Source organism: Micromys minutus (genome assembly GCF_963924665.1).
Source record: "Micromys minutus genome assembly, chromosome: 32".
NCBI lineage: Eukaryota > Metazoa > Chordata > Mammalia > Rodentia > Muridae > Micromys > Micromys minutus.
In genome coordinates this window covers 22,750,586-22,822,674 of record NC_137967.1, presented here as the reverse complement: position 1 = coordinate 22,822,674, position 72,089 = coordinate 22,750,586, and positions in this window count along the sequence as shown.

Sequence of the window (72,089 nt, the reverse complement as noted above, 5' to 3'; positions counted from 1 at the left end):
CTTCAAATGTTTTCATCAAAGGGGGACCAATAGAGCATACCACAATAATATCAAAGCAGGACAAGTGATCATTTGGCATCCAGCCAAATTATAACTTCAACACATTTCCTTCACCTAAGGCTAAATAAAAACTGTAGATACAGATCATAGCACAAAGCAACAAATAGCCAAAAAGCAGATAATGACCAGTTCAATCTGTATGTAATGAATATATAAAAAAAGAATGGAATTTAAGTGCACATGTCTTTATTTAAAATATTTACCAAAGTAAAAGATACAATAAACAACTTAAACAGGGAAAGAGGATTCTCAGAAATAACCTCCTGATAAGTAAGGTTATGCAAAGTTTGGACAAAATAGATTTGGTATATACAGTGTTTCTTGTTTGATGTAACATCTAGATGCCTTGAATGTAGTACTATTAGTGGGATACATATATTTGGTTCTACGTACATTTTGAAATCTGCAGTTTTGAGGGAGCTTGAGCTGCTGGTGGCCTTACGAGCATGCAGAGATCTTAAGCTCTGGCAAGGGTTGAGTCTTTTCTTGGCAGTTTTTTTCTGGTGGGTCTTTAACTGCTACATATGGAATTGAGTACATTGATTTTGTTGAAGAAAAGGGGCCAGTTGTTGTAGTCTGGGTATGGCAGACAGAATCACACCCTGAATTTTCTACAGGCCTTAATGAAACTAGAGAAGAAATGGGAAGATGCTAGAGTATTTGGGTTGAAGAAAGGAGCCAATACCTGCTAGATTTAGAACATAGGATAACTGGTGGCCCCAACATTAATGGGAACATAATCTCCTGTGCTAATGCAGTCAGCTTGGGCTCTCTCAAGTTGATTTTTAGGTTGTTGTAGACGTTCTTCACGTTTCTTTTTGCAAGATCTGGCCCTTCGATTCTTAAACCATAACTGGAGAAATAAACAAATAGAGATATTAGTGAAGCAGAACTCCACATACATGTCTTGGTCCTAGATCTGAATCAGCTGTTTAGAATGCCATATTTTTTTATTTCTCTCTATTTGGGCTTCAATTGATATAATACAATGATTTGATAATTCTATAAGAGGAAGGAAATAATATGGGCAGGACAAAAACTTATGGAATGAATGGGAATTTCTGACCTGCAAGATCAGAGGATTCAAAGAAAATCCCAATCTTTAAACAAGTGGAAGCTTAATGAAGCACCAGAATGGCTCTAGTTTGTTCAGGGGTGTCTGAGAATACCAAGAGAATGCAATGTTTTACTGTAAGACATTGCCAGGGAATTCAGAACCAAGTTAATTAATCTAGAAACCAATCACTCAGTACCTAACAATAAAAAAAATTTGTCACAAATGATGGGTGCTGGTCCATGGGGCTATCAAGGAAGTGACTATAGTGACTTAGATGGGAGAGAGCCAAGTGAGGGGACAGACCCGAATCTGTTTTTTGGTCACAGAAATGCTTTTTGCCAGCTCCTTGCATTGCTCCGAGGAAGGATACTTGGAGTTATTCAAGAAGAAATCTTCCAGCTTGTTTTTTTGTTCACGAGTATATCTGGTACGCATTCTCCGCTTCCTGGTAGAAGCTATTGGCCGAACTTGTGGCCTTGAATGGACCTGAGGTGCCACATGTGGAGTAAAGGCATAGTGCTGCTCCTGAAAGCCTGGGATCATTGGGGACATTGGTGGCATTTGTATACATTCATGAAATTGAGTTTGTGGCATTGGAAGGTAATCATGCATCAGGGCCCCTTGTGGCATTTGAAGACAGTCAGTTGATAGAGAACTCTGGGGCATTTGGTGACAAGGAAACACCAGAGTTTCTTGAGGCTCTGGGAGATATGTTGACAACTCAGGTTCAGAGATCCAATATGTAGGTAGAGGTGTTGGGGGAACATTCTGCATTGGAAAGCCTAGGAGTAGAAATAAAATGGTCAAAGTGATCCCATAGACCTCATTAGCTTACCTTCCTGCTTTCCAATCAATTACATACCAACCAATAAGCAGAAGATTCACGACTCTCTTCACAGGAGGCAGGATTACAAACACAGAATCTCAGCCTAAGACCCTGCTCCCTGTCTGGTATTGTTTCTACCTGCCTGATATTTCTACTATTCACCTTGTGTTGAGAATGCCCATTTAAAAAATTACTGATAGCATGACCCCAGACAGTTGTGAGGCTGAGGTGAGTTTATGTTTTCCTAGGTTGCTTTTATACCATTTTTATTACTTTCAAGTAATGTTAATTACATGTTAAGTGAACTATCAAGACAATAACACAAATATCCAGAAAAAAGCAAGACAATAAAAATATTCCAGTGATCTAGATTTTTAAGGGTTTTACAGGATGAACAAGGTATCTGGGCCAACTTTCCTCTCTAGTACTAAAAAACATATCTTGCCTGTGGCATACTTCTTTATTCTAGCCTCCCCAAAATTGTTGACTTTCTTTACTGTCCTGGCCTATTATCTGATTACTACGTGAAGCCTAGTTTTTTGTCCTGCCAGTTAACCCCCAAAAAGGACAATCGATTTTATTAAATTTTATAAAAAGGATTGTGATTATCTTAGTGAATTTTGTTAAGATTGCCTTCCTTTCCTGTCATGGAATATGAATTATCAAAATCAACATGCTATTCTCTTAGGTTATTAAGGCTTTTAGTAGAATCTTACATGTCCTTGCCTACCAGACTGTTAAATTAATAACTACCTTGTGTTCATTGTAGCTTCAAATCATGTATTTTGTCCACTAATATGCTGATATTGTTAAAAGCAATTTTTATCACAATGGACAGAAATAAATTTATGCCCAGGATTAAGCTATATATGTTATTTGGGAAGCATGACAAAGATGGAAATATTGACTTGCGGTCACGAATAATTTCATCATCAATATCTATAACATCAAAGCTTAGCAGAGCAGCATCCTTTAAATTAATAATCTCTGTATACAAAATAACCCCACAAACAACTCCTGTGTTAATAATGAAACCTCAGCCCAGAGAGACTGTGGCTGGGAAGGACCTCACTATGAAACTGTCATGCAGCTGCTGCAAGCAGGCTCTTTCTCTCTCAACTTTTCCTCAAAAATACATAATCTTCTCCATACCAACTACACTATTCATACAGCTTTCCCAGGACAACTCACCAAAAATATCAGTAGGTTGTTGCATTCTGTCAGACTGCATGCTGGTGTTTGTGGATTTTGATCCCAGGACTTGGACTTAAATATCTTTGGATTATTGTTCCCTCCCTCCCCACCCATTCTGAAACCTCCTTCCTTGATCTCTTCCCTGTAACACTCTGCTTTCTCTGTAGAGCTGTCAGTTACCACTCCTCAGCCACACCTTCTTAAGTTGTGGCCTTGACGTGACTCTATAGAATCAGATTGTCTGGAATCTCCCAGAGACCTCCTTGAATCTGCCTCCTTCTCCAGAGCAGAGATTAAAGGTGTGAGTGTCCACACCCATCATCTTATCTTACTGTTTTAGGAGCTTCTAAATGCTGATTTGGGCCAGAAACTGTAAACTGATGCCGTCTTGGCTCAGCCTCCAAATATTTCATCCATGTTCCCCATCTCAGTCTAGGCACTTGCAGTCAAGCTTCTTAATGCTCCCTTTCTTCAGTTTCTAATTCTTGTAGCCCCTGCACTCAAAATCTTTATGCACTAATAACATGTATACACAAATGCATATAATTATACATTCATGTGTAAATTACCTGACAAGTGTCATCTAACCACTTGTTCACAAATGCATGAATACAAGAATGCATTATCCTGAGAACTATATATGCAGTCAAACATTATACAAAAACATACCTCGATGCATGAAGACACAACACTGATGACATATATGTTTGCAATGGTGCATTATCCTAATATAATGTACAATCATATACATATTAATATAGTACATTTACATAATACATTCTACTTAAAATTCATACAGAGCTATGCAATATACGTATAGTTTGTTAACCCATTTATGCACACGAATTTGCAAATTCAACTATGCATACATAATACTAATATATAATACATGCAACCATAATCTATGTATAGAGCATTGTTCTGGGATGAATAAGGCTCTTCGTTCAACTCCACACACTGTCTCTCTCTATCTCTCTCTTATACACGGACACATTTTTCTTACCTACTACTCTTCTCAGTCACATAATAATCATGTTTCATCAGCATTTACTATTGAAAGCATATCAGGAGTCAGAATGGACAAGCTAATAACTAGCAGGTGATTGTCCTGAGTTGGCCTGCCTGGTATAATTATAATATCTATGTCAGGTTCACCCTTATTAAGCAACACTGTAAGAGAAGTCATTTTAGGAAAGATTCCTGCTATAATATGCTTTTCCTGTAATAATCAAACATATATAACAATCTCTAAGTAATACCACACTACTTGGACCAGATCACTGCAGATCTACAAAAGTGTACTCACTGTCTCTAGCGAGGCTACAAAGACATATAAATGACTTTTTAAATCTTAACAATGATCCTATTAGAATTGCTAAAATTATATTAGTGATTATTAATCACTTCTATAATGGGTCTGCTTTAGGTATTTTTTCTAATAGTCAAAACTACAATAACAACTCTGCCAATCTCCCGTGTGTTGTCAGTTAATTGTTCTTAGATAGTGACCAGACATTCTTTTACTCAGAGCATATTTCAAGAGGTTGTAAAACCAAAGGGCATAAAAAGGGAACTAAGGATTTATTATCAGTGCTGGGATAGAGAATAAAATATTGACTTGGTTCATCTATACAAAACTTAACTAATAGCCTCGTTTGGCTTTAAACCTTCAGTGAACCGGTGGAGCTCAGACAGGTGATAGATGTATAGCTGGAAAATTACTCCTAATGGAAATGCATGTGAACACTTTTGTTGTAAATTTCTATTTCAGTTTTTGATTTGATTTTTGTGTGAATTTGGTAACATGTGATCATCAATTCTGAAAGATATAAAAGTACTGAGGGCAAAGGGATAAGAGGTAGATAGGAGAAACTATTTTTTTGCATAGTATATTTTTGTTTGTTTGTTTTCTCCACATGGAACAATTATTCCCTCTCTGTGTTTATTATCTTTTTGCTTATCCTTAGATATCTTTCTTAGGAAATTTTTACAACTTAGTAATAAATATTATAATCACTTTTTAATTGGCCTCTTTTCTTTTTTAGTCTTCTGACTAGCAGGCTGAAAGATAGAGCCTAGCAGTTCATGCTGAGCTAAATCAAAGGCCCCATTACCATGTAAGCCCCTGCTATTAGGCTACATCAGGTTTCAATTACCTAATCCAGCAGCCATTTATCCCACAGAAATTTCAAGAAATGTTTTTGTACTTTTTGGAAGTCATATTCCCCTTTCAGTACAGCTAATGTGTTAGAGAGTCCTGAGACACTCAGACTTTAAAGCCATTATCCAAGATCTACTATGTGTAATTCTCGACTACCCTGTCCAGGCTGGGAGGCTCCCAGCAAAAGTGGACATCAGAGGGGTTAGTGAAAAATGTTAGCGTTCGTATAAATGGGTAAGGCATATAGTTTTGCTGGAGGGATCATATCTAGTTTAGATTGATCTAAGGCTCAAGACAAACCTTCTGCATTAGCATCCAAAATTTTATGATACAGGCATGAGCCATTATGTATAGTGTGTTATTCTAGAACTCGCTGTTTCTTGAAGAAGCTGTCAAATAAATTCACTGGCACATCAGTTTTAAATTTAAACTGAAATGATCTATGTGGGTCTCCTTGGGTTATAAGATGGTTTGATTGTTGCCAGGTTGACTCAATAAGCATGAGGATTCCACAAGTTATCTGAAACTAGGCTTAATAGCAAAGTCCTGTTGTAAGGCTGCTTTTCAGAAGGCAAAAAAGCCTGACTGGGTTTTAAGGCTGCTATGAGTGAGTAACTTGGAAAACCTTCCCACAATGCCAATGCTCAAATAGATAGTTCCACCCTGTGCACATATGGGCAGTGTTAATATGACCTAGTGCATTTTAAATAAGAGGAAAAGAGGGGGCTGTGGAGAAAATCAAATGAATTGAAAGAAATTGTGAGGGAAATAGTGGCCATCTCAGAAAAATTAAAAGTAGAGCTTTCTGTGGGCATGCTGTGAGTCCTCATCATAGTGTGCCTGCTCTGCTGGTGGCCCTGGGCACAGACAGAGGCCAGACAGGTATGACCCCAGACTACTCTTCTGCCTCTGCACACTGAGAGTTCCTGGAAGTTTCTCCCCAGATAATTAGTGGGTTATCAGTGTGGGATCAGCAGTGGGCTCAGTATGCAGAGCTCTCCTGAGTCCCTTCTAGGTGTTCAGTTTTCTGCAGGCAGGCCAGAAGTACTAATGGCAGTATGTCAGCCCTGTGTGTGTCTCTCTAGTCACAGGTCCAGGCCAGAACAGTGTGTGTCACAACTTTCCCAATCACTCTCTTTCATATATTTTGAGACAAGTGTTCTGTCATGGCCCCAGAATTCATTTGTGCTGCTAGGCTGGTTGCATAGTGAGACCCTGTTATCTGCCTCTTTTTATTTCTCTCATTCAGTGTTAAGGTTTCTGGATTTTAGAAATTATTGGATTTACTATAAGTCAGTGGTAGCTTACCAGCTGAGAATGCTTAGGCTCTATGTATTAAATATCATAATAACTTACACACCTACCCTGACAAGTTAATTTGAAAATACTATTTAAACATATAAATCTTTCAAAAATGATAATTCAAAAATATCCCCATAGAGCAACCATTTTCTAATATGCTCTGTATAAATGATGTAAGCTTGGGGTTGCAGGGGACACAGGAAAAAATGCAGTCATATTTTAGAGAGGAACTGAGTTGAGTTCCCAGTCCTCTGGCTGGGCAGCTCATTCCCACGTTTTTAAATGATAGCTCCAGGGAATCTAATATCTCTTCTTGCTTTTTTTAACTGTTATAAAATTATTTAATTTAATTGTTTTTAAAAATACAATAAGGGAAAAATCTGAAAAATATAGTATTATTTTGATTTTGTGTGACTTTATTCCATCTTCTGGACTTCTAATTTTCTTCCATTAACAGGGGTCTGGGAATTAAGCTAGAAATGTAGTAGATAGATAGATAGATAGATAGATAGATAGATAGAGAGAGAGAGAGAGAGAGAGAGAGAGAGAGAGAGAGAGAGAGAAAGTGGCTAAATGAAGCAGATTCCTTGTGGTATTACCACCCTACCCAAAGCTTACAGAGATGGTGCCTCTTTAATGGGCCTCTTTAGAGTAATACCTTTTGCTGGGAAAGCCTTCTTAGGAGGAAATTCCCTAGTGCTCAATCTTTGATCAATTTTTATCTAGGAAATGAGAGCTAGTGGGGAGTTACTGAGAATACTAATTCACCCAGTAAAGAAATAACCAATTTCTCAAGAGGTATATCTTCCTCTGCAACAGTACTTTTACTAAATACCCATATTTTCTGAAGCTCAACAGTTAAGGAACAAAACCAGTAACACTAACCAAAAGAACACAAGAAAGACACCTTAATTTACCACCCTCAGCCTAGAGTTGTATGCACTAGAGTTACATTTCTGATCAGGAAAATGGGACTAAGAAAGAAGATGAAAGATGCCAGCAGCAGCAGAAGCAGCTCCCACAGGGCACAGGGCTCTTAGCTCACAGCCTTATAAGGAAACTCTTTTGGGATTTAGCCTGATTTGTCTAAGAAATAAGGAAGCTAGTAATGATTCCCCAGGCTTTCTAGTGTAAGCCTCCTAAGGAAGGAAACTGAGGCAGAATAAAGACTAGCACTTCCTTTCCAAGAGCCAAGTATGATCAAAATCTGTGATGAGGCAGCACTGGGTCTCTGAAAGAAACGCTTCTCCTCATCCCTGTTCAGCAAATTTTTGAAATCTGTGTAATTTGGGGAGTGTTCAGAGAACCCCAGGGTTTTTTTCTGAAGTACATTTTAACTTTCTGAATATATTATCTCCCCCCACTTCCTGTGAACATCTGATGCTTTCACCAAGTCTGTCAAGATCAATTCTTGTATTGGACTCTTGGGTCAAAGATCATAGTACAAGACTGTGAATTTCTTGGGTCGGTAGTTAAGAAACTGGACACTCTTAGTGGTGAGGCATGTTTCTATAGAAGGATTTAGTCTACAGATCTACCAGGTTCAGCGTTGGGTTTTCTCAATTGGGAATGTTATTCCACTCACAACTTGGGTTATATTGTTCTTCACCTAACAACTTAATTTTTCTATGGCTGTGGTTTTTCCTCATTTAGAATTTTTTCGCCAGAGGAGATATCATGAAGCAACATCATATTACCATGCTATATACCCAGTCTATTTTTCATTTCTAATACAGGGCCTTTTCCTTTTTTTCTTTTATTTATTTTTGTTATTTTCAAAATAGGGGTTTTTCATGTAGCCTTGGTTGTCTGTAAGCTTAGTCTGTAGACAATTGTGTTTTGTCAAGTCACAGTGTCTCTCTAACTCTGCCTACAGTATTCTGAGATCAAAGGCATTTGTCCAGAAAAATTCCAACACCTCCCCACCCCACCCAACTGCAGTCTAGTATATACCACTCTGCCCTGGCTTCAGGATTCTTCATTCATCTGAAGAGGAATATTTCAACCTCTTGATTTCATCCCCTGAATCCTGACTTTCTAGCTGGTGTGTAGTTTTGTATTAGAATTAGATACTCTCTAATCATTATTTTTTATTTAATGAATTGTGGGATAGTTGTTATTTCCTTTTTTCATTGCTGGTATTTTTATGTTTGTTTTCAAGGGCAGGTTTCTGTGAAGACTTGACTATCTGGAACTTTTATCTGTAGATCTGGTCAGCCTTGACATCTTCCTACCTCTGCCTCCCAAGTGCTAGGATTAAAGGCATGTGTACCACACCATTAAGTTCTGTGGTTTTTCAAATATGTGTGCACTTGTTTTTTTTTCTTATTTACAGAATTTTTTATTATTTTCAATAAGAAAAATCAGGTATTTGGTCTTTTATGAGCCATGATCTCTGTGTGTAGAACTAATAGAGTCTGTGGTTTTTTTGCTCCTCCTTTGTCTCCTCGGTGATAGGATACATTTGTGTGCTGACTCTCCAGAATTCACTACAAATTTTTGACTTTGTTGGGGTTCATGAGTAGCCCCCCAAGCCATACAAACAAAGATATCAGTCAGAGAGGTATAGTTTATTGAACATTTACCTAAAGACTGTTAAAGATACAGCTCAGTCAGACTCAGGAGTTTTAAGCTGCACCACAAACATTTGTCATAGTCAACTAATAAAGCCTAAATTAAAAACAAAACAGAAAAAAAGGAAAGAAAAAGAATAAAAATAACAAGAAAAACAAAAAAATACAGGTGCAGGAAGTGCTTTCAAAAAGTTGCTTGACAAGTCTCAACCCAATTTAGAAATGGTGGTTCAAACTGACATTTAATTACAGGTCTTAATGAACCTGAGGGTTGTGGGGTTTCTTCCATTATTTTATTTTATTTTATTTCATTTCATTTTATTTTATTTTATTTTATCTTATTTTATTTTATTTTGAGGTGGGTGCAGTGGAACCTAATTGATGTTATTCAAGAGAGTAGGGAGGGTTTCCTAGGTTCCTTCTATTATTATGGATGTGTGGCATGGATATTGTGAGGGAGAGGTTCAGGGTTGGGGCCAAGTTGGGATTGGACTCCTCAGCAACTGAGGGCTTCTCTCTTGCTCTTAGGGACCTTGCTGGGGGTGGAAGGTCCAGAGATTCTTACTCATTTCTTATGCCATTGAAAAACTGAAGGCATTGCAGCCTCATGGGAAGTTTACATTAGCTTCAAATACCAGAGACTCCATGCTTATCCCTCTAGCTTTAGAGACACTTCCACATCACTATTCATTTCAGTGGACATCTTGATTTCCTGTGTCCATAGAATAACAACTACATCCCAGAAGCACATCTTGGATATATTACCCAGGATAAATATGTAGATGCTGCAACTGAAGAAGTCCTTCTGTCAGCTTCAGACCCAGCAAAACTGCACTTGCAGTCCATCACCCTATTAGAGTACTGGATGCTGCTTCAGCTCAGTTCTTGGCTCAAGCAAGTACTAAGTCCCGAATATCTCCATATAAACTGAACTGCCCTCTATCCTAACATCAAAGAGCTTTTCTCTCCTCAAGTTTGTGCTAATTTCAGTGAATGTGGTCTTAGCAAGATTTGAATGCAGCAAAAATCAATCATTTCCCACATGGCATGACTTTCTTACTAAATGCATTCACTTATTTCAGATATGACCCCCATGATATTTCTTTGAAGAATTTGTTTATTTTTATTTTATTTGTGCTGTTGTTTTATAGATATCTCTTTACCAGGCACGTGAATGGTAGAAAGGGCCATCAGGTCTTCCTAAAATGGAGCCTGTTTTAATGCAATAAAACCAAACAATACAAATCCACAGTTATCATTATGGTATTTGCATATTATCCCTACTTCCTCCTCCCTGAGTCCCCATCTTCTTCTTGGCCTCTTTCTTCCCATAGGCTTCTTCCTGTTTGCCTTGCATTCAACCATATGTATTAATACATAATGCTTCACTCTCTTTATATTCAGTATTTGGATGTTTTTTTCTATTGATTTTATTTCATGTGGCTGAGAATTGAACCCCATGTTTTATGCACTTGGTACAAATGTCTTATCACTGTATCACTGTGCTACAGCCCTAATATTAGACTTTTTCTCTTCCTTTTGATTATGATATAATCATATCATTTATCCCTTCCCTCTCTTCACTCAAACCCTTCAAACACTTCAATATATTCCTCTTTGCTATTTTCCAAATTCATGGCTTTCTCATTATTCATTTTTATACACATGCACACACACAATATATATTCTTAAATATAGACTGCTCATTCTTTATACTGTTATTTGCATGTATGTTTATAATGCTGAATTTTGGTATTGGAAAACACCATTTTGCAGTTGAAAAATGTGTATTTCTCTCAAAGTTTTTATGAACTTTGATAATTTTTATTCAATTTATGTAGAGTAGACTGTTTGAACATGGAAAACATGTGACCATTTTGTTAAAGACACTTCCTTCTGAGTACTTCTGTCATCAATTAAGTGATGGAAACCACAAAGTCACAACTTGTGACAGACAGCACATGGGTGGTTTTTGAGAGAAGGAGTATGCAGAGGTTGCTTGTGGGTGAAGATGAAGGGAGAAAAGAACAGGAGGAGAAGGGGTATTGTCTTTTATAAGGGAATTTAGAGCATATGCATAGTTAGGCTTTGCTCTTCTTTCTTTATGGTGCTTCTTGCCTTCTTATGGTCAGTTGGACTCTGTTGTCTCTTTGGATTATCTGTTCCCATTTATCACATATTGCAGTCCTCCTAGTTTAGGTCTTGGTGGGAGCAGAACAAATTCAGATCAGCTGTGATGGAGCAGGTGGATTTAATAGGCTGCAATTTTCAGAATGCCTTTAAAATCAGTTTGTGGGTTTGAGAGATGGATTTGGCAGTTAAAAGCACTGGTTGCTTTTCCAGAGAGCCTAGATTCAATTCTCAGGACATTTGTTTTAGATCATATCTACCTCTAACTCCAGTTCTGAGCAAAGTGATGTTGTGGCTACATATGTTCATTTGCAGTGAAATACTCAAGTATATAAAATTAAAAAGAAAAAAATGAAGAATTACATTAATCTGTTTATACTTGTCACCTGGCACAGGTATGGAGGGCAGATGGCAGCATTTGGAAGTGAGTTTTCTCCTTCTGCTTTGTGGGTTCAGGTAATAGAAGTCAATTTATCATTCTTAGGCACAATCACAGTGCTCCACAGAGATGTCCTGAGTATCTACTTTTTGGTTTGCTTACAGATGTATGACCCCCTTTTGGGGATCCGCACTTGAGTCTCAGGACAGGGGGTCACCCAATGAAATGCAAGAGACCTTCTTGTTGCAAATGCACTAGGTAGTTTAATGGCGGAGCTCCAGGCAGATATGTATCTCATGCAGGAGACAGAGGTATCGACCCAGAGATTCGAAAGCTAGGGGTTTTTATAGGGAAATGGTTGGGGGCTGGGAAGAATTAGCATAAGTACAAAGCTCACCCAACACTCACAGCTTACATGCAGTCTGGAAGTCAGGAGACTTGTGAAGCAGATGCTTATCTAAATCAGGAAACATGCGGTTAACATATAACTTTTGATTAGAGTCGGGAGGGGCTCCTAAGACCGTTGACTCAGTTGTAAAAGGAGCCTGGACCAGCTCCTGCATTCCTATCTTATCTTCATGGTCAGTTAACCTAGCCTCAGGGATGTTTTAACAATGGGCTTAGCTGGGCATGCAATGTTCTCAAACCTAGGCCTTTAAGCTTACAAACTACCCCTTTTGCCCCAAATTACATGAGTTTTCAAACCTTGAATTTAATTCTTTTCATTCCCCTCTTCTGTGTATATGAATTCTAATCGTAGAATTTAGAGGTCAGTGCCCCTTAACTCTGCTTCTATCTGAATTATAGGTTGATATTGTCTTAGAAGAACCACATGTTCTTCATAAGCTTTACCACATGTATTCTACTCTGAATAAAAGCAACTCCCTTTTTATTATGCAGGGGCCAAAACCTAAAACTAAGCACACAATGAGGATTGATCCAGCTAAAGCAAAAAACAATGTGGTCATCCATTGGGACTGAGAAGACCATGACTCAACCCATCCCTGCTGGGCTTCTCAATCTTGCCTTCTCCGTTCCAGTCTTTCTCTAAACCTTTGCATAGAATCCATAACTACTCCTGTGTTGTCTGCATAAAAACGGCACTCCTCTTTATGGACGGCAGATAGTCCTTCTTCTTTTAAAAACAAAAATCAAGGCCTCTTCTATTCTGTGGCATTACCTCTGATAAGGAAGTTAAAGATTTTTCTAAAGCATTAATAGCCTTTTCTAGCATCTCTAGGTCTTCATTAACAGCATCTCTTAAGGACTGGATACCCTGCCTTCCCTCAACTAATGCTGTCACTCCTGTCCCCACTCCTACTGCCATACTAATACCCATAAACATGGCTAAAGTGAGGGTGATTGGCTCTCTTTTAATTCTTTCACTGGTATATTCTTCTAAGCTAGCAGCAGAGTGGCAATATACATGAGGCAAAAGCTGAGTCATAACACAAAAATTGGGGTAAGGATGAAAAACACTTGTTGACACACACGGGGTGAGCAGAGCATTTCAGGCCCACCACCCAACTGGGGTCAGTATAAGGTAATGATTAGTATCAGTCTTAGATACAGAATAACTTCTGGCACATAGGTGTCGACAGGACGGGGGAGGCATCTCTATGCAGAGACCAGGATTTTCTCCAGATACTTAAGTTAAGGTTAACTTTTTTTTCTGTTCCGCAGGAGCAAGAGGCATGGCTAATAGTCTGGTAAAAAATCTCCATTAAAAGCAATCCCTTCATAATATGCCCCCCCCCCCCCCCCGAGGACAGGCATCGCCAGCAGTCAGTGGTAGAATCTGGATCTGTGCAATTGAGGGCATAAAAAGCTCCTCTAACCAGATTAAACAGTCTCTGGCTGGTCGAAGGGTATGTAGAAATACGGGCTCCCTGGGGCGTAGTAACACTGGATAGATTCACAGCTTTTGAGATCCGTGCAACGGTGACAGGAACTGGTGATTTGGCACTGACCAGGGGTCCTTGTTCGGGAAGGACCTTGTTGGGCCCTATGGGGACTGTAAAGGGGTTTCCTACTGTCAATTTATCTCCAGCTGTCTAGCCAGTCCCTGACTTACCTGGGAGACAAAGGGAGGCCAGTTGTCTAACCCGATTACTTTGGGTACCCCAAAGCGGGGAACGATTTCTTCGAGTATCTTCTTGGCCACTACATTAACTGTTTCATTTTTGGTGAGGAATGCCTCAACCCATCCTGAAAAGGTGTCTACAAAGACTAAAAGATATGTATTTCCATACCGGGCTGGTTTTACCTCAGTGAAGTCAGTTTCCCAGTAGAACCCAGGCCTGTCCCCTCACAAGTGACTTCCTTCTTGGAGCCTGATGGACCGGGCATTGGTGAGTGCACAAGCCTGGCAGTTCTTAACAAAATCCTCTAAAGCTTTCTTTAATCCAGGAATATGGTAGGGGGATCTACTGACCAATCTTATCGTCTTTTTAGTTCCTAAGTGAATAATACAGTGTATGCCAGTAGGTATTCTTGCCCCTCTTCTTCTGTGAGGATTCTTTTTTCTGTGTCATTTATAAATAGCCAAGGCATAGCTTTAACTACCAAAGTCATTGGCCCCTGGGCTGTCCTTTTAGCCACTTGATCCACCATTTGATTTCCCTTTTCTATGGGTCCAGTTCCGTTCTTTTGTCCTGGGCAGTGGATAATTGCCACTCTACGAGGCAGATGAACAGCTTCTAAAAAACTAAGGATTTCTTCTTTATTTTGATGTCCTTTCTGACTGACATCAACAACCCGCACTGTCAGTATATTGCCCCATAAATGTGAGTCATGCAAAGGCATACCAGCTGTTGGTGTAAACATTGAGAGCCTTTCCTTCTGCTAGCCTTAGGGCTTGGGTTAATGTAATGAGCTCCACCCTCTGGGTTGATGTGCCCCCAGGCAGACTGCTGGCCCATATGACAGACTTTCCATCTACCACTTCTGCCCCAGCACTACAGTTACCTTCTACCACAAAGCTGCTTCCATTGGTGAACCAAGTTATTCATTGCCCCTGGCCAGGGTCGATCCATGAGGTCTGGCCGAATTTCAGTCTCGTCTGCCAGCAACTCCTCAAACTTATGTACAGGGGTGTCTACAGACTCAGATAATAAGGTAGCAGGGTTGAGGATGTCAAGGAGTGCAAAGCTTACTCGTTCTCTCAGCAGTAAGCTCTGGTAGTGCGTTATTCAGGCATTGGTCATCCAGCGGTCTGGTGGTTGCCTGTTGATGCTCTCAAGAGAGTGTGGGGCCACTATGGTAATATTCTGGCCCATAGTCAGTTTGTCAGCATCTTTTACTAACACAGCTGTGTCTGCTACTGCTCATAGGCAGGAAGGCCACCCACTAGCCACAGGATCCAATTTATTTGATAAGTAGGTTACTGGGTGCTTCCAAGGCCCTAGGTCCTGGGTAAGGAAACCTCTGGCCACCCCATTCCTTTCATCAATGTATAGGGTGAAAGGTTTGATTAAATCTGGCAAGGCCAGTGTGGGGGCCTGTAGCAGTGACTTTTTAAGAATCTCAAAAGCAAGCTGATGTTCTTTAGTCTAGGTAAACTCTCTTTTTTCCTTGGTCAAAGGATACAATGGGGCTGCCAAAGTGGCAAATCCTGGGATCCAAACACTACAGAACCCTGCATTTTCCAGAAATTCTCTGACCTGCCAAGGGGTAGTTGGGGTAGCAATCTGTATTACTGTCCATTTTCTGGCTTCTGTGAGCCACCTTTACCCATTCTTTAGGACATACCCTAGGTAGGTCACTTTATTTTGGCACAACTGTTCCTTCTTAGTAGAGAACTGGTACCCCAACTCACCTAGCTCGACCAGGAGGTTTTGAGTCCCAATTTCACACTCTTAGCATGCTTCTGCAGCTAATAAAAGGTCATCAACATATTCTATACGAGTCACCTGGAGGTTGCTGGCCTGAAAAGAGGCAAAATCCTGGTGTAGAGCTTTATCAAACAAGGTGGGGGAGTTCTTGAATTTGTGTGGCAGTCTAGTCAATGTGAGCTGTCTGGTCTGACCACTCTCAGGATAACGCCACTCAAAGATGAACAAAGGCTGGCTGTTGGGGTGTAACCTCAGACAAAAGAAGGCACCTTTGAGATCTAAGACCATATACCATGTTCGCTCAGGTGGCAAAGTGCTGAGTAGGTTGTAAGGATTTGGTACTGTAGGATGGATGTCTTGAACGCTCTTGATAACTTTTCCATGATCCTGAACTGGGCGATAGTCATTGGTTCCCATTTTTTTTTTCACTGGGAGTAGGGGAGTATTCCATAGGGAATTGCATAGGACCAAATCCTCTTGTTGGAGTAGTCTGGTAATGTGAGGGTGTATACACTCTTGAGCTTCCCTGCTCATGGGGTATTGTTGGACCCCAATGGGAGTCACCCCAAACTTAATCTCAATCACCATTGGGGGAACTTGTTTTGCCATTCCCATTCCTCCCATCTCAGCCCACGCCTGAGGGACTCAATTGAGCCAGTCTTGTAGTCCCTCAGGGGGCTTTAGTTTGTTTTGATAAATTTAATATTCCTCCCCTAATTGTAAAAATATTACCAAGGTCTGGGGCACTTCTATTCCCCAGGATACCTCTGGTTGGTGAGAGGCAAAAGTTATTTGTGCTTTCAGCTTGGTTAGTAAGTCCCTTCCCAATAAGGGTATGGGATATTCCAGAATGACCAGAAATGAATGAGTCACTTGATTTTCTCCTAGATCCACCATCTGAGACATAGTCCATGGGTACGATTTTTACCCTGTGACCCCGAACATCAAGGTCTTTTTACTCCTTTTTAATTTTCTTAATGGCCTTTGAAGCACTAAAAATTCTGTGCCTGTGTCGACCAGAAAATCTATAGGGGTCCCCTCCATTTCCAGAGTTACCCTAGCCTCAGGGAGAGGGGCAGAACCCCATCTTCCCTAGACTTCATCCTCTTCGAGAGATAGTACTTTTACTCCCTGTTTTTTCTTAGGGCATCCATGGGCCCAGTGGCCCATATCCTTGCAATATGCACATTGGTTCCTTTCTACGAGTGGCCTGTCTTCTCTGGTTCTCCTTGGCCCCTGCTGTTTTTCTTCTCTCGGGTCACCTGACTGTCAAATCCTACCCCTTCTGTGATTTCCTTCTACTGTAGCTAGAATCCTAGTCAAAACTTTCTCCTGTCTTCTATCTCTCCTGCTCTCATCTTCTCTCTTTTCTCCCTTTCTCTTTCTAGCTTTTCATCCTCCATCTCTCTTTTGTGATACACTTTCTCTGCCTCTCTAACCACATCCCTTATGGTATAATCTTGAAATTCCTCAATCCACTGCAACTTTTTCCTGATATCAGGGGCTGACTGGCATGAAGGCCATAATTACTGAGCCCCTTTGCCCCTCGAATGTGGGGTCAAATGGGGTGTACCTTCAGTAAGCCTCCATGAGCCTTTCTAAGAAAACTGAAGGGGCTTCAGCTGTCCCCTGCAAAACTTCTCTTACCTTAGCCAGATTTGTAGGCCTGCGAGCAGCACCTCTGAGACCCGCCAATAGAGCCCGGCAGTAATTGGATAGCCGTTCCCTACTTTGTGCTGTGTTATAGTCCCATTGGTGTCTAGTTAGCGGGAATCCTTTGTCTATCTCGACCTGAGTCTGGACAGGCCATCCAGCGTTGTCTTGGACATTCTTTTGAGCCTTGAGGAGAGTCCGTTCTCTCTCCTCGGTGGTGAACACGGTCTGCAGGAGCTTTTGGCAGTCGTACCAGATTGGTTGATGAAAATACATCATTGATTCGGCCAGGCTTGTAAGCTCTGTGGGGTTTTCCTATAAAGGAGGTTGATTAACTTTCCAATTATAAAGGAAGAAAAAGGCGAGTACTGTAGGGGCTTTAAATCATTCTGGCCAGCTGGGGGAGCCCCAACAGCCTTGAAGGGAAGCGCCACAATTGAGTTGGCTGGCCCCTCAGAAGTCATCGCTCCCCAACGGCTCCATGTCCCTGTTGAGGGACCTCCCTTTCTGGTCCCCCAGGCCTGAGCTGAATGTGGGGCCAGGGGAGCTGAGGATTGGGTCACAGGTTGGGGAATTTGGGTATAGGGTGGAGGTTATAGGGCGTCGGGCCACTCAGCATGGTCTTCAATCTCTGGGTAAATATTGGGGCGGCGCGCCGATGGTGTACTGCGTTCACCATCTCCCTCAGGCAGTTGTTTCCTTGTTCCTTTTCAGCATTTTCTGAGACCACTAGGATCTTAGTACCAGGGCAGAGGGGCAGGAGGAATGGGTGAACCCACGGGGGTGGGAATCGTGCCAAGTCCTCCCATACTACCCTTTTTGCCCCAACTTTTATGAGTTTTCAAACCTTGAATTTAATTCCTTTCAACAGACATGCTCTCACTTTTAAATACTATTTTGAGATATGATCTTACTGCTGAGTTGTCTGTTCTGAAACTCATTTTGTAGACTAGGCTAGCTCTCGATCACCCAGTGTCTTGTGTTACCAGACTGTCCTGTTTCCCATTCATGAATACTGGGGTGATAGAGGTGAATCCTTTCAGATATCTAGCCTCCCCCTGCTTATTGCTCAAGCCTTAGTGAGAGTGTACAAATAGATATGCTGACACTAATTATACCAGATCCTGCTTCTAGGTTAAGGACTGCACGGAAAAAGAGGACTTCCTGGCGATCTGAGAGATTAAGAACTTGTAGGACACCTGCATTCTCCTTGGGGTCATGAGAGAAATGATTTTATATGCTAATGTATGAGAAACAAACCCTAGAGCTTAGGGACAGATCAAGCATGGTGAACTGGGGCTCTTCAGTCACACTAGTGCTTGGTGATTGGACTGGATCGAGAGTTCATGTGGAGAGTATTTTGGCGCCACTGGAGAATTGGCAGCGGGAATATTTATATCACCATGAACAATCAGAAGCTGGCCAAGACAGGAATCTGACTCTGGTCCTGTACTCAGGAAACTGGCCCAGATTAAGAACATTTGCATTTAAAGCTCAGGGCAGAACACTTAGAGTTGTATAGCTCAGGGCAGGACATTTACACTTGTAGATCAGGGAATGTTCAGTGGCAGTCTCTTTGTTTTTTTAAATCCCCTCTTGTCTCTGATGTTTATACCTGGCCTCCAGAAAAATGCTTACAGGATTTGTGATTATTAACTTGCTTGTTCCTTGACTCATAACTGATATTATATTTCTGTGTATAATCAAAGTGGTTTAAAAGATGGTTAAATAAAAAAGGCTTCACTTCAGCCTCAGAACATCCAAAATCATGTTAGAGTTTTGACTAATTCTCTCTCTCTCTCTCTCTCTCTCTCTCTCTCTCTCTCTCTCTCTCTCTCTCTCTCTCTCTCTCTCTCTCTATCCTCACTCCTGCCCTGGGGAAACTGTTGTTTGATCGAGGTGGTCTTGAACAAGTGGTACCACAACATGGACCCAGTATGCAAGCTTCATTGAAGCTTCTCAGGAAAGAAGTGTGCACAGAAAATAATTTGGGCTAGTGGTGAATAAACCTTTTATAAAAAGGGACAAGGTAATTATAAAGGTAATGGTAAAATGTATTTTGTGTATATGTTTATAGGTATGCTAAAAATTTATAGGAGTGATGATAATTCTCATAGGTGATTTAAGTATTTGTACACAGATTACAGGTAGTTTGGTTGGACAAAAGAGAGAATGGGTTTCAGAAAATTAGTCCTCTCCTGTGTTTGGGATGTTTTGGTGAAAAGGAAGGAAAACGAATGTAAACTGCTCCTGAGGTCTCCTAGGGACAAGGGGAAGTCAGGTGATTTCCTGACTTTCTGGGTCCCATTGAAGAACTGTCTAGTTCTGGTTCTGGGTACCTTAGAAAGGATATCTGGGTCCCACTGAGACATCTCTCTCTCTCTCTCTCTCTCTCTCTCATTTATTGTCTCTTGGCATGTCAAGCTGTCCATGCATGTGTGTCAATTTGTATCTTCATTGAGTTTTGCTTTGTGTTTCATGTTCAAAAGAAAAAAATGGTTAAATAATTATGTGTTGGTTGTTTACCCCTTGATTTAGTTTTAACTTTTACCAAAAAAAAAAAAAAAAACTGGTAAAATTAAAAAATAAAGATAAAAAGCAGTCATTTAGGGACCTGCACCTGAAATTAGTAACCTTGCTTAGCTGGAGACTTGCTAGGAGGGGATTTAAGCCACTTTTGAAGGTGCCAGCAGCTTCTCAGCTTATAGCTGATAGTTGTTTCTCCCAGAAAAATCTCTGACTGTTTTTACTGAGGTCAGTAAGTACCAAGGTGATTGTTTCTTAAAATTACAGGTAGAAAAAGTGAAAATTTTACGTGGTTCAAATATAAAAATCTTGTGGTCACTTTGTACTGGTTTTTGACTATTTTTTAAAATGTATAAATGCTCTGCATGCCCTGGTTGTAGATTATTGGCTTATAAGTGATTGGGTATGATTAAAAATTTGTAATATTGGTAACAGAAAGATTGTTTAAATCTAGTAACTTGGTTGAAGTCAATCTAGACAACATCACATGGCATTAAAAACACCCAGGGAAACAGGTTTCTGAAACAACTCTAAATTGGGTTATATTTTATGCAATAATAGAGAATTTAAGACAGTGTATTCTTGAGGTATTGGCAGCTGCACTGTTGTGCATTCGTGTCTGGGAACTGACAGCCAAACTTTGTAGCATGAAGCTGATCCACTATCTGTTGATTTTGGAGAGACTAGATGGTTTGAAAGTTGAGTTTCGCTTCCTAAACCTTTTCAAGAGTTCATTGATAGGGTAATTAAACTGTCTGGTTCTGGGAGAGTGTTTGGAGATGCTAATGCTGGCATGCTTTTGGTGAAATAATTGGGTTATGAAAATGTGTACATGTTTTGTCAGGCTGCCATAAGACCTTATAGTAAGATTTGAACTCTTACAACCTATATTATATTATATTGTTCTAATATTGGTCCACCTTATGTACATGGTCTGGGCATGGCTGTTGCACTGCAGGGAAAAACTGTACACAAGTTTTCTTTCAGCAGATGGGGAAAGAAAAGAGGAGGGTAGGTGGACCTCCTGGGAGTTGTTCAAATAGAATTAAGGGAGATAGTAATGAGAAGAAACCAGGACTTTGACCTAGATGCAAGAGAGGGATGCACTGGGCTAGTGAATGTAGGTCTAAGAGAGATAGCTTAGGAGATTCTCTCTCCCAGTGAAATGGATGATGGGGCCACTCCCTGGCTCTGAAACAATGTTATGTGGCAATGCATTTCATTCCCCAGCCAAACAATCCTTTAAAGAACTCGTCCAAGTTACCCCAGGCAGCACAGGATGGGACCTCAGTCCCTCCACCTACATAGTATTAACCCCTGAAATGGGGATGCAGGCTCTTCCTACTAGAATATAATTTTTTGTTGTCAGGAACTGTAGAATTGTTGCTAAGAAAAAGCAGTGCCACTATGGCAGAATCGATGATTGCACCAGGAGTTATAGATGCAGGTAATACTGGAGAAATTAAAATTATGACCTCTTCACACATCCATATTTCTCTCATCCAAACAACACAGAGAATTGCTCAATTAAACCCTGTGCCATTGGTTATGACAAAAACTCAGTTTAAAACCTATGCCCAAGGAGCAAAAAATTTGGATCTTCAGATACTTCTTGGGTAAAAGCTATAAAAGCTGAAAGACCTAAATTAATATTAAAAATAATTAAAAAAAAAGATTTATGGGGCCACCAGATACAAGAGTAGATATGAAGGTAATAACCTCTATTCAGGAAGAAGGAGGCTCCAGAATGTACCAGAGATAGGGAGGTGAGAGACTCCTAGGACAGAAAGATAAAGGACCTCATATGAAATGCTTTACAGTGGGGAAAGGTGACATATAGAGCTTACTACAAGCAGATGAACAGGAAGTGAGAAATGGGGTTGTCATTTCCACAGTCTAAACTCTTACCCATAATTATTCCTATCTGAAAAAAATACAGGTACATAATTGGAGAAGAGCCTAAAGAAAAGGAAGTTAACTCACAGGCCCAAATTGGGATCCAATTCATGGAGAGGCACCAAGGCTTGACACTATTACTGAGGTTATGGAGTGCTCAAAAAGAGACCTATCATAACTTCTTTCTGAAAGAACTAACAAGCAGCTGGAAGAGTCAGATGTCAGTAGTTACACACAAAAATAGCTGACACCTGTGACTGAATTAGTGAAAAGCTGAAAGAAACTGACAAAGAGGGGGTGAAGAAATCTGGTCCCTGTAGGCAGAGCAGAAGTCTCAAATAACATAGACCTCTACAATTTCTCAGACACTGGACTACCACCAGAAAGAAGTAAAATTAATCTATCCCTGCCTGTGTAGAAACAATGGTCCAGTGGCCCACCCTGCCTTGACCTAAGGAACTTTCTTGAGTAATTAATTTTAGGAAGAATCATAAAATGTGCTGACTGATAGCCATCTTACCATTTAGAGAGTCCCAGTTAGGGACCTGACACATATGCTCACTAAACAATAGGTTTAAAGGTCAGTATATTTAGAGAATGAATTGAAATTATAACCTTGCTGATGTAACCTGTACCACTGAAATATATAAAAACTGTAACAGCCCTTTGGGGTTGCCTCTCCTCTGGATGTTGGCCACCCCAGTGAACTGGATGAATAAACAAACCTCTTGCTTTTGCATCTATTCCCAATCTCTTGACTTATTCATGGGAGCCTCAAATAGATAAGACTCAATTTGGGTCTTACATCTGGTGCATTGGCTGGGAAATGAGACACCCTGAAGGGACACAAGAAACCGGTGAACAGAGGACACAGGCCTCAACAGGCCCCAAGATCAGGTACCGCACGGTTATTTTGTCTTGTCTAATTGTCTTTCTCTTGTTCTTGATTTTGGTTTACATGAGAATGTCTGTAAGTTGTGACCATGGAGAGTATACAAAGGATGCTTCAAGCTCCATTTGGATCCTGTTTGACTCTGGCCAGCAGGAACTAGGGAGTCAACTGTTTGACTCTGTGTCAGCATTTGTTTGCAGGGTAGCCTGTTTACCTGTTTTCTGTGCCTGTGGCAGGGGCAATGTTTCGGCTTGTTCACAAACATCTGTGAATCCTGTGACTGGTCAATCTGGTGGTCAGTAAGTCACAGGTAGATATGCCTTAATGTCATGGCCATAGAGAATCTGGAGGACACGTCAGATTCTCTGGGAGTTCTACTGGAACTCCACCAGTCTGTACTAGGTGCTTTGGGTTGTGAGAACCACACCCCAGCCTGTTGTGTCCATGGCAAGGATATTTGAATTTGTTCCTGTTGTAATTGTGTGGACTTATATGGACATTATTTTTGTTTTTGTTTCTGTTGTATGTGTGTGTGGACTTGGACTGATATTTTTTTAGACATGAGACAGAGCACCTCTACACCTTTAAGTTTAAGCTTGTATTACTGGAATGATGTTAAAAAGAAGAAAGGCCTACGGTCAGGTGGGCAACCTAATCCGATTCTTTACATCCTGGTCAGGGAGAATATGGTGCTGGACCCTCCTCCATGGGTCCAGCGTTCTTTGTCTCTCCCTTCAACCCAGATCCTTGCTTTACAGGACTGCACACCACCTAGGAAAAACTCTACAGGACTCTTCCTTCTCTCACCTCTTTCTCATAGATCCTACTTTTTTCTGATCATTCTAGGGGCCTCTCTGACCTTTTAGATTCTGTTCTGTTCACCCATTAGACTACCTGGAATGCTTGCCAGTAGCTTTTGCAGATTCTCTTTACTAGCTTATTATTCTAGAGGCCAGAAAGAATGACCTCAGCGCAAACAGGCCTCCTACTCAGAACCCTGCTGACATAGAAGAGAGATTCCCTTTCCAAAGACCAGATTAGACTACAACTCTCCTGAAGATAGAGAGCACCTAAAAGTCTTATCACCAGTGTCCATGGGGATTTCAGGATGATACACTAATTCAACAAAGTACATGAGGTTAAGCACAGATTAGACAAGTGACTATGCCTTTTATAGTCCAGTAGAGGTGTCAGGAAAAAAGCTTCAGAGGCTAGATAAAATATGAGAAGTGTCTCTGTGAGATTTAGTGCAGGTTGTTGAGAAAGTTTATCATAATAGGGAGACAGAGGAGGTGAAGGAGCAAAAAAGAGGATGAGAGGGGGGGGAGGGAGAGAGAGAGAGAGGAAGAGGAGAAGGAGGAGGAGGAGAGGAGAAGAAAGAAGAACAAAAAAAAGGAGGAGGAGGCAGAAGCAGAAAAGGAATTTACAGAGGATACTGGCCACAGTAGAGAGGGACAGAGAATTAAAAACCAAGAAGGAGCCTTTCAACAAGGATCAATGTTCTTATTGTAACAAAAAAGCAGACCCCAACAAGGGAACCCCTGAACACGTGGCCCCAAAGTTATGTATGACCATACAAGAAGATAGCGACTAGGAGAGATGAGATTTGGACCCCCTCCCTGAATCCAGGTTAACCTCAAAAGTGAAAAAGAAACCACTCCAGTTCCTTGTAGATCCAGGGGCTCAGTCATCTGTCATGCTATGAACTGAGGGACGCATGTCAAACAAAAAGTCTTGTGTTCAAGGGGCTACTGATATCAAACAATATTCGTGGACTACCCAAAGATCTGAAGATGCCACTCATTCATAGTAATGCCATACTGTCCCTGCTGGGGAGAAACATCTGGAATAAGATGGGGGCACAAATACTCTTCCACCCTGATGGACAACAGGTTAGAGGGCCAAAAGGTTAGCCCATGCAGGTCTCAACTGTCCAGTTGCAGGACAAGAATCAACTCTTTGAGCTGCAGGCATATCCACAAGTCTGAGTAGACACTGCAGGAGTAGAGGAGACTAAGACCCAGCTCCCCACCCCCATCCATATGGAACTGAAAAGCCCAGGCTAGCCTTATAGTGGTTTGTCCGTACCCCATGTCAAAGGAAGTGTGAGACGGAATCATGCCACACATCATCTGGATACTACAAATCGGGGTTCTGTGTAAGTGCCAATCAGCCTGGAACACACCTCTTCTACCAGTGGAGAAACCTGAAACCAACAACAGCCAGCCCGTTCAAGATCTCAGAGAGGTAAATAAATGTGTGGCTGAAATCCATGTCTCAGTACCTAACCCCTATAACCTGTTGAGCTCATTTCTCCCACCCAGAACCTAGTACATAGTAGTGAACCTGAAGCAAAATCATCAAGGAACTGACTAATCTAGAGATCAAAATTTTTTGAGGACCATATTGTGGCCAAATTCTTTTGTGTCAGATTGGAGGGGTCTAGTGGGACAAGTCGTAGATGGCTGTGTGCAATGCCAGAAGGTGGATGCATGTAGAACTACGGTTAAAAAAAAAAAGAAAAAGGCTGGGGGTGGATAGACCTGAGGTTTATTGGAAAGTGAACTTTACTGAGATTAAGACAGTATGGATATAAATACCGATTAGTCTTTATAGATACTTGTTATGGGTGGGTGAAATCCTTCGAACAGAGAGAAACCTCAGCAGTGGTAGCTAAAAAGATTCTAGAAGAGATCTTTCCTAGGTTTGACACCCCTAAGGTAATTGGATCAGACAATTGACCAGCTTTTGTTGCTCAGGAAAGTCAGATATTAGCTCATTATTTGGGGACCAATTGGTAAACTCAACTGACCTTGGAGACTGGTGCAGACTGGCTGGTGCTTCTTCCCTTTATCCCCTTTAATGTTAGGAAACTCCCCTCCTCCTTCAACCTGACTCCCTTTGATATCCTGAAATTGAGTTGTCATAATAATAATGATTTACTCATCAGACTTAAGGCTCTTCAGACAATTCAAAAAGAAGTTTGGGCTATGTTGGCCGTGGCCTATGTTCCAGCTACCCTCGAGACTGCTCACCCTTTCCAAATCGGAAAATCAGCTTACATGAGACACCATCAGACCCTGACCCTCAAACCATGCTGGAAGGAATAAAACTGATTTTTCTGACTATGACAACGGAGGTTGAGGTGGATGGGATCGCCTGGATACACAACTCCCATGTGAAACCTGTTCCAGATGTGAGCCATCTGACATTTCCAGTTACAGAGTCAAAAAGACTGACAACCCCCTAAAATTAAAGGTATCTTGAACACCATGGTCTGGGTACTAGTTTCTCTGTGGCCAGAAGAGGATGTCTCTAGAACTATGAGCAACCCCCATTCCCCTGCTACACTTATATGGCAAATCCTATTATCTCCAGGTGTGGTCCATGTCTAAAGAATCACCACCTTTTACCTGGTAGCCCACTTTAACCCCTGATTAGAGTCAATTAGCTGCTAGTTTGGACTTGTGAGATATTCCCACTTAGGAACCGGGAGAAGAACTACTATAATACAACGGTGAACACACCTGATCAATACGCCCTGTCCCAGGGTGGTCTGGGGGAACGAGGATTAGGGTTGGGGCACTGTCAACTAAGGAGTAAGCTATTCCTCTTCCCGGTCTATGTGTGCCCCCAAAATGAGCAGAGTAGGACATGGGATCATTAGTAAAAAGGACCTGATGGTGACTTTTAGTGCATGGGGTTTGGAATCCACTTCCCACTCCTCATGGGATGGGATTTAATTAGTGTAAGAAGGAATTCCACAATCAGGACGCTAACACACAGCAGCTGTTGTTCAAGCCCATGGACTTTGAGGGCTGCCAGGTTCATTGTGTTTCTTGGTTCCCATCCTGATATCAACTGGGGAAGCGGTAGCTGAGAAGGAGAAGGGCTCTGTTTTAATTTCTTCTACAACCCACTCTCCATCTGATTTACTGAAGCAGGAAAAAGAACATTTACTTGAGAAAAGAAAAACAACTAGAGACTAAGGCTATATCAATCTGGCTATGATAATGGGCTTCTTTGTACCATCCACTTGCAGATTGGGGCCTTGACTACCTCCTTCGGGCATGACTCTGTTATAGTGCAACTGCGGCCTCTCAACGCACCATGGCAAAGCTTAGAGTATGGCCCATGTTTGCGATTGGGATTGCTGAATTAATCAGAGTGGCCTCGATAATAGAAAATTTGTTCTTTTACCAGAGTGCCCAGGGTGATGAGCACCCATTTATAAATCTTATAGAAAAGTCTTTTCTAGTTCTAAACTCAACCAAACCTTCCTTTAGCACCTCTTGTGAGCTCTGCTATGATACAGTTTCACCATATTTTGAGAGAATAGCTTCCTTGGGCCATATAAGACATAACAACACAGATGAAGGCTGCTGGTGGAGGTTCCCCATAATCTCTCACCTTGCAGCAAGTATCTGGTCAATTACTATGAAAAGGCACTGTCCTTTCAGAGGAAAAGTTTCTTTGTAACTCTACTCATGACTATGGCAGATGGGCATATGATTCCTCCTGAGGATACCTGGTGGGCTTGCTCTTCAAGATGGACCATTGGGTACATCTTCAGACCAAGGGGATTTGTTTCTTAGTTTAGCTGATGCCTTGACTCCAATATCATGAGGGCTCCAAGGTTTTTGAGATACTAGAAGAGAGACCAGGTGTAAGCCAGAAAAAGAAAACAAAACAAACAGACAAAAAATTACAGCCTTAACCCTGATTGTGCTTCTGGGAGCCAGGCTAAAAGGGTTAGGAATGAAAATTGCCTCCCTGGTAATCTCATCCAGCCACTACTCCATTTGCATGCAGCCAGAAACCTCAATGTCCAGAAGATAAAAGATTGTGTAAGTCTGTGGAACAAGATGATCTTAGATTCAAAGGTTGAAATGGTAGCCTAATAAAGGGGGAATGAAAGACAGAAAAAAATGATCTATCCCCCACCTGTGTAGAAACAATGGCCCAGCGGCCCACCCTGCCTTGGCCTAAGGGACTTCAATGAGTAAACAATTCTCAGGAAAATCATAAAATGTGCTGACTGATGGGTATCTGACCCTCTAGAGAGACTCAGTTAGGGTCCTGACAGATATGCTCACTACCCAATAGATTTAAAGGCCAGTATGTTTAGGCAATGAATTTAAATTATAACCTTGCTGATGTAACTTGTACCCCTAAAAAATATAAAAACTGTAACAGCCTTTTGGGGTCACCTCTCCTCTGGATGTATGCCACCCTAGTGCACTGGACAAGAAAATCTCTTGGTGTTGCACCTATACCCGGTCTCTCTTGTCATTCATGGGAACCTCAAATAGGTAAGATGCAATTTGGGTCTTACAAAGCCAGGTAGCATACACCAGCTTATATGACACCACCAACACATATTTAGCAGATGACTGCCAGGTCTTGATTCATTCAGAAAGAATCCACCTAACCCTTAAGAGACTGTAGGTTCCAGGTTGTTTATTGGTCTGGTGGGTGAAGGTCTAGAGAGATCAGTGAGGAAACAGGACGGAAGAGAGGAGATATGGGATGGGGGACAGTGAGAGGATGTGCCAGGAGAGGGATAAAATCTAGAGTGAAGAAAATGTAAAATAAATATAAAAGAATAAAGAAAACCAAAGAAAATACTACGCACAAATCTTTGCTTTCAATAGAAATAAAATAAGTAAAAACAAATCTTTAATAAAGAAGGGATGGTCCATTTAGAGCTGTGCTCTGTACTGAAGACTCGTGACTTCTACCAGGAAGCAACACCTCTCCAAATCTGAGCCCCAGTATACAGACATTGTGTGCATAACAACAGTAGAGGCCAGAAGAGGGCATCAGGTCTACTGAGACTGGTGTTACAGATGGTTTTGTGCCACCCCTTGAGTGCTGGGAATCTAATTTGTGTCCACTGGAAGAACAGCCAGTGCTATTGCTGCTAATATGTCACTCCAGTCCCTCATTAATAATAGTTTTTATGTAGGGTCTCATTGTATAGTCCCAGGTAGACTCTAGACAAGACTTGTCTCAAACTAATGGATATATGTTTGCCTCTGCCTCTTGAGATTGAAGGCATGTGCCATTTTGTCCCATGTCCACATTACTTATTAACTATTTATTCACTTGAGCCAGAATTTTATGTAACTGAAGCTGAATTGATTTACTTGTTTGCTTGTTTCTTCTTCTTCTTCCTCTTCTTTTTATGTGTGTAGTGGCTGCATTTGTTCACACAGGTATCCTCAAATGTGAAATGAAGTTTGGTTGTAGGGACTTAGAGATACTGAAGTTTTGAATCATCTGGCAGAATACAGGAAAGTGAATTTTGGTCTTTGCAGTTCCCAAAGGCTGGTTTTGCTTGTTAATTAATAGTCCAGTAGCGTCACACGAAGAAGCACAGCACTTCATTTTCCTTGTGATGCTACATGGCCACTAGAGGGCAGCAGCACACCAGTCTTCAGAACTATAGTTGTTTGTCCTGTGGTGTATAGTTACCATCTTTGTTTGCTAGGAGACCTCAGATGTGGGAAAGGGAGGGATATCTGTGTTTTACATGGGAGGAAAACATGGAGAAGCAGCAGAAAGTTTGTAATTTGAGCTAAATTAAAGCATGAATTTGATGAGAGTTTGTAGGCATTTAAATAGAAAACACTTTGGCATGAAATTTGGCAGTGTTACAAAAGATATGGCTGTGTGTGTGTGTGTGTGTGTGTGTGTGTGTGTGTGTGTGTGTGTGTGTGTGTGTGTTTGTGTGTGTGTTTGTCTTTTTTTTCTTGGTAATCCTAGAGGTTGTACTCAGGATGGATAAATGCTATGTTAGTGGAGTATGGCTCAGACAACTCACCAGTCTCTCCAGTGAATTTCAGAGCGTGTTCTACCCACCTCTGAAGTACATCCCCAGTTCTTCAGTGAGAGAAATCTGGCAATTGCTCTACTGCTGAGCCACACTCTGCAGGACCTCAATAGTTTATTCTAGGCAGGTGCTTTTCATCCCTAGACATTTGCATCTACTATGGCTTAACATACACCTATTTGTTTGCTTATACTCACTATTTTATATTTTAGCTTTAGATATGTTTCAGTTATATTTTTATCTTCTTCTCCTCCTTTCCTTCTTCTGAACCACCCCATGCACCTTGTCTCAAACACTTTCAAATTCCTAAGTAAATAACTTGCTCAGTCTGTATCATGTTACTTGTATTTATATTTTTTCAAGACTGACAATTTGGAATTAGATAGCCAACAGTTATGTTCTTCTACTGAGGAAAAATATTTCTCTCAGTCTCATAATTCCATTGATCTACTGAAGGATATCTTGGTTCTTTCCAGCTCTTAGCTATTATAAATATGGATGCTATGAACATTGTGGTGTATGTGTCTTTGTTGTATGTTGGAGCTTCTATGGGGTATATGCCCATAAGTACAATAACTGGATCTTCATATATGAAGTACTATGTCCTATTTTCTGAGCAATCACCAGACTGATTTTCAGAGTGGTTGTACCAGTTTACGACCCCACCAACAGTGGAGAAGTGTTCCTCTTTCTCCACATCCTCCACAGCATATGCTGTCATCTGAATTTTGAAGTAGCCATTTTGACTGGTTTGAGATGGAATCTCAGGGTTGTTGTGATTTGCATTTCCCTGATGGTCAATGATGTTGAGCATTTCCTTAGATGGTTCTCAGCCATTGTACATTCCTCAATTGAGAACTTTTTGATTAGCTATGTACCCCATTTTTAATAGGATTGTTTGAGTTTCTGGTGTCTCACTTCCTGAGTTCTTTGTATACCTTCGATATCAGGCCTATATCAGAGGTGGGGTTGGTAAAGATCTTTTCCCAGTCTGTTGGCTGCCATTTTTGTTTCTTGACAGTGTACTTAGCCTTACAGAAACTTTGCAATATCATTAAGTCCCATTTGTCAATCTTTGACCTTAGAGCATGAGCCATTGCTGTTTTGTTCAGCAAATTTTCTCCTGTGCCTATGTGTTTTAAGGTTTTCCCTACTCTTTCTTCTAATAGTTTCAGTGTACCTGGCTTAATGTGGAGATATTCGATTCACCTGCAGTTGAGCTTTGTACAAGGAGATAAGAAAGGGTATATTTTCATTCTTCTGCATGCTGAGTGCCAGTTGGACAATTACTATTTGTTGAAGAGGCTGTCCTTTATTCCATTGAATATTTACATCTCCTTAGTCAAAAATCAGGTGACCACATATGTGAGGGCTCATTTCTGGATCTTCTATTCTATTCCATTGATCTACATGCCTATCTCTCTATCAGTACCATGCAGTTTTTAGCACAATTGCCTTGTAATATAGATTGAGGTCAGTAATAGTGATTCCCACAGATGTTTTCTTGTTGTTGAGGATGGATTTCACTATTCTAGGTCTTTTGTTATTCCAGATGAAACTGCACTTTGCTCTTTCCAATACTATGAAGAGTTAGGTTGGGATTTTGTTGGTGATTACATTGAATCTGTAGATTGCTTTTGGTAAGAAGGCCATTTTTACAATGTTGATCCTTCCAATCCATGAGCGTGGGAGAGCTATTTATTTTCTGAGATCTTCCTTGATTTCCTTCTTTAGAGTTTTGATGTTCTTGTCATACCGGTCCTCCACTTGCTAAGTTGAGTCACACAAAGTTATTTCACATTGTTTGTTACTATTGTGAAGGGTATGATTTCCCTAATTTCTTTCTACACATGTTTGTCCTTTGAGTAGAGGAAGGCTACTGATTTGTTTGAGTTAATTTTATATCCAGCCACTTTGCTGAACTTGTTTATCAGCTGTAGGAAGTCTCTAGTGGAATTTTTGTAGTCATTTAAGTACACTATCATGTCATCCACAAATAGTGATGTTTTTTACTTATTTCTTCCCAATTTGTATCCATTTGATTTCCTTTTGCTGTCTAATTGTTCCAGCCAGTATTTCCAGTACTATGTTGAATAGGTAGGGGGAGAGTGGGCAGCCTCATTGAGTTCCTGATTTTAGTCAGATTGCTTCAAGTTTCCCCCTGTTAACTTTGATGTTGGCTGTTGATTTGCTGTATATTGTTTTATTTGATGTTTAGGTTTGGGGCTTGGATTCCTGATCTTTCCAAGACTGTTAACATAAAGGGGTGTTAAATTTTGCCCAATGCTTCCTCAGCATCTAGTGAGATGACTGTGGTTTTATTTCTTTGAGTTTGTTTATATGTTGGATTACATTGATGGATTTCCGTATAAACCATCCCTGCATCCCAAGGATGGAGACTACTTGATCATATTGAATGATCATTTTGATGGGTTCTTGAATTCGGTTTGCAAGGATTTGATTTGCAAAGATTTTGTTGAGTATTTTTGCATCAAGGTACATAAATGAGATTGGTCTGAAGTTCACTTTCTTTGTAGGGTCTTTGTGTGGTTTAGAAACGAGGGTTATTGTGGCTTCAAAAATGAGTTAGGCAGTATTCCATCTTATTCTATTTTGTGGAATAGTTTGGAGAGCATTGGCATTAGGTAGTCAATAATTGATAAAATTCTGCACTGAACTCATCTGGACATGGGCTTTTTTGGTTTGTAGGTTTTTGATGACTGCTTCTATTTCTTTAGGTGTTATGGGATTATTTAGATGGTATGTCTTGTCTTGGTTTAACTTTATTATCTGGTATCTGTCTAGAAATTCATTCATTTCCTCCAGATTTTCCACTTTTGTTGAGTATAGGCTCTTGTAGTAGGATCTGATGATTTCTTGAAATTCCTCAGTTTCAGTTATTATATCTCCACTTTCATTTCTGATTTTGATAATTTGGATACTCTCTCTTTGCCCTCCAGTTAGTCTGGCTAAGGGTTTATCAATCTTGTTAATTTTCTCAAAGAAGCAGCTCTTAGTTTTATTGACACTTTGAATGGATTTTTGGTTTCTATTTGGTCTATTTCTGATATATGTTTGGTTATTTCTTGCCATCTACTCCTCTTGGGTGTATCTGCTTCCTTTTTTTCTAGAGCTTTTAACTGTGCTGTCAAATTACTAGTGCATGCTTTCTTCAGTTTCTTTTTAGAAGGACTCAGAGCTACAAGTTTCCCTCTCAGGACTGCTTTCATTGCATCCCATTTGTTTGGGTATGTTGTATTTTTGTTTTCATAATTTCTTCAAAATCCATAATTTCTTTCTTTATTTCTTCTTTGACCCTTCTATTGTTTTATAGAGCATTGTTTAGTTTCCATGTGCATATGAGCTTTTTTTTTTTTTTTTTTTTTTTTTTTGTCTTTGTCATTATTTAAGACCTGCCTTAGACCATGGTAATCTGAAAGAATGCATGGGTGTATTTCAATCTTCTTATATCTACTGAGGCTTGTGTTTTGACAGAATATATGGCCCAGTTTGGAGAAGGTACCATGAGGTGCTGAGAAGAAGATGTATTATTTTGTTTTAAGATGATGTGTTCTGTAGGTATCCATTAATTCCAATTGGTTCACAACCTCTGCTAGTTTTACTCTGTCCTTGTACAGTTTCTGTTTCCATGATCTGTCCATTTTTGAGAGTAGGGTGTTGAGGTTTCCCACTATTATTGTGTTTTATGCAATGAATTTTTTGAGCTTTAGTAGGCTTTATTTAATGCATATTGGTGTTCTCGTATTTGGAGCATATATGCTAAGGATTGTGAGTTCCTCCTGAAAAATTTTCCCTCTAATGTGTAACTAGTGTCCTTCCATATCTTTTTTGATAACATTTGGTTGAAAATCTACTTTATTCAATATTAGAATGGCCACTCCAGCTTGCTTCTTGTGGCCGTTTTCTTGTAAGTTTTTTCCCAACCTTTTACTCTGAAATCGTGTCTGTAATTGTCTCTGAGATGAGTTTCCTGTATGCAGCAAAATGCTAGATTCTGTGTATGTATCCATTCTGATAGCCTATATCCTTTTATTGTGGAATTGAATCCATTTATGTTAATAGATATTAAGAAATAGTTGTTGCTCTTTCCTTCTCTTTTTGCCTTTGAAGGTAGAATTGTGCCTGTGTGTCTTTGTTCTTCTGATTTACTTCCTTAGGTATATTCTTGGTTTTACTAGGATGTAGTTTCCCCCTTGAATTGAGTTTTCCTCCTATAAGTCATTGTATTTCTGAGTTTGTGGTCAGATATTGTGTAAATTTAGTTTTGTCTTGGAATATTCTGGTCTCTTCATCTATGATTATTGAGAGTTTTGCTGGGTGTAGCACCTTGGGCTGACACTTGTGTTTTATTAGGGTCTGTATGATGTCTGTTCAGGCTCTTCTAGCTTTCATAGTCTCTGTTGAGAAATCAGGTGTGATTCTGATTTGTCTGCCTTTATATGTTATATGACATTTTCCCATTACTCCTTTTAGTATTTTTTCTTTGATTTGGGCACTTTGTGTTTTGACTATTATGTGTCAGAATTAATTTTTTTTTCTGGTCCAACCTATTTGGATTTCTGTAGGCTTATTTTGTGCTCATGATCATCTCATTCTTAAATTTAGGGAAGTTTTCTTCTACGATTTTGTTGAAGATATATACTGTGTCTCTTAGTTGATATTCTTCACACTCTTCTATTCCTATTATACTTAGATTTTGTCTTCTCATTGTGTCTTGGATCTCCTGGACATTTTGGCTTAGAAGCATTTTGGTTTTTGCATCTCCTATGACTGTTTTGTTCATGTTTTCAATGTTGTCTTCAGCCCCCAAGATTCTCTCTTCCATCACTTGTTGTCTGTTGGAGATGCTTCCATCTGTGACTACTGATTTCTTTTTTTAGGTTTTTTACCTCTAGGGTTTATCTCTTTTATTGTTTTATTTATTGTTTCCATTTATGTTTTAAATTCCATTTTCTATTACTTCATCTCTTTGGTTTTGTTTTCCGCTAATATTTTGACTTCTTTGAGTGTTTTTCTTGTTTCCTCTTTAGAAGCTTCTATTTCTTTTTGATTTTCCTTCTGTTCTTTTTTAAGGATTTCTATTATCATCTTGAGGTATGATGTCATGTCTGAGTCTTCTTTTTCTGGAGTGTTTGGCATTCTGCTGTTTGCTGTGATATGAGAGCTGGGTTCTGGTGTTGCCAGGTTGTCTTGGTTTACCTGAGGTATATTTTTGTGTTTTCCTCTTGCCATCTTGCTGTCTGTGATTATCCATGTTTTTGTTGTCAGTGATTGGTTCTCATCTCTTCTTTGTACCTGGCCTGTGTCCCTGGTTCTCTGCTGTTCCTGGGGGTAGATGGCCTGAATGGCTGTTCTGCAGGCATGGTCTGCTTTGTGGAAACACACTCCCTAAGGCAGGGTTTCTGCTCCTCTGAACCAATTGGGATGAGGCACAGACCTCCCTCCTCCCTGACTACTCGGAGCACTGTCTCACCAGGCCTGTGTCCTAGTTGTTTGGGAGTGAGTATTTTGCTAGCAGCCTTCAGATGATGATGTTAAACTCTCAGCTCTACTGCCTAAACAGTGGCTGTCTGGATGATGTCATGATCTTTCCTTGACAACAATGGGTTGAACCTCTGAACTTGTAAGCCAGCCAAATTAAATGTTGTCCTTATTTTAAAATGAATGAATGAAAGAAAATTAGAAACAGACACACCTGAATACACAACTATACCAGTCTTGGTCTCATATCCAGGCCATGCCCCAGGGGCAGGTGTTCCACCATGTTTATAGTTGCTTTATTTGTGATAGACAAAAGCTGAAAACAAACCAGATGACCCACAACAAAAACCTGGGTACAGAAAATGTGGCACTTTTACACAAGGGAATAATATTCAGCTTTTAACCAGAACATCTTGCAGGCAAGTGAATGGAACTAGAAAATATCATTCTAAGTGAAGTAACATAGACCCCCCCCCAATAAAAACCCATGTATGGTATGTATTCACTAATAAATTAATATTAACTAACAATTACAAAGCATCTGTGATACAATCAACAACTCAAGAAACTTAACAAGCAGAAGGGCCCAAGTGAGAAAGCTGTACTCCCACTTGTGAGGGAGAAAAAATTAATCATGGGGCAGAGGGAAGGGGGAAAACACATGGAAGATGAGATTGGGAGGGAAAAAAGAGAACATAATCAGGTATTTGAGGGGAAGGAGAAGCAGGAGAAAAGCTCTGAGTGCTAAAAGAGTGAATGGAAATATGCAGTCTTGGTGGTGGGAGGTGCGGGGGGCAGGCTCCTCTAGAATGTACATAGGGCCTGGGAGGTGAGCATTTCTCAGGACTCAAAGGGAGTGACCTTAGATGAAATGCCCAATACTGGGAAGTGGGGCATTATAGAATCTGCCTTCAGTTGAAAACATGGCATCAAGTGGAGGAATGGGCTTGTTCTCACATAGTCAAAAGCTCTGACCCAGAATTGTTCATTTCTCAAAATAGGACAAAAATGGAGAAGAGACTGAGGGAAAAGAGGTCCAGTGACAGGCCCAACTTGTGAATCTTCTCAAAGAGAGGCTCCAAGGCTTTATACTATTACTGATGTATAGTGTGCAAACAGATAGGAGCATAGCATGGCTCACCTCTAAGAGGCACATCAAGTACCTGAATGAGACAAATGTAGATATTTATACCGAACCAAAAGGCTGAAGTTGCAGATTAGGGAATGTGGTTGAATTATGGAAGGGTTGGGAGGAGCTGAGGATTGTGAACCCATTGGAAGACAAGCATTCTCAAAAAACTTGAACCCCTGAGATCTCTCAGATACTGAGCCACCAACAAGAAAGCATATACTTGATAGTATGAGAACCCCAATACATATATATCATAGGACTGCTTACTTTGGCTTGGCTTCAATGAGAGAATATGCAATTCATCCTAGAGAAAATTGAGGCCCTCAGGAGTTAGGATGGCCAGTGGCTGCTGGAGTGTGGTGGGACAAGATTGGGCTTTGGGGGCTTGGGGTCATTTTCTTTGAAACATGTGGAGGAAGTATGGTATGAGGAATTGTTGAAGGGTAAACTAGGAGGGGAATGCAAAAACATAAAGGCAATATTATAAATAAATAAATAAATAAATAAATAAATAAATAAATAAACCAATTGCAAAATCAAAACTAAACAAAAAGAAAATGCTCTACAGGCAGATAGTATTGAGGTATTGTTTGAATTGATGGATCCTCCTTTATGATAATTTGTCTTAATCTGTCACAGAATAGTCAAAACACAAAATGCACAGAAAAGAGATAATATTAAAATCAGTAAGGGAAAAGGGTCAAGTAACACATAAAGGCAGACATATCAGAATTACACCAGACTTCTCAACAGGGACTATGGAATCTAGAAGATCCTGGACATGTGTCATTAACACCCTAAGAGAACACAAATCCCAGCACAGGTTGCTACACAGAGCAAAACCACAATTACCATAGGTGGAGGAACCAAGGTATTCCATGACAAAAACAAATTTCTGCAATATCTGTCCACAAATCCAGCCATACAAAGTATAATAGTTGGAAAACTCCAATACAAGGAGGAAAATTAAGGAAAAGTAAGAAAACAATCTTTTTGCCACAAACTCAAAGGAAGATACTCACACAAACACAATTCTACTTCTAACAACTTACATAACAGGAAACAACAACCACCATTTTTTAATATCTTTTAATATCAGTGGACTCAATTTTCCAACAAAAAGACATAGACTAACAGACTGGATACACAAACATGATTCAGCATTTTGATGCATAGAATAAACTCATCTCAGTGACAAAGGCAGGCACTACCTCAGGGGAAAAGTCTGAAAAAATAATCCAAGCAAATAGTCACAAGAAAAAAACTGGAGTAGCCATTTAAATAATGAATAGAATCAACTTTCAACCAAAATATATAAAAAAGATTAAAAAGGACATGTCACACCAAGATGAACACTCAATCCTCTACATCTATGCTCCAAATAAAAATGCACCCACGTTCATAAAAAAAACTTTAGTAAAGTTCAAACATATATTACACTATACAGAATAATAGAGGGAGACTTCAACACCACACTCTCATTAATGGAATGATCATGAAAACAGAAAATAAGCAAAGACTCAGTGAAACTAAAAGAAGTAACAAACCAAATAGTTTGAACAAATATTTGTAGAACATTTTATCTGAGAACAAAATATTATACCTTTTTCTTATCACCTCATGATACCTTCTCCAAAATTAACCATATAATTGGTGAAAAATGGACTTTATCATATGAAAGAAGATTGAAATAATCCCATGTATCCTATCAGATCACTTTGGAATAAGCCTGGTTTTTAATAACAACAAAAACAATAGAAAGCCCACATACACATGGAAGCTAGTCAGTGCTCTAAATAATAAAAACTTTGTCAAGAAAGAAATAAAAGATAAGTTTTAAAACTGTTTTGAATTTAATGAAAATGAAGACACTGCATACACAAATTAATGGTATACAATGAATGCCATGCTAAGAAGAAAGCTCATAGTTCTGTGTACCTGCAAATAGAAACAGGAGAGTACACTATCATGTTGACAGCATAACTGAAAGTTCTAGAACAAAAAGAAACAAATGCACCCAAGAGGAGTAGACAGGAGGAAACAATCAAACTCAGAGCTGGAATCAAACAAGTATAAACAATGATAACTATAAAAAGATCAACTAAGCCAGGAGCTAGTTCTTTGAGAAACAAAAACAAAAACAAAAACCAAAAAGGAAGATAAGTAAATCCTTAGACAGAATAAACAGAGGGCACAGAGATAAAATCCAAATGAAGAAAATCAGAAGTGAAAGGGATGTCATAACAAAAGAAACTGAACAAATTTAAAAAATTACATCCTATTACAAAAGCCTATACTCATCAAAACTGGAAAATCTGGAGGAAATGAGCAATTTTCCAGACAAAGACCAGTCATCAAAGTTAAATCATGATCAGATAATGTATGTAAACAGTTACATAAATCCTAAAGAAGTAGAAGCAGTCACTAAAATTCTCTGAAAAACAAACACAAAAAAACAAAGACAAACAAACAAACAAGCAAAAACAAGACTCCAGGATCAGATAGATTTAGTTCAGAATTCTATCAGACCTTCAAAGAAGACATAATAACAATTCTCATCAAAGTATTCTATACAATAGAAACAGAAGGAACACTACCAAATTTGTTCTTTGATGCCACACTTAGACTTACACCTAAAACACAAGGACCCAACAAAGACAGAGAACTTCAGACCAATTTCCCTCATGAATATTAATACAAAAAACAACAAAAAAATTTTAAAATTGAATCCAAGAACACATCAAAACTATAATTAACCTTGATCAAATTGTCTTCTTCCCAGAGATTTAGGAATTTCCCAAAATGTGGAAATCTGTCAATGTAATCCAGTATATAAACAGCTCAATGGAAAAAAAAAAACACATTATCATTTCACTAGATGTTGAGAAAACATTGGACAAAATTTAAAAACTTTTCATGATAAAATTATTAGAATGATCAAGATTTCGAGGCCCAACAATAAACATAGTAAAAGACACATATAGCAAACCAGTAACCAAAATCAACTAAATGGAGAGAAACTGGAAGCAAGCACATTAAAATCAGGGACTGGATAAGACTGTATACTCTCCCCATAACTATTCAATTTAGTACTGGAAGTCATAGACAGAGAATTAGACAACAAAAGATAGTCAAAATGATACAAATTGAAAAGGAAGAAGTCAAATATCACTATTTGCAGATGATATAATAGTATATTTAAGTGACCCCAAAATTTCACTATTGAGTTTCTAAACCTGAGAAACAACTTCATAAAATTGGCTGGATATCAAATTAACTCAAACAAATCAGTATTCTGCCTCTACTCAAAGGATTAAGAGAGTGAGAAAGAAATTAGAGAAATGACACTCTTCAAAATAGTGACAAATAATATAAAATACCTGGATGTGACCCTACCAAAGCAAGTGGAAGGTCAGTAGGAGAAGAACCTCAATTTTCTGAAGCAAGAAATTGAAGAAGATCTCAGATGGAAAGATTTCCCATACTAATGTGTTGACATGGTTTATATAGTAAAAATAGCACACTTCTTAAAAGCAATCTACAGATTCAATACAATGCCCATCAAAATTCCAAAGCAATTCTTTATAGGTTTAGAAAGAGAAAATTGCAAATTAATTTACAATAAAAAACCCAGGATAGCAAAAATTATCCTTATCAATAAAAAAACCTCTCAGGGATTCACTATTCCTTACCTTAAACTATATCACAGATCAATTGTGATAAAATCTGCATAGTATTGATACAGAGAAAGGCAGGTCGATCAATGGAATAGAATTGAAGACCCAGAAATAAACACACACAACTATGTATTGATCTTTGACAAAGGAGCTAAAAACATCCAGTGGAAAAAATAGCATTTTCAATGAATGGTGCTGGTTCAACTGGCTGTAAGCTTGTACAAGAAAGTAAATCAATCGATTCTTATCTCCTTGTATAAATCTCAAGTACAAGTGAATCAAGGATCTCCACATAAAACCAGATACACTGAAAACAATAGAAGAGAAAGTAGGGCAGAATTTCAAACACATGGCTCTGAGGGAAAATTCTTGAACACAACACCAGTGTTCTAAGATAAAAAAAAAAATAGACAAATGTGACCTCATAAAATTGCAAAGCTTCTCTAAGGCAAATGACACTATTAATATGATAAAAACAGCAACTAACAGACTGGCAAGAGTTTGGAGAAAGAAAAACACTCCTCTATTGTTGGTGGGGTTTGCAAGCTGGTAAAAGCATTCTGAAAATCATTTTGGTGGTTCCTCAGAAAACTAAATATAGTGTTACCTGAGAATCAAGCTATACCACTCCTGGGCACCTAACCAAAAGATGCCCCAATATATAAAAAGGACACATGTACAACTATGTTCATAGAAGACTTATTTATAATAACCAAAAGCTGGAAAAACCCATATGTCCTTCAATAGAGAAATAGAAATAGAAAATGTCATAAATTTACACAATGGAGCACTACTCATCTACTAAACATAATGACTTCATGAAATACTTAGACAAGTAGATGGAAATAAAAAAAATATCACTCTGATCAAGGTAACTCAGTCACAAAAGAACACGGGAGATATGTATTCACTGATAAGTGGATACTAACACAATATCTTAGAATTCTCAAGAAACAATTCACAGATCATAGGAAGCTCAAGAAAAAGGAAGACCAAAATGTGAATGCTTCAGTCCTTAAAAGGCAGAAGAAAAATAGTCACCAGAGGAAACACAGGGCCAAAGAGTGAAGTAGGGGCTGAAGAAAAGATTCTACAGTGACTGCCTCTCCTGTTGTTCCATCCCATATGCAGCCTTCAAACCTAGTCACTATTGCTGATGTCAAGATGTGCTTGCTGACAGTAGTCTGATATGGATGTGTCCTGAGTTGCTCTGCCATAGCCACTTTTATTAGATAGACTCTGTATTTACATTTGAAATGTTATCCCCCTCACCCACCCCACTGTCCTCTTTCCTTCTGGTCTACTTGTCTTCACAAAGGTGCACTAGCTTTCAATCACCCGCTCCAACTCCATGCCTTGGCATTCCTCTACATTAGGAAAACATGCCCTCCATGGACCAAAGGACTCTTCTCACCTTGATGTATTTTATGCTACATATGCAACTCTAGCCATGGGCCTCTCAATGTGTGCTTGATAGTTGATGATCTAGCCATGGGAGCTGTAGAGGATTTGGTTGGTTGACATTGTTGTTCTTCCATGAGGCCACAACCCCCTTCAGCTCCTTTATTTACCCCCCAACTCCAGCGCCCTTACCAGGGTCCCCATACTCAGTCTCATAGTTATCTGCAAGCCTGATCAGTTGCATGATTCTGGTAAAAACCCTGCCATAACCTTAATAAGAGATGGGGATGTCTATTGCTGACCATTGGACTGAGTATGGTGACCCCAATGCAAGAGCTAGAAAAAGGCATGAAGAAGCTGAAGGGCTTTGCAACTCCACAGGAAGAACAATAATATCAATCCCCTGAGTTCCCAGGGTGTAAAACACCAACCATCAAGTACCTATGGAAGGATCCATGATTCTAGCCACATAGGTAGCAGAGAATGAAATTGTCTGGCATATAGAAAAAGAAGCCCTTGGTCCTGTGAATGTTTGTTTTCCCAGTGTAGGGGCATACCAGTGCTCTGAGGTGGGAGTTGTTGGGTGGGAGTGGGGGAACCTTTATAGAAGCTTGGGAGGGAGGATTTATATGGTGTGAAGGGAATAACATTTAAAATGTAAATATATAGAGTATATAGTAAAAAATTAATGCTGCTCTTGCTGTTGCTGCTGGTGCTGCTGCTGCTAATCATCATCATCATCATCATCATCATCATCATCATCATCATCTTCAATAGAAATATTTTACTAGATACTAAAAAAGATAAATTGTCTCAAGTTGACATAAAATATCATATTATATTATATTTATTATATTATATTATATTATATTATATTAATTATATTATACTATACTATATTATATTATATTATATAGTACAATTACAATATAGTCTATGTATCATGAGATGAGTAAGGAGGGCAAAAGGAACTTTGGGAGGATTCCTCAGACCTTTCTGCTTTATGCATGATATGTAAAGAACTCATGATATCTGGTTTGCAAAGCATGTACATGTATTTGCTGTGCCAGCTATTGACCTTCGACATTTGTTTCCATCTTTGTCATAACTACCCATGTTAGAGCGTTTTCCCATAAGTCATGTGAACTGTATCTTAAGGCTTTTATTTTCATCAGACTTCTGGATCTTACAGGGATATTTATTTTTTCAGTTGCTCCCGCATTTGTTTGAGTTAAGGTCATGGTATAAACCCATTGTTTTACCTCAGGTCCTTTTTCTATCAAATTTTGAGCTAGAGATGAGGCTTTGTATGTAAAGATATTTCTCACTAAACTTGAAGACCTAAGTTCATCATTGACACCAATGTCATGGAAAGCACGAACCAGCTACCAAAACTTATCCTCTGACACCCATACATACACCACAATGATACCACTTACAAAATATAATAGCGTAACTTAAAAACCTTTCTAATATGTCACATTCATAGAATGTTTAAAACATGATATAATACCATTCCAGTTGTGTCAAATATTTTAGACATGAAATAAAATCCAGAGAAAACTGATATAAGGTTCTATATCATTCTTTCATGCTTGTTTCCAAAATTGATCATTATGTTCTACTCTGGGGTGTAAAAGTACAGCCTTATTCCTATTCTGTTATTCTGTTATGGTGGAGATCTGAAGGTGACAAAGAAATTACAATGGCAAGCAGTGCTCTCCTGTTGTTAAGAGACTGTAGAAACTAGGAGGGATCCTACTTACAGCATCAGATTATTACTTACACCCACACAATCCAGTTCTCCTACCAGAGCAAGCCCTGGATACCTTAGCACACCTGACAACCAGGATGTTGACCTAAAGCCCCATCTCTTGAGTCTTTTAAGGAGGATATAAATAACTCACCAAAAGAAATACAGGAAAACACATGTAAACAGGTAGAAGCCCTTAAAGAGGAACCAAATTAATCCCTTTAAAAATATAGGAAAACACAAACAGGAATTTGACAGGCTAGGTTAAAGAAGTAAGCTCAAGGTGAGAATCTAACTTTGGACCTGAACTCAGATTAAGAACACTTACATTTGAGCTAATGCAAAGCTCAGAGCAGGTTCAACAGAAGCATGTATGGTAGTACATTTGTTTTGGGCAACCTGATTAGCCCTTAGTAAGGTGTTTACAGGATTTTGTTTATTGTTTTGCTTGTTCTTTAACTCAGAACTAATCTTATTATTCTGGATCTAATTAAAATAATATAAAAGGAGACTGAAAAATAATAAATCTGCCTCAGCCTCAGAACTGGCTGGGGTTATTCTACAGTGATGTCTAATTATATTTGTCTTTTTAATCCTCACTCCCACCCTGGAGAACCTGTTGACTGACTGAGCTGGCTTGGTCAAATGGCACCCCAAATTTGAAGCTCTAGGAAGCAGAATACAATGAAAGATACCACAAGATTTAAAAGTATGTGTGAAGGAAAGTAAAGAAGATTTGGACCAGTGTTGGTAGCCAACAGAATTAAGAAATCCCCCTTAGCCTTAGCTACTTCATTTTACATAGATCTAGGTCTAAGTGTCTGTTTCCCGTGATAGAGGCCTTTTCCCAGAAATCAAATGATCTTACTGTGGTTAGGTAACAGATTCTACTTGCCAGAACATTCTGTTGCAACTGGATAATTCCCCATCTCATGTAATTCTCCCTGTTTTTCTTTAAAAGAAATGGTTTTGCTGCATAATAAATGATATCTTGATCAGCACTTTCTACTTGCTCTCCTTCTTTGTGTCTCTTATTTCCCATTCCTTACTCAGTTTCCTGCTCAGGTTTATGCTGAAGATTTCTCGTGCAGGGGCAGGCAAGTGCTGAATAAACCGTGTAAAAAGATACAAGGTAATGGTAATCGTGTGTGTGGTGTGTGTGTGTGTGTGTGTGTGTGTGTGTGTGTGTGTGTGTGTGTGTGTGTTTACAGATGTACTAAAATCTAGAGAAGCAATAAATAGGCTCTACATGTCTTGGTTATAGATTATTTGCTTATAAGTTTGTTGAGTATGATTAAAAATGTGTAACATTGGTAACAAAAAGTTGGCTTAAAACTGATAAACTTGTATTGGAGTCATTAAGTAAAACATGTGACATGAGCAAATCCAGGGAATGATACCTCAAAAATTCCTCTGATTTAGGTAATATTTTATATAATATGATAGGATTTATGGCATTGTCTCTTTTATGAGGTTTAGAGGCTGCACAGGTATACATTCATGTATAGGAACTGGAAGGCAAAGTTTGCAACATGAAAGTGATACACTTGCTGATTTTGGAGAGACTCGATTGTTTCTTGGAGGTTGTTTCTATTTTAAAGTTGTGGTTATGCTGTGGTGTTGCAAGTGAAAATTGAAGATTGTGGTGAAATTATAGGTGTTCCATTGCCTGCAGTCTGCAATTGTACCACAGCTCATGATTTTAACTCACATATTTATAATTGTGAAAAAATAACAAGCAGGTAGAGATTGTTGAAGGCTGTTCAAAGGGCTGATGAGGCTGTGGAACTGAAGACAACATTACAGCCTTGGCTGCCTACTCCAACTGCCATCAGAAGAAGTGAATATAGGATTACTATAGATTTGGAGGATCATTTTTATACTGTTCCTTTACATCTTCATGGTTTTCAAGGTTAAACATGTCTGCTTGTGATTTTAAGGAACTCTTAAAGCAATAGATATCATTAGAAAGTTTTGTCTCAATGAATGGGTAACAACCGTTCATTATGTCAAAAATGTGTTGCTGTTTCAGTACAAAAAGTTAGGACTTAGAATCCTTCAATGTATATTATTATATGGACATTTTACTAGACGATCCCTCTAAAGGAGTTTTAATACTAGGCTTTGCTCTTATATGGCAAGCTTTAAAATTTTAGACTAATTGTTGTTTTGGAAATACTTCAAAGGGAACATCGGTTATATTCTAGACAAATTGTGGCATAACAATTTAGATAAGATAATTTACTTACTTTAAGTGATTTTTAAAATTTGTTAGAAGATATTAATTGGCTAAGACCACATTAATCTTACCACAGAACTTAATCTTCTCTGTGATATTCTTAAGGGGGATGCAAATTATAATGCCCCACAACAATTAACTAATGAGGGATAAATAGCTTTACTAAAAGTAGAGGAAGATATTAGCCAACAATAGACACTTTATATAGACTATGAACAATTGTTGGTTGTTTATATTCTTGCTATGCACCCACAAGAGTTATTTTAAAAAAGGAACCCTTGATGTGAATTCATCTTTCTTCTTCTCCAAAGAAAATTTTTACACCCTACTATGAACACACCCTATTCATAGTTGTTGATGTCTGAACACTGAATTGTAGGACAGAATCAAGAAAATATTTTGGACAAAACCTGATGAAATATTCGTTCCTTATTTCAAACAGAAATTGAATTGGTTATTGCAAAATATTGAATTTGGCCCTAGTGCATGAACAAACTTTTCAGGAAAAAAAATGGATAATTTTTATCCAAAAGACAAGTTGTTATAATTTGTCTCTATGAATGCCTTTGTATTTCCTAGGCTTTACACATGCAGCTCATAGAAAATGTGCTTACTGTATTCACAGACAGGTTATCTAATGGGAGGGCAACATATGTTAATGAATCATGTGTTCTCTGCCTCAGTGTAAACATTTAAACTATGGGCAGTAGCTGCTGTTTTTGAAATGCTGAATAATCAAGCTTTTAATGTGTATACTTTTCAGGAGATATATATCCAATATATAGCTCATGGTTTATAATTGCTTGAATTGTATTTCTGATTATCAAATTTTGCAATTGTTTATACAATTACAACTTAATTTGGGAGAACTCACTGTCCCTTATTTTATGGAATATTTAACAGCTCATACTAGATTTCTTAGACCTCTTGGTAAGGGCAATGCCACATCAGATTTGTATGTCAGGCAGATTTCAATCTCATCCCTTAGAGAATCAAAAGAGTAATAGCTTAAGGCAACAATTTGTTATTTCTAGAAAATGCACATTGAACTGTAAAACTTATCTTCAATGTCTTCAAAATTTGTCCTGTACCACATAATCATTTTAATACTCCAGGATTTATACTTAATCAATTATAATGAATTGATGTTACCCATATTTATATGCTTAGAAAAATAAAATATATGTTTATGACTATTGACACATTTTCAGGCTTTCTAGTTGCAAAGGCTTTAATAAGAGAAGCAACTTAAAATATAGTCATTGATTTTGTTTTTCTATGTTTGGAATTTCAAACACAGTAAAACAGATAATGAAACTGGCTATTACAATCAAACGTTTGAGATTATTTGTTGCCAATTTAATATTACTCATATTACTTGGACTCCATATCATATTACCCTCACAAGCAAGAAATTTTATGCATAGAGAAACAGGCATTACCACTCTGAAAAGATGTGCTCAGTGAAGCAGCCAAATAGAACAAATATTATCATAGTTATTTGGCACAAGAAAATACAAAATCATCCCAGTATTATAATTTCTAAAAAGTGTGTTCAATGAAGCAATCACAGATGGAACATGTGGTCAATCATTAACTAACATGTAGTTCCTGCCTTTTATAAATCTTAAAAGTATAATTTAAAACTATTTTAATTCTCTTAATATAAGGTCTTCTTTACCAATATGCCAAGGTGTACTTCCAAGGATACACACATAGCTATACAAGGTTATTAATTGTTGAAAAAAAATTATGTGTCTTATCACTTTTATGTGATTTTTGTAAATGATTTGTGAATTGAAACAACCTACTTTCTCAGGGATAAAGTCATAAAACCTCAATCTAGGCTATCAGGAACATCTTGTAAATAAGAAAGATAAATAGAAAAAGATAGAACAGACATATAGCCAAGAAAACTATGGCTCAATATTTTGTTTCAGCCAAGATTTCCACCACCAATTCCAGGAGACCTCCTTATTTTGAAGTTTTTGCCTCAGTTTGTGGAACTCATCAAACAGATTCTAGTGGGGTTGATTTGGCACCTGTACATCATACATTTATTTAAATCATGTTCTTTTTGTAAATTACAAAATTAGGATGCTAAGTAACTCTCTGGTGAATGCCTATTGCACCCTACAAGTAGACATACTTATGCATAGGTAAAATGGAAGGATCCACTTACTGACATATGACATTGTTTTATTAAGGATTTAATATGGGAAGAGCGTTGTTCTTTTTTTTTCTGCAGGATGTTGCAGGAGTGAGCTAGCTGTCAGAGTGACTGGTGAGACATGCTGATGCTGGGACAAAGAATGATGCAGATCTGTGAGCTTGCTGAGGTCCATGAAAATGGTGGTGACAGGAAAGCTGAACTGGACATCTGTTCCTAATCTAGCCCTTTGAGCTGGCTGTTCACAGAATGTCTTTGTAGTTTTCAAACACACATAGCATTCTGAAGTGCTCTTATATTGTCTTGCTGTATCAGTATGAGTAATTCTCTGAGGTTAGTATTTTGTTCACATACATAGAAAATAGCCCAGCTATTGAGATTGTTTTGATTAGTTATTTGGTTAGCATGTAAAATAATGTTTTTTTTAGCTGCATAGTTTCTCTAATGTGAATTTGTATATTAAAAGATATAAATGTGGCCTTGTTGGAAGAAGTGAGGGTGGGGTTTTAGAACCCACTCCTAGCTGCATGGAAGACAGTTATCTTCTGGTTGTGTTCAGATCAAAATGTAGAACTCTCAGCTCCTTCTTAAGCACCAGCACACTGCCTTGCTTCCCACCATAATGATAATGGAGTAAGCTTCTGAAATTATTCCATTCTCAATTACATTTCTTTATCAGAGTTACCCTGATCAATATATATGTTCAAAGCAATGGAAACTTTAACTAAGGCAGAAGTTGGTACCAGGGACTAGGGAACTGATGCAAATGATTTTGTTTGGGAAAATGTGGATTTGAGGACTATACACCTACCATATACAAATTGGCAAAATTACCATAGATAGAACATGAAATGACCATATCTAGTACACAGGAAAGATTTAACATACAGGGATTAGAACACCCACTCAGCCACAAGAAATTTGACCCACAACTTTCCCTGCCTGTAAGATGTGCAGGATAAAGATGGACTAGAAAATGAGTGAAAGGATAACCAATTTGTGGCCCAGCTTGAGACCTATGTGATGAGAGCAAAAGAGTCCACCACTGACAAAATGAATAATATTCTGCTATACATGCAGACAGATACCTAACAAAACTGTCATATAAGTGGCTTTCAACAGCAACAAATGGGTACTGATGTGGAGACCCATAGGCAATGTAAGGAAAAGATGACGGGGCACCAATGAAAGGAAAAGTCACAGGGCACCAATGTTGTGAGAGGATAACGATCCGAGTCACAGCACCAATGTTAGGGGAAGGATGAAGAGAGTGGGGGGCATATGGCCCATGGAAGTACGGCGAGGCCTGAGGGCAAGGGAGATGCCTCTGGGAGGTCCATGTTGGGAATCCCTTCCCTGAGGGACCAGCCACACAACAGTATAGTACGGAATAGGGTTTATTCAGATCATGGGAGAGTTAAGAGGGTGGTAGAGGCAGAGAGAGAGAAGTAGAGGAGTAGAGGCCGGCCATGAGCACGTGGGAGAGAGGGGGGAAGGGAAATGGGAGAGCAAGGCTGCAAGAGCACCAGGGCAGGAGAGGCCAAGAGAGAGAGGAGGGGTCAAGCAGCTCCTTTTATAGCGTCAGGTCACTGGGGCGGAGCATACCTGGCCACTGCTGGGTAATTGAGGGGTGGGGTATACCTGGCTGTTGCTAAATAACTGAGGGGTGGGGTTTACAGAATCCCAACATTCCCCCATTTTTGTTTAATTAAAAAATAAAAATTAGAGGCAATGGTGGACCAGGAATAGGGTCGTTGTGATCTCTTAACTGCTTCATGCTGGTTTGGGGCGATGTTTTTAGAGAGGCCAGAAAAGTGGGGGTAGGGATGTTTGTCCAGTCTTAAGAGTTGGCTGTTTCCCCGTGTGAGGATGTTAGATTTCCTCACGACCAGATCTCTCTTTCCTTTCATTCTGTGACTTTTAACAACCTTGGATTGGTGCCAGAGCCTCAAGAAAATGCAGGTTTGCATCCCGATGCTCACTAGCCCAAGACCCGGTAAGCTCCCTCCCCACATCGGTCAGAGTAAGCATCCAGGAGGTCCCAGGGAAGTGTTCCTGAACTACCCCTGAGGACAGATGCTTTTACTGACCCTCATTCTAGGACTTTTGCCCTTGGGACCCCCCTCCTCTTTTTATTAGACCCAGGCCAGGCCTGGATCTCATTCTGAAGCACCGCCTCCCCTTTAACCCCATTGCTGACTCTCACCCATGGGCCACTTCCTTGGAGCACAGCCTCAGAGTTTTGCACCCCCATGGCAGCTATACCTACCCTCAGCCATGGGATTGTTTTCGCCGCCTTTGTTCCTATTTCCTGGGATGCTTTAGCTTAATTTACAGTGATCAGAAACCAATAAACTGCACTCCCTTCCTAGCTATCTGTTCTGTGTGAAGGTCTGGCCCTGCTCCTAGCCTCTGCTTGAGACTGTTTGCTAGATCTAGCTGTTCCCATCCCACATGTGCTTTCTCCGTCCTGGTCTCTGTCCCAGACTCTTTGTCCGCTGGGACCCAGTGAGCAGGCATCTGGTCCTGAGGAAGGCTCAGCCTTGGTTGCTTGGTCCTGTGGCAGGAATCTGGTGCTAGTAGAGCCTACCCGCAGGTGGGCTTCCTGAAAGGAGCACCAGCCAGCGACACTGCTCCCGCAGGAGCTTCAGAGCAGGCTGATGTGCTGTAGGCCTAGTGCCCCAGGCTCCGGCCGCTCCCTAGGGGCAGTGAACAGAAGGGTGGTGATTAGGTTTCTGCAGGGACCCTGGCCCTGCTGGCAGTCCCTAGGGAAACCGTGAAAGCAGGCCTCCTAGTAAGCAGCCGCCTGCCTAGCAGATCACACAAGTGGTCCCCTGCCATGGCGGCAGCACAGGTACTCCCCCGCCCACCGAGGGGCGGGTTGGTGCACCCCCTGGCCGGAACCACTAGTCTTGCCCTGCTGCCACAGTACCAAACCCCCTCCCTGTATGTGAGTGCCTCCAGTGCCCCAACTGCACTTCTCACCTGTGTGCAGTAGTGCCTGTCTCGTGTATGTTTTGTTTCCCTTTACTTCAATCTTATTCTGCCTGCTAGATTAAAGCTTTATTTATTCTAAACCAGATTTCTGACTGCATTGATAGCTAAGGTAACTGCGGCTTAACAACTAAAAGAAATAAATTTCTATTTTCTAACAAGTAGCTCAGATATATGGTTACTTTCTTAAGTAAGCTCTGGTTCCATTAATGCTTCATGTTTCCTCTTGTTAAACTTCCTTTTCCACTACATACAATTCTTGGTCCTTCTGCTCCATAAAGGCTCATCTTAAAAATGTTTATGTTGTTAACTCATGTTGTTATCTCTTATAAACTTATAAGCTATAGGAAACCCAATCAGATCAACCTCCAATAGACCAAATAAGACTCCACCCAGATAAGTACATCTGCCTAAAGCTCACTACCTATTCTAAAAGGTGGGATTCCTCTAGATTTCAAATGTGGGTTTCAAATGTACATCTAAAATTTTTTCTTTCTTTACTGAGATAGTTAAGCCAAACCTGCACAGGGACCTAGATTTTCTCTCGACAAGTCCTTGCTGGCCACCCTGGCCCACCCCATTGGGCTCGGCATAACCTTGGCTGCATGGCTGGTGTTGCGGTTGCCTATTCTCTTAACAGACGCCACTGCCTCAAGTTCCTGTACTGTCTCTTGTTACGTGACTGCCGCAGTGACCGTCTCCCGCCGCCATCTCCCTGCTGCTGCTACCGCTGCCGCCGTCATGTGCCACAGCTGCCTCCCCGTCTGCCACCACGGCTGATCTGCCAACAGCTGCCCAACTCACAGACTTCCAACACGTGAGTTGTCGCCATTACTGAAGCTCTAGACACTTGCTGGCCACTGCTCCACCATGTGTGCCAGTAGCTCCCGCCACGTGGGCTGCTGAGATAGATCAGCCACACACCACGGTTTCACTTTTCCTGATTCCAGATCATGGCTAAGATTGCCGCACAAACATCGGCAAATTGGTAGAGATTGTCACTCCAGTTGGCAGAGAAAATCCCCGATTTCCCAAAAAAGGCCTGGCCAGCCTTTGCGGGCAAAGAGGGTTACTTCTCTATAGCCACAGTTTTGAGACAGACATTGACCATTGAGAAGGTCCCGTCGGGAGTGCCCTTCACTCTTTTTCCCTTCCCCAGGGCTCTTAGCAGCCGGTTCACTCAGCCGAAGTCCAGGCCTGGCGAGGGCACTCTCTGCCAGATCCGGGATCTGGCGAAGCCACCAGGAGTCCGAGTGACGACTCGCGACCCCTGCGCATAGGCGAAACTTTTCTACCGAGTTTCATCCACTGGGACGCTAGATTGGATGGCTCCGTAGCCCCCTCCCTGTACCTTCCCAATGGACAACTCAATGTCTCAAAACGGGTCAACAGGCTCCCCACTGGAATGCCTCCTGGAAAATTTCAAATCTCTAAAACTAACACCTCAGCTAAAGACATCAAAATTGATACACCTCTGCAACAATGTTTGGACTCAATATCCACTAGATAATAACTCAAAATGGCCGAAAAATGGCACCCTAGACTCGTTAATTTTACGAGACCTCCACTCATACTGCCAACGATCTGGTAAATGGAAAGAGGTTCCCTGTGTACAGGCATTTGTCTATCTCCGCTCTAATCCTTCTCTGTGTTCTTATAACCCCACCCACCTCCTTTTAGCAATGAGGCAATACGGCAGATGACACCACAGCTCTCGATCCAGCCAACGAGCCATCGCCGCAAAATCCAAACCTCTACCTCAGCTTCTATTCATGTTATTCTAAGCTTTTCAAAACTCCCCTCCACAGCCAGACTCACATGTGGACATGGACACGCCACCCGGCCTCCAGCACCACTGCCGGTGCCCCTTTCCTCCCTTTCTGTCCTCTTCTGTGCCGCAATCTTATAGTCTGATGTTCTATGCTTTACTATGAGACTCACTAATAATTTACTTCCTGAGGAAAGCCAGCAAGTTTGGAAGCAGAAAAAATGCATGCAGACGAGATCCATCAAACAGATAGATACTAACTTAGACCCTAAAAACCCAAAAGGTAAACAACTTCTAATGACCTATTTCTTTTCCCAGAACTACCCCGACATAAGAGACTAGCTTAAAAGCTTGAGAGGGGACCCCTAACTCCACAGGCAGAAGTCTTGGTGCTGGCCTTTAAAGTGTACCATGGGAAAGGTAAAAAGGCTCACAAATACCATATGCTGGCAAAGGCTTCCCGACCAGCCCCAGCCACAGCTACACCACCAGGCCCCTTCTACAGATGTGGTCAATAGGTCATTGGGTGAAAGCTTGCTCCAGCCCTCACAAGCCAAGAGGCCGTGTCCTAAGTATGATCCAGAGGAACATTGGGCTGTCGATTGCCCTGTGTCACACAAGACAGAGGGACATCACGCCCAAATAACCCTCCAGCCTTCTAGGCTTGGCTATGGTCAACTGAAGAAGCCCAGGCTCCCTTGACCTGACCACTGCCATCATGAACAGGGAGCCACGGGTAGCTATCATGGTATGTGAGCAGCCCAACTCCTTCCCTTTGGACACTGGGGCCACTTACTCGGTCCTGACGGAGTTTTGGGGACCTACTTCTCCCTCCCATTTTTCTATTGTTGGGTAAGAAGACACCTTACCTTCCTCACCAGATTCCAGCACTTACTTACATTTTTAGGGGTGTACCTCTCAGTCATTCCTTTTGGTAGTTTAGTACCAACATGTCCTGTCCCTTTATTGGAGAAGAGATCTAGCTAAGTTGGGAGCCTCTATTTCCTTTGCTCCCCCCATTTGCCTGAACCCAAGCTCGCTAGCAACCCCTCTGCTTCTATCCAGTCAACCTACTAACACAAACATGTTTCCTTCACCAGCTTATCAGGTAGACCCCCAAGTCTGTTGCTAAACACTCTTCTATTGTCATCCAATTACTAGACCCTACCAGGACCCTTTTAAGGTGATTCTTGAGACACCTGCAGCTCTTTTACCACATACAAGATCCATGAGATCCCAGGTGGGAGACAGAAGTTGTTGGTAAGCTCTACAGTAAAAAACCAGCCAGAGTCCCCCCTGTAAGTACTATCAACATTCAGCTGCCCTGACTCTGATGTTGCCATGACTCCACACCTTTCCCCTATCCCTCTTCATGGCATGGCAAGTGATTTTAAAATATCCGGGACACATTATAGTAATTTGCTCCAAACCTTATCAATCTTCTGTCTACTTCAATGACAGACAAAAAATTTCTAATCAAACTATTAATTAGTTCCTGTTACAGGACTACCAGCCACTGTCCATAGAGGAGCCTGATGTGAACATCTGCCAGGTGGATCCCGATGGTGAAAGCCAGCTGCACCCCCATACGACGCCCCAAGACAGCAGGAAGTAGCCAATGAGACTCGACGCCCCTATTTCCCTTTCACCATCGACCTCCCCCTCCCGTTTTTTCTCCTTTTTATAATGAGAAAAGGGGAAGAATGGCAGCATTAGGACTGCTCCTGAAAAATCAATCTTTCTTCCAAACCAAATGTACTTAATCTCTACCTATAATGTATACATATGTGTGTTCCAGCATCTTGTCAAGTCCAGGTGCTTATTACATCTAGAACAGCTCCAGAGAAGCAACCTACAGATGCTTCAGCCTTCTCTCTCAGACACAAACGCTTCAACTGGACCTGTTACTTCTGACCTATCCTCAGATGGTTCCACAGACCCTAGACAACAAGGAAACATCTTTTCCTTACAGGCAAACATTAGTTAAAGTTTGGGGAATCCTGTGCAAGAAGGAGAGAAAGGATGGGAGGATCCAAAGTTATCACAGGAAAACCTACAGAATCAACAAACCTAGGCCTAGAGGGGTCTACAGAGTCTGAGTTGCTAAACAGAGCATCAGTGGGACAAACCCATTGACTATCCAAATAAATAACAGTTTGATATCTTGTCCTTCATATGAGAGTCCTAATAGCAGGAATCGTGCTGTATCTCTCTCTCTCTCTCTCTCTCTCTCTCTCTCTCTCTCTCTCTCTCTCTCTCTCTCTCTCCTATGCTTGGATCCCCTTTTCCTAACTGGGCTGCCTTGGATAGCAACAATAGAAGAATTTCTTTGTGTGACTGCAACTTGATATGCACAGCATATTGATATCCGTGGAAGTCCTCCCATTTTCTGAAGAGAGAGGGAGGGCTGAAAAATGGAGATAAGGAAAGAGAGTGATGGATTGGGAAGAAAAGAGAGGGGAAGATTCAGTGCAGATCTAAAGTAAAAAAAAATTAACTAAAAATGTATAAAAACATTTTAACTTTAAATTTTTATGTTAGGTTTATGGAATCATAACTATATGTAGCAAAATTTATCTGTATTGCCTATGGAGTTTGATATCTTTTGTAAAAGGATATGATTAAATGATTATAATGAGGGTTTCAATTGGGGAACAGAGAGAGATATCAGGCTTTTTTCTCTCTCTCTCTCTCTCTCTCTCTCTCTCTCTCTCTCTCTCACACACACACACGCACACACACACACACACACACACACACATGAGAGAGAGAGAGAGAGAGAGAGAGAGAGAGAGAGAGACAGAGATAGAGACACAGAGTAAGACAGACAGAGAGACCAATTTTACTCACACGTGAAGAAAGGCACTTTGCAACATCATTTTAGCAGGTTGGTTTGGGGATCTTGGTATAGTTCTGGTTACTCAGTGATAATAATAAATGCCCATTTGCTGTTATAAAGTTATGGTTGAGCAGAAATATAAAGATTGCCCTCAGTGTGAGGCTTTTGACAAAGTATTGATATATGGGTGCTAGGAAAAACACTCAGGACATTAAAAGGATATCAAGTCAGATTTATTGATATCTCTCTGGCATAACTAATGATTTCAGCTCAAGCTAGGGTTATCAATAAGAATGCTGATTTTATTCACACCCAGAGTGTCAGAGATTTTGAATTTTCAAAATTCCACTTGTTTACTATCTGACTTCCCTCATTTCATTAATGTGAAAATAGGAATATACCACTAGAAACGTGTCATTAGTACCTCTTGGAAGTTTCCTTACTTTCCTTTATAATTTATTTTTTATTCACCATTGTATTTTAATTGCAGCCCCTCTGTCCCATCCTCCCCGTCATGTTTTGATTATGTGGTCCTTACAGCAATTATTCATTGAGAAGCATGTCTGTTTTTATGTCAGTACCATATAGGTTGATCAATAGAGTGGAATTGAAAACCCAGAAGTAAACCCACATGCCTATAGAAACTTGGTTTTAGACAAAGAAACCAAGAACATAAAATTGGTAAAAAAAAAAAAAAAAAAAAAAAAAAATCTCCAATACATGGTACTGCCCTAACTGTAGGTTTTGTGTAGAAGAGTGAAAATAAACACATATATTTAATAGATTAGTTTAATGCTGCTTGTATTATAATGCTAAGATTTGGAGTCAGCATATAGATTCTAGGAAACTGACATCAGTTTATTTCAAATGGTAAATAAAGATGCCCACACCCAGTAGCTAGAGAGGAGAGGCATGCATGGTATTTTAGATTTCAAAGGCCTGGGACCTTACAAACCATTTCTCCAATTCATTATTTATCATATAGATGATAGCCTCTTGGCCAGTTTAAATATAAATATCTTGGGAAAGAATGTTTGATGACGAAAACAAAACAAAACAAAAACCAAAACAAAAACAAAACTTGCCCTGCCATGAATCATACATCATCATGAGAAAATACAAAGAGAGTACTCTCTTAATTATCTAGGATATAGAACAAGTCCGCAGTGGTTAGGCTAAAAGCATATAGATTAGAAGATATAAATTCAGGATTCTTAATGATATTTCAGAAGTCAGTGGGATATATTAATTGTGTGCAGCCTGCAATTGCATTTGCTACTCAAGAGCTAAACAATTTATGTCATATCTTACATGGTGATACAATTTTAATTATCTGGAGAAAATTATCAGCCCAGGCTCAGAAGGAGTAAGCTGTGCTATAAAGGAAATTACAGAGTACATATCTAGATTGCATTAATACAAAATGGCCTATGGTTCGGTTATCTTACCTTCCACTCATTCTTCTACAAGAATTCACATACAAAGAAAAGAATACATCTTAAAATGATTTTTTAAACACATAAACATAGTAAGATATCAAAAACCTACATAGAGGAGGTTTCCAAATTAGTACTAAAAGAAAAAAGTGAGACTTCCATAATTAGCTGGAATGGATCCATCTGAAACTCTGGTACTTTTTACTAATGAAGAGATTGCCTCATTATGGGCACAAGATCCATACTGGCAAAGAGCATGAAGTAATAATTTCTTGGGAGAGATGAACAGCATATACTTTAAAAATAAGTGACTTCAGTCCATAAAAACAATTATTTATATTTTTCTTCATATAATATAGTAGATTACAGTTTCTGGAACCCCTACATTTTCAACTGATGCTAATAAATCAAGAATGACAATATATAAATCAGAAGATGTAAGTAAGGTGGCTGAGAGTCCCTATATGTTCGTTCAAACATCTGAATTATATACAATCCTCATGGTGTTGTCAGATTTTCAAAAGTTTCCTAATATAGTAACTGTCAATATGAAGAAAGGGTTGTTTTATACATACAGATTGCAGAACTTATTCAAGATAATTCTGAATTGACTTTTCTATTTACTCTGCTACAACAATCAGATATAAGAATTATCTATTATATATCACACACATGAGGTCCTATACAGGTCTGCATAGCCATCTCAAACAAGGTAGCAATGAATTGGCCAGATATTGATAGAAAGTATATGAGAGGTTTCAGAATTCCATTAAAAATGACAATATTAACAGCAAAGTCTTAAAGAAATAATGCACTGTCACTTGATAAAAAGCCAAGGAAATTGTGAGGCACTGTCCTACTTCTTCATTATCTAACAGAAAGTAATTACCTACAGAAAGTAATATTAACAGTATCCAAATAAATTAAAATTGACAAAGGGAAAAGTTTCATTTATATAGTTTGATAAACTAAAATATGTGCCCTGTACTATAGACACATATTCAGAATTTCAATGGACATATTTTATCCCAGAGCTGTGTGTTGCTAGTAAGAATTATATATATAGCAGAATGAAAGAGGAGAAAGATAGGCCTGCCAAGATAGAATGTTCAGGATGCTTAGGCCTTGAGATTTTCTATTTCAGATCCTTTCTTGATTCTACCTCAACTACACTGAAGCTGTTTCTTCTAAAGCCTTACTTTCAGGATATTTCCAGAATAGCCAAATTGCCCATTCAGCCTTTTAGACTTCATAGTAAGTAAATAATTTACTGGTTTAAATTTCTCAATGCACAGAGACTGGAAGGCAAATGATAGAAACTAGCCCTTCTTTGACAAAACCAATACTCATATTTCCCTTTGAACCACCAGAATAAAATTCTTCTCCCTAATTCAGCTAAATGTAAGCAAAATACCTTAGGTTGGGATAAATGGTTATTATTTTATGAATTACAGATATGTTGTCATATTAAGTAATAATTCCTAAATGTATGTCTGGACAGGGAAGAACTTATAGAAGATTAGACTTAGTAATTTCTACCTTTTTTTTTCTGCTTCTCTACCTTTCCTTCTGAGGTAAAGAAAGGGGGATGGAAAAGAAAAGAGTAGATATAGTAATATCATAGAAATCAGAGGAATAAAAATAGGGGCAATTATCAAATTTACACTTAAACAAAACATTGTATAGCAATATCTTACATTGGTAGAAGTCTTTATAAATAATGCAAATTAAAGTTATAATTTCACATTGGTACAGAATTTATGAATTGATAGAGATTTGTTCTCATTGCTGTGCTTTTCTTATATTGATAGAAAATTTTAAGTAAACATTATTTCTCTTTCATGGGAGTTTTGATTATGCAACTCATCTGAGTACACAAGGCTTAGAACCAATCCTTCTGATATGTCACACAAATGTTTTGTGATAATTAAGTAACACAAGTTAAGGGCCAGATAGGAAACACATGGTTTTATAAGAATCTGATTTAATTATAATAAAATGTTTAAAATTTATTCAAATAGAAATTATTAAGAATACTTAGGTTTAACAGTTCAGGCACACTTTATATAGTCTTTAAAATGGTCAGAAGCCAACTGGATATGTCATTTAAGACTATTTCATTATTAAAGAACATTTGACTAGAGAAATGCCTGGTCCTGACAACACAAACTTATTGGTTCAATGAAAAATACCTGAGCATCCATGGAGTTACTCCAGATTTGGCAAAATAGCTATTTGTCAAAAATTGACTTAAATCATCAACAGACAAAAAATGCTCTCCAGAAAAAGACACAGTATGAGAAATAGTCTACTGAGTGCTTTACCAAGACAAGGTAACAAGTCTTCACAATCCTGCTTTACAAAGGCCTGTCAGATGAACATGTCAGAACACTGAAAGCTGATGTTTCAATATTTTGAGGAATAAAGGACTATTCAGGTAGTCAGCAAACTCTACAAATTTGTCATTTCAGGTATGTTTAAATTTTTATATTATTCTGACAGGGTTGAATACTAGTTATATTTTCCTTGTCAACTCAAGGTGTTTAACATTGAAAGAGATGATATAGATTTGAGAAAATTGTTTTCAGATGCTAATACAAGTTAAAACCAAAACATAATTTACATATAAAACTGCACACTCTTTGAGTTAGGATAGATGGTAGAATGATTTATCTAAACTGACAAATATGACTAACTGGGTGTTAAATGTATCTTATACTTTATAATTTACAAAATTGTAATGGTTTTGTTCAATTTATATCTCCGAGAAAAGAGCCTTTTAATTGGAAAAATGAAGAAAATGTTGTGAATAGCTCTGATGTTGTTTGTATTCCTATATTAATTCTGCTTCCTCAAGAGTGACTGCCTCAATTAGTATTAGATCACAAACTCAGGCGACTTCTTGCAAACTGTCTCTCCATTTTAACGAGTCAAATAAGGGATGAAGCCTGTGAGTGGGTAGTAGATGGGAAAGGTAGGACTGGAGATTTTAGAGGTAGAAAAATTGTAGCAGATGATGGAGAAGGATAGATGAAGAAAAGGTTAAAGGAAGTTGGAGCAGAACCACATGCTATGGAGAAGCTGCAATAGGAAGATATAACATAGCTAGAGAATAGATTATTGTAGTGGTAGATCTGCTCAATATAAGTATAAAGCTTATAAACACAATAATTGAGTTCTATGTTTTATACATAGGCTTATTGGGGTCGTTGACCTACTGAAACATGGATCAATAATCTTTGTTAATTAATATCCACTAAATTCTTCAATACAAAGTCACAGGCTAACAGAATAGATATGGAAACAGGATCCATCATTATGTTAAATGCCACAAACATATCTCCACAACAAAAATAGAACTACCTCATTGTAAAAGGCTGTGAAAAAGGTTTTTCAAGCAAATCTACTCAAGAAGAATGATAGAGCAGAAATTCTAATATCTAATAAAAAACTTCCAACAATATTTAATCCAGAGATTGGGAAAGACTCTTCATAATCAATGAAAAAAATTCATCAAGATGATATCTCAGTTCTGACTATATATTCCCCCAATGCAAGGGCTACACATTTATAAAATATTATTAACACTTAAATTACAGATCATACCATACATATTAATAATGTGAGACTTCATCCCCCACACTTACCATCAGACAGTTTATCTAGACATAAAGTAAACATATAAATAATGAAATAAATACATGTTATAAATCAAATGGACCCAACAGATACCTACAGAACAGTTTATCCAAACATAAAAAATTATATTGTCTTATCATCTAATCACAGATATTTAAAAAAATAAAGCATATACTCAGTCACAGAGCAATCTGTTGAGTTTGTATCTAAACAGATACAAAAATTAAAATGACCTCCAATATCTTATCAGACCCTCATGTATTAAAGCTGGACTTCAGCAAGAACCACAGGAAAAATAGAAAACCTATAAAATCAAGGAGACTGAACAACTCTCTCAGGAATGACTACTGGATCATAGAAGAAAAAAAAAGAAGTATAAAAGTATAGAATTCAATGAAAATGAAAGCACAACTTACAAAAACATGTAAGACCTAAGAAAAGCAGTGCTAAGTGGAAAATATATGGCACTAAATGCTTTCATAAAAAATTGATGAGGTCTCATGACATTGATGAGATCTATTTAACAGCACACCTAAAAGCTCTATAACATAAAGAATCAAACATAGCCAAGAGGAGTCAATGAGACAAAATAATCAATCTCAAGTTTGAAATGAAAAATTAGAAACAAAGAGTATAATACAAAAGTTCAAAGAAGGAAATAATTGCTTTTTTGAGAAAATAAATAAAATAGACAAGCCCTCAGCCAAATTAACTAAAAGACAGATGAAGGATACACAAATTAATAAAATCAGAAATGAAAAGGGGAACAAACAACAGACAAAATTTTGAAAAATCATTAAGTGTTACTTCAAAAATATGTACTTCATAAAACTAGAATATGTAAATAAAACCAATGAGTTTTCCTAATATATACAAATTACAAAACTTAAGTAAAGATCAGATAAACAATTTAAATAAAATTATAACCCCTAAATAAGCAGAAGCAGTCATAAAGCTCTTCTATAAAAACAAAAAAAAAAAAAACAATGTAAGAAAAAAATGAAAAAAGTAAACAAGCCCTGGAAGAGATGGTTTTAGTCCAGAATACTACCAGACTTTAAATTAGAACTTATTGAAACAGAAGGAACATTGCCAAATTTTACTCTGATTCTAAAACAACACAAAAACTCAACCAAGAAAGAGAATTATGGAAAATTTTTCCTTATAAACATTGATTTAAGGCTACTCATCAAAATACTTGCAAATTTATTTTAAGACCATATCAAAACCATAATCTACCATGATCAAGTAATCTTCATTCCAGGAATGCAGGATGTTCAACATATACATATCCAACAATGTACTCCACCATATATAAAAAAAAAATGGAAAAAATTCACATGATCACCTCATCAAATGATGAAAAGCCTTTGTCAAAATTCAGCAACCCTGCTTCATTTGAAAACTCTTGGGGTTATCAGGGATACATGGAGATACTTAAACACAATTTAGTATCCACCAGGCCACTAGTTAACAGAAAATTCAGTGAAGTGAAATCTAAAGCAATCCCACTAAAATTGGATACAATATGAAGCTATTCACTCTCTCCATATTTATTCAATGTAGTGCTCAAAGTACTAGCTAGAACAATAAGCAAATAATAGAAGATCAAGTTATACAAATTGGAAAGAAGTCAAAATATCACTATTTACAGATAATATGATAGTATAGATAAGTGACCCCTAAGGTTTTATCCAAGAACTTTTACAACTGATAAACCTCTTCAGCAAAATGGTTTGATACAAAATTAACTAAAAAATCAGTATCCCTCATTTATGCAAAAGACAAATTAGATGAGAAAGAAATTGGGATTATCACCCTTTAAAATAGTTATAAATAATATGAAATATTATGTTGTAACTCTAATCTGCAAAGTTTAAGGTCTGTATGACAAGAAGTACAGTTGTCTGAAAATAAATTGAGAAGAAATCAGAAGATGTCATTATCTCCCATGCTGAGCTATAAGTAGGATCAACATAGTAAAAATTGCATTTTGAAAAGCAATCTACAGATTCAATGTAATTCCCATTAAAAATTCAACACAATTCTTTAATACCTTGAAGAATAATTCTTCATTTTATTTGGTACAACAAAAATACCAGGATAGCTAAACAATCTGTACAATCAAAGAACTTCTGGAAGTATCCCCATCCCTGATCTCAATCTCTACCAGAGCAATATTAATAAAGAACACATGGCATCACATAAAAACAGACAAATTATATAGTGAAGTTGAATAATGACCCTGAAGCAAACCCACAAACTGATAGATACTTACTTCCTTTTGACAAAGAATCCAAAAATTATACAATGGGAATTGGCGGCATCTTCAACAATGTGGTGCTGGTTTAACCAGATGTCTGCATATAGTATAATGTAAATAGATCCCTAACAATCACTTTTTACACAACAAATATCTAGGTGGACCTAAACCTCAATGTAAAACTGGTAAACTAAATCTTATAGAAAAGTGGAGAACTGCCTTGAACAGATTGGCACAGGAGCTGACTTCTTGAACACTCAACAGCTCAGGCATTAATATCAACAATCAATAGATTGAAATTTTAGAAATCATAAAATCTTCTATTTGGCAAAGGACCCCATCAAAAGAACAAATTGGCTGCCTAAAAAATGTGAAAAGATCTTTACCAACCCTACAGGTGATAAATGACTAATATTTAAAATATTTAAAGAACTCAAGAACTAAACAACAAAAACCATATGACCCACTTTAAAAAATGGGATACTGATCTAAACAGAGAATTCTCTCCTGAGGAATCTCAAAAGGCCAAGAAGCATGTAATGAAATATTCAAGATTTTGGTCATGAAGAAAATGCAAATCAAAATGATTCTGAGATTCCATTTTGCACTCATTAGAATGGCTAAGTTAAAAAACTCCATGGTAATGTCATGCTTGTGAGAAAATGCAACAAAGAGAACACCTCTTAATTGCTGGTGGGAGTCTAAACTTGTACCACCACTTTAAAAATGAATATGCCAGTATCTCAGAAAATTTAGAATAGTTCTATTTTATGATGCACCTTTGCCACATCTGGGCATATTCTCAAAAAATTCTCTACCATATAACAAGAAAATTTGCTTATTATATTTATAGTAGCTTTATTTCATAATAGTCTGAAAGTTGAAAAACCTAGATATTTCTCAATAGAAGAATGGAGAAGAAAATTTACACAATGGGGCACTATTCATTATTTAAAAACAGGGGCATTATGAAATTTGCATGAAAATAGATGGAACTGGAAAAGACCATCGTAAGTGAGGTAATCCAGATCCAGAAAAACAAATATGGCACGTTCTCTTTTATAAATGGATCCTAGTGATAAAGTACAAAATGACTGTGTTATAATGCACCAATTCTCCAGAATGCTAAGTGACATGGAGAACTCAAGGGAGGCTGCCTGACTTTCAGTCAGAAGGGGGGATAAAATAAATATCAGAAGTGGATGGAAAGAGGAAACTGGCTGGAAGAGAGGGGTCAAGATAGGGTTTGGGGAAGAAATCAAGTGTGGAGACTTTAGGGGTGGGAATTGAGGGCTCTGCGGAAAAAAGAAATTGGTGTTAGTAGGGTATATCTGGGACAACCTGGAGACCTGAATTGAGAGGTTCCTGGGAGGATATGAGGGTTACCTAAATGAGGTAACTTACAGTAGGGGCATGGAGATTAGGATGTTCACCTCCTGTCACCAGGCAGAAATTCAAATGGATAGTGTGGTTTTTGACCCACCCACCAAACTGTCAACCCAAGATTTGCCCTGCCTGCGAGATGTGTAGGGATAAAGGTAGAACAGAGAGTGAGAAAATTGCTAAACAACAACAGGCCAACTTGAGACCCATCCCTTGGGAGATAGCAAATTCTTGACACTATTAATGATACACTTGCAGAAACATTCTATATCTTTCATCTTAGAGATTTCATCCAGCAGATGATGAAAACAGACAGAGACCCAAAGCCTAATATTAGACTGGACTAAGGGAGTCTTGTGGAATAATTATGGGTAGGATTGAAGGAATTGGAATAGTCAAGATCAACAGAACAACACCTACAGAGCTTACTAAGCTGGATCTATGGGTGCTCACAGAGCCTGAACCACCAACCAAAGATTATGCACTGATTAGACCTAGGCTGGTTGTACATGTGTACCTGATATGTATCTTAGTCTCAGGAAGACTAATTAAAGCAGGGGATATCTCTGAATTTGCCTCCGTTGCCTGCCTTTGGATCTCTTTACCATTGTTATCCTCCGTGTCTGGCTAATGTCCAATAGGATGAACTTAGTCCTGGTGCAATTTAATGTGCCTGAGTGGGTTCATCCCTGGGTGGGTGGGAGTGATTGTCCTTTCTTTAGAAGAAGAGTGATGAATAAAGAAAGTTGTGAGTGTGTGATTGAGATGAAGATGGCTTCACCCAGGTTGTAAAGTAAATAAATAAGTAAATGGAAAAGAAAAAAAAAAAACAAAAACAGACAAATTATATATATATATATATATATATATATATATATATACATTTCTTCAGCAAATAATTAAACTGGTATTTGTGCAAAGTATTATACATACATAAATGCTAATAATTGTGTAATTTTTATAGCATCACACTTAGAAACATTTGTTATGTTGAATCCCTGTAAGTAAAACCCCAAATACATGACTTATTTAAATAAAATTACAATGTTTTAAAGCTGGAATTCTATGAGGTTAATTGAAATTTACTGATAACATACAACATTGTAATAAAAGTAGCAAATATTTCATAACTCAAGACTCCATTAATCTAGGCTGAATCGTAGAAGTGCATTGCTTAGGCAGAAGACCTGAGATCAGTTCTTAAGACCCAAAGCAGGAAGTTTACAGCTACATGCAACTGCAGGTTCCTTGAAACCAACACACTCTTCTGGCCTCTGAAGACACTAAAAACAGAAAGGTACACTACCACCACTATTGCCACCACCACCACCACCACCACCACCACCATCACCACCTCTGTTGATACTACTAGTATCAGAAACACCATTTAAAAAATCACTTTCACATTTCCAAAACAAAATTTATTTTATGACCACTTTTAGTTATTCACATAGAGAACAAAATAAAGATCAGTATTTATAAAATTTTTCAAAGTGTTAAAAACTTATTCCCATGGGAAGATTCCTGGTGGGAATCCAGCCATTTTCTCCTGGAATACTTTATCAAAGGCTTCAGCCTGGGCTACTGTAAAATGATTCTTCCAGTCCCCAGTTGTCCCTGGAAAATGTGAAGCAGACATATATGTGGGTTAATAATGGTTTTAACACTGCTCTAGCTTTGTCCCTCATAAGCTCTTACCATCTGTATGATAAATATCCCAGAGTTAATAAAGGAAACTACTATTATTTATAGAAACCTTCTTAAGCCTTGAAAGCATATATACAAACTTGTTCCTCTATGGAAATATGTCCCACTTTTTCCTCTTCCAACCTATGTGCTAGACAATCAGAAAGCACCAATGCTGTACTGATGTTTTTATATATCTAGATTATTTCTGCTTCCCATTAAACCTGATTCCATCACAGCATCCAACTCAACAGTGTTGATCATCTCAATGATACAAATAGAGTTCATTATTTTGTCTACATTTTGGCCTTTATTTATATAAGTTGTTCATAACATTCAAGCAACTTCTAAATATCTTAATATAGTTTTTACTTATGTGCATGTGGGTTCACATAAGTGCTGCAGATAGACGTAGTTATGAACAGCCTTTCATTTGTCTTGGACTTCCCATCAAGAAACACAGCCACTTCCAGCTGAGAACATCTCAGGACTCTGCTTCACTCAGCCATGGTGTTTTGTGATGCATGGAGATCTGTATCATTTCAGCCATTGTCCTTTGTAGCACAGTTTTTGCTGATTCCAGATGGTTTTTTACCACTCCATCCCAGAAGGCCTTTACTTTTAGCCTCAGAGATTGTCCAAATGCTCATGCTGTAGTATGTCTTCCTTCAACTCAAAAGGCTAATTGTTTTCATGCAATTACATTTTTTTCTTTGTATCCTTATTAATGAGACTGTAGACTTCTTTTTCAATATGTCTCCCAATTACAACCCAGCAGCCCTCATCCTTGCTTAATTTTTTTGTTGTGGCACCCTGATGTGTTCCATGCATTTCTGCTTTAAATATCCAGACAGAATATGCATCTAATACATTTGAAAATAAAAGTGTGAGAGATCCAGGGACACAGGCCTGGTGAGATGGTTTTCTGAGTAGCCGGGGAGCAGAAAGGTCTCTGCCCAGTGCAAGATAGTAAGCCCCCCTGATTGGTTCAGGAAAACAGGTACCCTGATTTAGGGTGTCTGTTTCCACAAGGGGCCCTTGTATGCAGAACAGGCACCTAGGCCATCTACCACCAGGAATAACGGAGATCCAGGACTACAGGCCAGGTACTAGGGAGAGACAAGAACAAAATCACAGACAACAACATGGAAAGAGAAAAGCAAAAGTACCTACCCCAGGTAAACCAACACAATCTGGCAACATCAGAACCCAGCTCTCCCATCACAGCTAGAAGCAGAATGCCAAACACTTCAGAAAAAGAAGACTCAGACCCAAAATCAAAACTCTACATGATGATATAGATCCTTAAACAAGAACAGGAGGAAACACATAAAGAAATAGAAGCTTATAAATAGGTAACAAGAAAAGCACTCACAGGACTCAAAAAACTAGAAGGAAAAAGAATCAGAGATGAAGGAATGGAAGAAGAAATTTTAAACTAAAATGGAAAAAATAAAGAAAACAATAAAAGAAACAACTCTAGAGATAGAAAACCTAAAAAAGAAATCAGGAGTCACAGATGCCATCATCTCCAACAGACTACAAGAGATGGAAGAGAGAATCTCAGGGGCTGAAGACAACATTGAAAACATAGATAAAACAGTCAGAGAAGATGCAAAGACCAAAAAGCTCCTAACCCAAAATGTCCAGTAGATCCAGGACACAATGAGAAGACCAAACCTAAGAATAATAGGAATAGAAGAGAGTGAAGAATATCCACTAAGAGGCACAGTAAGTAACTTCAAAAAATCACAGAAGAAAACTTCCATACCCTTAAGAATGAGATGATCATGAGCATAAAAGAAGCCTAGAGAACTCCAACTAGAGTGGACTATAAAAGAAATTCCTCCCAACACATAATAGACAAAACACCAAGGGCCCAAAGCAACGAAAGAATACTAAAAGAAGTAATGGAAAAAGGTCATGTAACATATAAATGCAGACCAATCAGAATCACATCTGACTTCTCAACAGAGACTATGAAAGCTAGAAAGAAGATCCTGGACAGACATCATACAGACCCTAAGAGAGCACAAGTGTCAGCCCAAGGTGCTATACCGAGCAAATCTATCAATCACCATAAATGGAGAGACCAAGATACTCCAAGACAAAACTAAATTTACACAATATTTTACCCAAAACCCAGCACTACAACGAATTATTGGTGGGAAACCCAATACAAGGAGGGAAACTACATCCTAGTAAAAACAAAAAATTACCTAGGAAGGAAAACCAAAAGAAGAAAGACACACAGACACAATTCTACCTCTAAGTGCAAAAATAGCAGTAAACAGCAACCACTATTCTTTGATATCTGTTAACATAAATAAACTCAAATCCCTAATAAAAAGATATATGATATCAGATATGGGATACATTAAAAAATACCCAGCATTTTCCTGCATACAGGAAACTTATCTGAGAGAGAAAGACAGACACATTCTCAGAGTAAAATGTTGTGAAAAAAAACTTCCAAGCCAGTGGCCCCAAAAAGCAAGCTAGACTGACTATTCTAATATTAAATAAAGTAGACTTTATACCAAAAGTTATCAAAAACGATAAGGAAAGACACTTTTTACTCATTACAGGGAAAATATGTCAGGAGGAACTCTCAATACTTAACATATATGCTTCAAATACAAGAGCACACATATTCATAAAAGAAACCCTACTAAAGTTCAAAAATTACATTGGAACCCACAAAGAAGTAGTGGGAGACTTAAACAACTCACCTTCACCAATGGACAGATCATGGAAACTGAAACTGAAAAAGGACACTGTAAAACTAGCAGTGATTATGAACTGATTGTAATTAATACATATCTACAGGACATATTATCCTAAAACAAAAGAATACACCTCTTCTCTGTAACTCACAGAACCTTCTCCAAAATTGACCATATAATAGCTCACAAAACAGGCCTTAATACATATAAGAAGACTGAAATACTCCCATGCATCAAGTCAGATCACCGTAGTCTAAATGTGGTCTTTAATAACAACAAAGACAAAAGAGGCCCATATATACATAGAAACTAACAATGTTATATTAATCGATAGCAGGTTCAAAGAAGAAATAAAGAAAGAAATTAAGGATTTTCTAGAATTTAATGAAAATTCAAACACAACATACCCACACGTGTGGGATGCAATGAATGTAGTTCTGAGAGGAAATCTCATAGTTCTGAGTGTTTTCAAAAAGAAACTGGAGAGAGCATACACTAGCAACTTGACAAAACAGTTAAAAGCTCTAGAAAAAAAGGAAGCAGATACAACCAAGAGTACACAGCAAGAAGTAATCAAACGTAGAGCAGAAATAGACCAAATAGAAACAAAAAGAGCCATTGAAATAATCAACAAAACCAAGAGCTGGTTCTTTGAGAAAATTAACAAGATTGATAAACCATTAGCCAGACTAACTAGAGGACAAAGAGAGAGTATACAAATTAACAAAAACCAGAAAGGAAAATGGAGACATAATAACTGAAACTGAAGGAATTATAGAAATCATGAGAACCTACTACATAATCTTATATTCAACAAAGCAGGAAAATCTGGAGGAAATGAATGTATTCCTAGACAGATACAAGATACTAAATTTAAAAAAAAAAAACAGGTAAACCATCTACATAATCCTATAACACCTAAAGAAATACAAGCAGCAATCAAAATCCCCCCCCCCAAAAAAAACAGGTCCAGATGGTTTCAGTGTAAAATTTTTTCAGACATTTATTGACGACATAATACGAATTCTCCAAAGTATTCCACAAAATAAAATCAGATGGAAACCTAACTAACTCATATTTGAGGACATAATAACCCTCATTCATAAACCACCCAAAGGTCCTACAAGGAAAGAAAACATGAGACCAATCTCACTTATGATCATTGATGCAAAAATACTCAACAAAATCCTTGCAAACCGAATCTAAGAACATATCAAAAGGATTATTCACCATGATCAAATAGGCTTCATCCCTGGGATGCAGAAATTATTTACTATATGGAAATCTATCAATGTAATCCACCATATAAACAAACTCAAAGAAAAAAAAAACACATGGTTATCTCACTAGATGTTGAAAAAGCATTTGACAAAATACAACACCACTTCATGTTAAAAGTCTTGGAAAGAACAGGAATCCAACATAATAAAAGCAATGTACAGCAAACCAACAGACAACCTCAAACTTAACGGTGGGAAACTTGAAGCAATCCCACTAAAATCAGGGACTTGACAAGGCTTCCCACTCTCCTTCTACCTTTTCAACATAGTCCTGGAAATCCTGGCTGGAGCAATTAGGTAGCAAAAGGATATCAAAGGGAAAGGAATTGAAAAGGAATAAGTAAAAATATCACTATTTGCAGATGACATGGTAGTGTACTTAAGTGACCCCACAAATTCCACCAGAGAACTTCTCCAGCAGATAAACAAGTTCAGCAAAGTGGCTGGACATAAATTTAACTCAAATAAATCAGTAGCCTTTCTCTTCTCAAAGGAGAAATATGAGGAGAAAGAATTTAGGGAAAATATACCCTTCACAAGAGTCAAAAACAATATGGAAAACCTTTGTGTGACTCAACTAAGCAAGTGAACGACCTGTAAGATAAAAACTTCAAACCTCTAAATAATGAAATTGAGGAAGATCTCAGAAAATGAAAAGATTTCCCATGCTCATGGATTGGAAAGATCAATATTGTAAGAATGGCCATTTACCAAAAGCAACCTACAGATTCAATGCATTCCCCATCACAACTCCAAGCCAATTCTTCAAAGAGTTGCAAAGAGCAATGTGCAATTTCATCTGGAATAGCTAAAGACATAGAATAGAAAAATCCATCCTCAACAATAAGAAAATATCGGCAGAAATCACTATCCCTGTCCTCAACCTATATTACAAGGCAATTGTGATAAGAAATGCATGGTATGGTATAGAGTTAGGCATGTGGATCAATGGAATAGAATAGAAAATCCAAACATGAACTCTCACATACATGGTCACTTGATTTTTGAGAAAGAAGCTTTAAACATTCAATGGAAAAAGGACAACTTCTTCAACAAATGTTGTTGGTCCAACTGGCACTCAGCCTGCAGAAAAGTTAAAATAGACCCTTTTTTATCTCCTTGTACAATGTTCAAGTGAAAGTGGATCAAAGATTTCCATATTAAACCAGGTACAATGAAACTTTGAGAAGAGAAACTAGGGAAAACCTTAGAACACTTTAGCACAGGAGAAATTTTCCTGAACAGAACACCAATGGCTCATGCTCTAAGGTCAAATATTGACAAATGGAACTTAATGAGATTGTAAAATTTCTGTAATGTTGAGTACACTGTCAAGTAAACAAAATGGTAGCCAACAGATTGGAAAAAGATCATTACCAACCTCACATCAGATAGAGTCATTAAATCCAAAGTATACAAAGAACTAAAGAAGCCATACACGAGAGAATCAAACAACCCTATTCAAAAATTGGATTTAGTGCTAAACAAAAAGTTCTCAATTGAGGAATATCGAATGGCTGAGAAACAACTAAGGAAGTGCTCAGCATCCTTAGCCATCAGGGAAATGCATATCAAAACAACACTGAGATTTTACCTCACACCAGTCAGAATGACTAAGATAAAAAATTCAGATGACACCAGATGCTGACAAGGATGCAGAGAAAGAGGTACACTTCTCCACTGTTGGTGGGGTTGTAAACTGGTACAACCACTCTTGAAATCTGTCTGGCAATTCCTCAGAAATTTGCACATAATACTACCTGAAGACCCAGTTATTCCACTTCTAGTTATATACCCCACAGAAGCTCCAACATACAACAAAGACACATGCAGCCCTATTTATAATAGCCTGAAGCTGGAATGAACCCAGATGTCCTTCAGTAGATTAATGGATAAAAAAATGTGGTATATTTACACAATGGGGTACTACTCAGCTACCAGAAACAATGACTTTATGAGATTCTTAAGAAAATGGATACATTTAGAGATTATCATCCTGAGTGAGACAACCCAATCACAAAAGAACAGACATAATATTCAGTCACTGATAATTAGATACTAACCACAGAATGTTGTGAACATCCCAGAAACAACTCACAGATTATATGAAGTTCAGAAAAATAAAAAGAAAATTAAAAACCATTGTGCTTAATCTTTACACACAAAGAAAACTTTGAGTAATTCTAGGTTATATCTTGTTTTACATGTACTTTATACTCCTTGTAACTAGTAAGGTTTTAATGCACAGTATCAAACCTTTACAAAACCAGTTGCTGACAAAAATGTATTTGTATACTTTTATGCAAAAATGCTTAAAATCTTTACATTTATCTTTGTTTTTTAAAATAGATTTGTTCAATTAAAAAAAGAATAAAATAGTGTTTCTTAAATTACTAAATGGCTCATTTTGCAAAGAGGTCCAGACATATAGAACATATTCAATGTGAAAATTTTAGATAAATTCATGAATACTTGAGACAAGTATAGGTTGTGCTCAAATTTGCAGAAGAGAAAAAATTAGTTTTTGAGATGTTGCCCAGTGTGATAGTTATAAATGATTGCTTTAATCAGTCATGCTTTATTTATCACATTACTTTCTTTCTGAATCATCATATAAGTTAAATGTATTTGCCCAGTAGGCTGCATTTAAGAACATATAAATAATTTATAAAAATTCAAACCACTGATACAGCATATTAAATAACATTCTATTAATTGCTATGAATATTAAAGTGCCTTATAATAAGGTGTGTATCTATCAGTATGCATTGTCACTCTCAGATTCCTTAACTTCTTCATTATTGGACCATGTTTTCTTATATTTTCCACAGCCTGCCTAGATCTTGTCAAGCCAACCCACATCGATGCTCAACTACAATGATTT